The sequence below is a fragment of the Hyla sarda genome, chromosome 10 (genome assembly GCF_029499605.1).
Source record: "Hyla sarda isolate aHylSar1 chromosome 10, aHylSar1.hap1, whole genome shotgun sequence".
NCBI lineage: Eukaryota > Metazoa > Chordata > Amphibia > Anura > Hylidae > Hyla > Hyla sarda.
In genome coordinates this window covers 84,636,742-84,708,830 of record NC_079198.1, presented here as the reverse complement: position 1 = coordinate 84,708,830, position 72,089 = coordinate 84,636,742, and the positions used below count along the sequence as shown (strand labels likewise).

The 72,089-nt window shown below is 42.5% G+C and overlaps 2 protein-coding genes and 1 long non-coding RNA gene across 6 annotated transcripts; 2 read left to right on the top strand and 1 right to left on the bottom strand.

The window, feature by feature from the left end:
- Positions 1–6,567: 6,567 nt before the first annotated feature.
- Positions 6,568–14,230, top strand: LOC130293401 (indolethylamine N-methyltransferase-like). The gene is made up of 3 exons (XM_056542039.1): positions 6,568–6,821; positions 7,181–7,388; positions 11,824–14,230. Exons 1-3 carry the CDS (start codon positions 6,668–6,670, stop codon positions 12,260–12,262), a joined length of 801 nt encoding a protein of 266 aa, XP_056398014.1. The 5' UTR covers positions 6,568–6,667; the 3' UTR covers positions 12,263–14,230.
- A 5,899-nt stretch (positions 14,231–20,129) lies between these two features.
- LOC130294177 (indolethylamine N-methyltransferase-like) lies at positions 20,130–62,326 on the top strand. 3 transcript variants are annotated; one of them, XM_056543677.1, is made up of 5 exons: positions 20,130–20,196; positions 25,154–25,225; positions 35,665–35,864; positions 44,308–44,515; positions 61,553–62,326. In XM_056543677.1, the coding sequence occupies exons 3-5, from the start codon at positions 35,714–35,716 to the stop codon at positions 61,980–61,982; spliced, it is 789 nt and encodes a 262-aa protein (XP_056399652.1). In that variant the 5' UTR covers positions 20,130–20,196; positions 25,154–25,225; positions 35,665–35,713; the 3' UTR covers positions 61,983–62,326. The 3 variants fall into 3 exon arrangements, with proteins under 3 accessions (XP_056399652.1, XP_056399653.1, XP_056399654.1); XM_056543678.1 differs by lacking the exons at positions 20,130–20,196; positions 25,154–25,225 and adding an exon at positions 29,792–29,858; XM_056543679.1 differs by lacking the exons at positions 20,130–20,196; positions 25,154–25,225 and adding an exon at positions 35,458–35,544.
- LOC130294178 (uncharacterized) lies at positions 24,812–35,856 on the bottom strand. 2 transcript variants are annotated; one of them, XR_008848420.1, is made up of 5 exons: positions 35,747–35,856; positions 28,291–28,375; positions 26,335–26,514; positions 26,097–26,168; positions 24,812–25,295 (listed from the first exon to the last, which is right to left on the bottom strand). It is a non-coding gene; the product is annotated as an uncharacterized LOC130294178 (long non-coding RNA). The 2 variants fall into 2 exon arrangements; XR_008848419.1 differs by having other exon boundaries at positions 24,812–25,290.
- Positions 62,327–72,089: the final 9,763 nt, after the last annotated feature.

Below are 72,089 nucleotides of genomic sequence, written 5' to 3'. Positions count from 1 at the left end.
GGCTCCGGCTTCATTCCCCCACCATTGATTGGACCACCGGGGAGATCAGGAACTGGGACTCTGCCTGCCACAGGAAGTGCCTCTCCCCCCCTCCCAGTCCCGTCAGGCAAGCCTCTGTGCCACCCCATGGCCCCCGTCCTGGTGTCACACTGCCCCGTGCCAGGCCTCGCCCTCTGCCCTCCCTCCCCATTCCCACTCCTGCTGTACTGCCTGCCGTTGAGGAAACCCTCCATTCTTTCCCGGTGTCCTCATCCCAGGGGAGGCAGTTACTGGACAAAGAGAAGGGGAGACCTAAGGGGGGGGCACTGTTACGCCTAGCGCTCCGGGTCCCCGCTTTGCGGCGGGCTCTGGTGAAAACCAGTAGTGACTTAGAACCGATCCACTAGCACGGTCCACGCCAATCCCTCTCTGGCACAGAGGATCCACTACCTGCCAGCCGGCATCGTGACAGTTGCCTTATTCATTTCTAAATTTTAGAGGTGGGTTTTTATTTCTAAAAAGGATTTTCACCTTCTTAATACATGAACAATACTGAGCTTTACAATATATGGACTGTCTAGATCCTGTTATATGCAGGAAGCCCTTATCAAAGGAACCACATTGTATTAAGAAGTCTTATCATAAGGAAATCCGGAATATAACAAATAAGGAATTACTTACTGACATGAGAACTTAAACAGGAAATTCACAGATTCAGAGACCAGTAAATCCTAGTCAACATATTAACCCATTGTTAGAAATTATTTTGTTACAACGTAATTCTGGAAAAAATGGTTTTCTCACATTTAAAAAAAACACATATAAGAGGGCCATTTTGGTCAGGTTTGTAAGCCTAGAACACAACTGATTTTCATTGGAAAAGGGCCCTATTGAGTGCTCGATTACCTTTTGATATCTGTTACTGATTTAACACTATAGACAAGCTACCTTTCAAGATAATGGCAGAATTTTGAATAACTATTTCAGTAACAGAAATCTATTAACAGTAGAGATGGGAAAATTTCCTAAATTTATTTGGGTCCTCATCAGATTCAATTCTGTCTGAATCAAAAGTGCTCCAATTGCCCTGAAACTTAATGTCACTCTTGGATCTGAGTTGTTTTTCATATATATGTGTATATATATTGTAAATAGTACGGTTCTCAGCACCAGATTTTGGGAAAAATTTTGGTTTATGATGAATTTACTTATTTTTAATGAGCAGCCATAAATATCAATATAGCCTCTATTGGAGACATCAGTGGTTCGTAGAATTAACCAATGGGATGCTCTTGATTGTATCTATTACATATCAGTAAATAATTTTGTTCAGATTATATTAATACAACTTTTGACAATGAAAAGTTTACTACCTTGTCTAAAGTCAGGGATATAAATTATTCATGCAATCGAATTGTACTCCACTGCTCAACATTTGGAACAAACTGTTCCGAACGCTGGAGCTGGCACTGGCAGCTCTTGACATCAATGTCCCGCCCCTCATGATGTCATTCCCCACCACCTCAATGCAAGTCTATGGGAGGGGGTGTGACAGCTGTCATGTCCCCTCCCATAGACTTGCATTGAGGGGGCGGGGCAGGACATCATGCGGGAGGGGGGCTATGATGTCACAAGCTCCCGGCTCCAGCATTCGGAATAGTTTGTTCCAAACACTGAGCAGCGGAGTACCCTTTTAATAGTCTACTCTGTAGCCCCCGGCCAGAAGGAATTTAGCCACTGCCATATGACACATCTGGCATCTTATCTCTCTTGGAAACATAAAAAAAAGGATTGTTATGTTTGTTTTTCTACTTAAAACAGCTTCTGTAGTCACACTTTAAGGAGCCCATACAATGTCAATAGCTGTCAGCTAACCTACAGTTATCTGACAGTTATCTCTCCTAATCTCCACCACACATGAATAGTTAGCATAGATTATGTGTATAGTGTAATAAAAAATATATTATATATTAATATATTTTTCTTTAACTCCTTAAAGACTTAGGACGTATGAGTACGTCCTAAGTCCTGTCCCTGTCTATAACGCGGGGTCCCGTGGCTAATAGCGCGCGGCCGTGATCGTTCGGCCACGCGCTATTAACCCTTCCAATGCGGCGCTCAAAGCTGAGCGCTGCATCGAAAGTGAAAGTAAATGCTTCCCGGCTGCTCAGTCGGGCTGATAAAATCGCGATGCCCCGATCAGCTACCCGGAAAAAAGAAGGTCCTTACCTTCTTCCGTCGGTGTCCCGGCTCTGATTGATTGCTCCATGCCTGAGTTACAGGCTGGAGCAATCAACCGCCGATTGCATAGCTTGTTGCCATGCAACGGCAAGGCAACAATCTGTGTATGCAATCAGTCATTGCAAGCTCATAGGTCCCTATAGGAGTTTTGAGCTTGCAAAAAAAAAGTGTAAAAAAAAAGTTAACCCTTTCAGGTATTTCCTTCTGAATTAAAAGTTTTAAATCACCCGGCATTTCCTAGTAACAAAATAAAACAGTGTAAATAAAAATAAACATATGTGGTATCACCGCTTGCGGAAATGTCCAAATTATAAAAACATACCGCTTTTAACACCGCACGTTCAATGGCGTACGCGCAAAAAAATTCCAAAGTCCAAAATAGCGCATTTTTTTATCACTTTTTATACGACAAAAAAGTGAATAAAAAGTGATCAAAAAGTCTGATCAGAACAAAAATGGTACCGCTAAAAACTTCAGATCACGGCGCAAAAAATGAGCCCTCATAGCTTCCTAAACACAGAAGAAAAAAAAAGTTATAGAAAATGACAATTTTAAATGTATCAATTTTCCTGCATGTAGTTATGATTTTTTTCAGAAGTACGACAAAATCAAACCTATATAAGTAGGGTATCATTTTAACTGTATGGACCTACAGAATAAAGATAAGGTGTCATTTTTACCGAAAAGTGTACTGCGTAGAAACGGAAGCCCCCAAAACTTACAAAATGGCATTTTTTCTTCAAGTTTGTCGCACAATGAATTTTTTTTTCCGTTTCACCGTGGATTTTTCGGAAAATGACTAATGTCACTGTAAAGTAGAATTGGTGGCGCAAAAAATAAGCCATAATACAGATTTTTAGGTGCAAAATTGAAAGGGTTATGATTTTTTAAAGGCAAGGAGGAAAAAACGAAAATGCAAAAAAGTGAAATCGCTCAGTTCTTAACCCCTTAAGGACGCAGGACGTAAATGTACGTCCTGGTGAGGTGGTACTTAACGCACCAGGACGTACATTTACGTCCTAAGCATAACCGCGGGCATCGGAGCGATGCCCGTGTCATGCGCGGCTGATCCCGGCTGCTAATCGCAGCCAGGGACCCGCCGGCAATGGCCGACGCCCGCGATCTCGCGGGCGTCCGCCATTAACCCCTCAGGTGCCGGGATCAATACAGATCCCGGCATCTGCGGCAGTTCGCGATTAAAATGAACGATCGGATCGCCCGCAGCGCTGCTGCGGGGATCCGATCATTCATAACGCCGCACGGAGGTCCCCTCACCTTCCTCCGTGCGGCTCCCGGCGTCTCCTGCTCTGGTCTGTGATCGAGCAGACCAGAGCAGGAGATGACCGAAAATACTGATCTGTTCTATGTCCTATACATAGAACAGATCAGTATTAGCAATCATGGTATTGCTATGAATAGTCCCCTATGGGGACTATTCAAGTGTAAAAAAAAATGTAAAAAAATGTAAAAGTAAAAGTAAAAAAAAAGTGAAAAATCCCCTCCCCCAATAAAAAAGTAAAACGTCCGTTTTTTCCTATTTTACCCCCAAAAAGCGTAAAAAACATTTTTTATAGACATATCTGGTATCGCCGCATGCGTAAATGTCCGAACTATTAAAATAAAATGTTAATGATCCCGTACGGTGAACGGCGTGAACGAAAAAAAATTTAAAAAGTCCCAAATTCCTACTTTTTTAATACATTTTATTAAAAAAAAAATTATAAAAAATGTATTAAAAGTTTTTTTTATGCAAATGTGGTATCAAAAAAAAGTACAGATCATGGCGCAAAAAATGAGCCCCCATACCGCCGCTTATACGGAAAAATAAAAAAGTTAGAGGTCATCAAAATAAAGGGATTATAAACGTACTAATTTGGTTAAAAAGTTTGTGATTTTTTTTAAGCGCAACAATAATATAAAAGTATATAATAATGGGTATCATTTTAATCGTATTGACCCTCAGAATAAAGAACACATGTCATTTTTACCATAAATTGTACGGCGTGAAAACAAAACCTTCCAAAATTAGCAAAATTGCGTTTTTCGTTTTAATTTCCCCACAAAAATAGTGTTTTTTGGTTGCGCCATACATTTTATGATATAATGAGTGATGTCATTACAAAGGACAACTGGTCGCGCAAAAAACAAGCCCTCATACTAGTCTGTGGATGAAAATATAAAAGAGTTATGATTTTTAGAAGGCGAGGAGGAAAAAATGAAAACGTAAAAATTAAATTGTCTGAGTCCTTAAGGCCAAAATGGGCTGAGTCCTTAAGGGGTTAAGGGGTTAAATACATTTTTGTTACTGTTCTATGTATGTACATTGATGCGTTACTGTGCCTTTAAACTTGTGAGCAGCTAGCCAATGAGACCTCAAAAGCTCCCTCTGTATAGTGAGGTACAGGGGAGAAGTTAGTTCATTCTAGAGATGGCTGGTCTAGCCAAAGGTTTGGCAGACTATGACTAAAGTGTATGGAATCCTTTACATTGGCTACTATGGCTAAACTAGACTTGCCATTGGCCACTAAAGTAAACTTATAACTGACATGTGTGCCTGAGAGATTTAAATAAAACTTCAGCTCCCTGATTGGTCAGAAGGTAAGAGCCCCTAATTGCCTGACCTACAGAGCAGTTAAAGTGATCAGCTGAATACACAGATGGACTGGGTGACCATGCCACAATGCACAGTATCTCCACCAGCCCCATCATTAACTTTATTAATATGTTGTGCAGTGATAACATAAGAGTACAGTGAGGTAGTACCTAGCAGGTATGCATAAATTCAGCAAGCCTTATCTGCAGATGTGTGGGCTAGGACAATTTGGTTGTAAAGATTATGGAAACTTCAAGTGTTGCAAAGAAAACGTAAATGCAAAAAGGGACATTACAAGCTCTGTTGGTACCCAAGGCAGTGGTCTCAGAAAGCATCCAAAACACTTTGTTTAGCAGTTTAGGCCTTGTGCTTTAGTAAAGGGACCTCCATTGCGCAGTTCGTAAGAATGAAAGTGTCACAGCCAGCGCTCCGGTCCCCGCCTCCGGATCGGAGCGCCCGCTTCCCCGCTCCCCCTTCCCGGGATCCCGGTGCCTCCCGCACAGTCACACTGACCGGGAGCACGGGATCCCTTGTGTCGGGGACGCGGCTGCCGTGGCGGCTGGTCCCCGCTCACGCGCCGCGTCCCTGTCTGATTTAGCTCCTCGTTCCCGCCGCAGACTGGCTCTGCCTTCCGGCATGCGCGGCCACGCTCTCTAGGGTGCGCGCGCCACCTTCTGTTAATTTAAAGGGCCAGCGCACCATTGATTGGTGTGCTGGCTAATTATCCCTGCCTCCTTCCCTAAAAAAAAGTATCCTGCCCCTTCCTGCCCTTGCCGGATCTTTGTGCCCCAGTGCCTTTGAGAAAGCGTTCCATATTGTGTATACTGCTCTGCCTGTTGCCGTACCCTTGCTACTGTCTACTCGCCTTTAAACCCTTGCCGCCTACCCTGACCTCTGCTACGTCCGACTACGCTCCTGCCTGCTCCCTGTGTACCACGCCATATCAGCTACCAGTGAGGTTGAATTGCTACTGGAGGATACGACCTGGTGGTTACCGCCGCAGCAAGTCCATCCCGCTTTGCGGCGGGCTCTGGTGAAAACCCGTAACCACTTAGAACCGGTCCTCTAGTACAACCCGCGTCATCGCCTCTCTGGTCCAGAGGATCCACTACCAGTCCTGCCGGTACGTTACAGTAACTTGAACAGAGAAAAAAAAATGCTGCATGTCTGGTCTTTTTTTTCACTCAACTTCCCTAAAATACTGAACACCCGCTGGACCCCATTCAAGTCATTGGGCTCCGTCGGGACAAGCGGTGTTAGTTGTGCTCCGAACCATTAAGGGTCTGTTTGGTAATTATTATTATTATTTTTTTTACATCTAAAAGACCCTAAAGGGGTCAGAATACAACTATTGTGTGAACTTAGCCTTAGATTGATTGTTGGATAGGCAATCTTCATTTCATTGGAGGTTCATTTAACTGTCACCTGTTGCCTTTTCTCCCACTAATCCAAAAACTTTTAGCCCACTTGCACGTCCATTAAGTCTAGCCTGTACAGTAGCACTTAGCAAGTCCAGTTCCATATGACCCTTTGGTTTTTCCACAAATACCATTTGTTTTAATCTGTGGAAGCTTATATGTAATCCGGCAACAGAACATAGTTGATCATCTTATCCCTCCATTTTACACTGTAGATTTATTTATTTTTTTTACTAAGAGAGAGTTAAAAAAAAAACCTGGCTTTAGTCCAATAAGAAATCTGACTACGCAGCAAATCATGTGTGTTTAAGGCTTGTTTGCTTTAAGATATTTGATCAGATGCCAGTACTTTGCGGACCGTTTAGTCTGTAAGTTCCTGTACAGAAGTATTGCTTAGTTTGAGATTTAACTCACTATCATCATATTTGCTGCAAAAATGGAGACAGCCTTCACTGATAAAGATACATATCAAGATATCTTTGATCCAGAAGGATACTTAAATACATATTATAACCCCATAAAAGGAATTCTGGTGCTTGATGGATTTCTAGATTTTGCGCTGAGGAAGCTTCATGAGGCTTTCAGTACAAGTAAGTATAGCAAATGTTATTATATCAGTGTAAACGTATTTTTTAATGCCTTTCTAACTTCACAGGGCTTAGAAACTGTAGTAAGCCCTTAGTCTAGAGATGAATCAGTTTTGTACAATATTACAGCAGAGAAGATTTAGGGGTGGGGGATGAGTACATTATTGAGAGCTGCTATGGATGGCTGACATACCATCAGGATTCTCTTAGTATATTGCTTAGTCATGCAAGTAGAATCCAAAAGTAGCACTGTATATATGAGAAAATAAATTCAAAAATTTTATTTCAACCTCACCAAACAATACAAGTTGTAACTGCAAACAACAATAAAGCCATATGCATATAATTTTTTTTGTCTCTAGGAGGTGTAAAGGGTAAAACATTGATTGATATTGGACATGGACCTACCATTTATCAGGACCTTTCAGCTTGCGAATCTTTTGATGAGATCATTGGCGCGGACTACACTGATCGCAATCGAGAGTACTATGAAAGAAGCCTGAGAAATGAGCCTGGAACATTTGACTGGACCAATGTGATTCAAAAAGTCTGTGACATGGAAAAGAAAGGGTAAATTCCATTATTCTATAATGTTAGTCTTTAGTTATGTTGAGAGTGAGCAGTAAATAACTGCAGCCACCCTTATGTTTTAGAATCATGTGTTTTCTAATATGCTATATCTGATATAATTTAGGCTATAAGAAGCCCAGAGGGACATAAATAATTCTTCTGGTGTCCTTGTAATTTAACAAAACTTTTGACATCAAAGAAACATTTTAAAAGTCAGGATTTAATGGGGAGAATTTATATAAATGTAATTTATAAGTGTACAAATGGAGATCACAGCAAGCGGAAGCACTTAAGCGCTCTCTTCTTCCTGCTCGTTCTAATGACCAGTGGGTGTCTGAACACATAGGGGGTATTTCTCATTCCCTGCACCATTGCAGAGTAACATAAGTACATCATTTTTCTTGTGTAAGCCTTGGCTTTGTGTGCAAAAATGTTGTGCAATTTTGCTTTTCTACTCTGCACTGGCGCAGGGAAGGATTAAAGGGGTATTCCGTCTTTATACATCTTATCCCCTATCCAAAGCATAGGGGGATAAGATGTATGATAGCAGGGGTCCTGCCGCTGGGGACGTGGGGGCGTGGCAGACCCCCGCAGTGTGAAAACAGCATTTGGAACATTTAGTTCCCCGCTGGCCAGTGGAGTACCCCTTTAAACCATTCTTTTCAAGGAGCTTCTTTATCTCACCTGATCCACCCAGCGCACGGCAGGTGCAGAACAATAAACACAATTAACAGGAACAAAGTCTAACCAACGCTCAGGTAAAACTTTTATAGTATAACACAGTGATAGCAGAGGTGACAAACTTTGCATACCACATGCATTCTTAGGGTGCACCTTAAACGCAGAGTTTTACCAACCATGTGCCTCCAGCTGTTGCAAGATTACAGATCCAAGCATGACTGCACAGCCAAAGTATGTCTTGGCATGCTGGGAGTTGTAGTTTTGCAAAAGCTGTAGGACCACAGCTGAAGGCAACACTGCTGCAAAAAGAGTTTATTGATGAGTGGCATAGACCATATTCAATTTGCGATATTTCATGAATATATGGTTGAATATTCATCCTATGTTTGCGAATTTCGCACATTCATTCACTTATTTTTCCATAGGAAATTCTTAATGAAATTCGCAAAGTGCACATATGCAATTATATCTTTCAACTAACTACTCCTATTGGTTGCTAGGGATGTTGCTAACCTCTGACAACTGTATTTTCATTCTTCTTATTGGCTCACAAGCTAAAAGAAGGGAGGGATCAGTGTCCTCTGGAAGTGCCAATATTCGCAAATTTTTTCATACTCGCATAGATACAAAATATTCGCTCTCCACACCGACTCACACAGTAAATAATATTGGAGCCTTTTTTGGACCCCAAGGTGGAAGCGGGGAGGGACGATCACTTTTTATTTACATAGTGCACATCATTGTGATGTTTACTGTGAAAAAAAATATTTGTCATAACGAATATATATCACTATATTCTAAATATTCGCGAAATGCCGATATTCGCGGAAAAAATTCACAATTCAAATATTCTCACTAACAGAGTTATCCAAACACTGTACCTCCAAGCATTACAGGACTGCCTAAGGATGACACACATGAATGACATAGGAAGATCTAAGTTATACACTCACCATGTTGTCTTTGGTGGTAGAGTACAGGCAATCTCCAATAATCATTCCACCTCTCCGTGTAACATGTACAGCATAAAAGCAGAGAGGAAAGGGTTACAGAGTAGAGTACAGTGATTTGCTGACTCCCAGACCAGTGAGCCAGAGCACCATGAGGGAGAAAGTCACAAACCTTGGCCCTGATTTACTAAGAGTGGAGTGGAGGTTTCTTTGTGGGTTTTAATTCCCTACAATTTTTTCCACAGTATTCACTAAGGTTTCCCTACATTTTACTTCTTTTACACATGCTCAGATCTGTGTAGTTTTCCTCAGCTCAAATCCACTACATTTTCTGTATAAACCTTAATAAATATGTCGTTTTTTTGTGAAAATGTCGGGGACACACCTATTTTTGGTGACCACGCCACTTTTTAGGGTTGGTCATGTTTTTTTCAATTCTGGTGCAAATTCTAGAGCAGACAGAGCACAGTGCAGGCAAGAGAGGGACCCACCTCCTTCACAAGAGAGGATTGAAAAGACAGTAAGCAGCTTTTATATGCTATTTGTTAGAGACATAAAAATTACATGTACATGATCAGGATTAGATACTGATTAACATATAACAGTATATTTTTTTTGTGGGATCTGACAGGTACGCTTTAAAGAGGCCACTGTCATTATGAAAAACTTTTTATATTTTGTAGTACTACTGATAAGATAACTTTTTTAAATATACATTTATTTAAAAAAATCAATGTTACTAAAAAATCAAAAATGAAAATAGCCGCCACTAGGGGTCATCTGTCTTTATGCAGACTACACTGTATTTTGCAGCATACTGGATACCGGCTGTAAAGTGTGTTGGTATCCAGTATAGGAGATCACCATTGCACAACTACAGCCTTCAGCTGTTCCTAAACTACAATTCCCATGATGGGAGTAGAGGTTTTGCAACAGCTGGGGTTACAATCTTTGTAAAATTCTCTTTTAGAGCTGTGTATTCACTAGCTGTGTGCCCCCAGCTCTTGCAAAACTACAGACAAAAAAATGTGTGGACATGCTGGGAGCTGTAGTTTTGCAACAGCTAAAGGCAACACTGCTCTATCACAATGCTTTACAAATATTGCAGCTCCAGCTGTTACAAAACAACAGCTCCCAGCATGCTTGAACAGCCAAAGCTTTCTCTTACTCCTGAATGACAAGCTGATCAGACATTCAGGAGTCTGTAAAAGCTGGATGACAGACATAGTGACAGCTATGTTGCTTAGCATCCAGCTTTACTAGGAACTCATAGAAAATGTATACATAAAAACTACTGTGCAGTGATTTGCAGACTGCCAGGCTGCTCCCAGACTAAGAGAAGATGAGTCATCCACAGTGAGGAAGAGAGATGGACACGCCTCCTTAACAAGGAAAGAACACAAAGCAAGTGAGCAACATATAAATGCTATTTGTTAGGGATATATAGGTCATAGACACATAAAAATTATATGTACATGATCAGGATTAGGTACTGAGTAACATATCAATTTTTTTTATACACAATGACAAGTATGCTTTAAGGGTGCAAGTGGTACTCAAAATGCATCACCTCTGCTTTCATTGTGTTATATTCTGTTTTTGTACTTGCGGTAAAAAATAGATTGTTGTAGTTTTTACCTGAAGGTTGGTTGCACTGGACTCCTTCTTGTTCCTATTTATTTCAGCTGCAGTATTTATTTTTTGTTTTTTATTTATTATTTTATGTATTTTTACACTTTTTCTTCTACTTTTCTTCCACTAGATCTATGCATTTTGCCACCTATAGCAGGGGTCATGTACCTTATCTGCTAGTCTGCCTATACTGACAGTACTATCAGCTCTGGCAGCTCATACCCCCAGTGGTTAGTAAAAACTTTTCTGTTAAGCCACTAAAATACATGATTTATCCCTGTATTCTACCCCTACATGTTCCAGCTACACCTACGTGTTGTGAATTTGCCAGCCACCTGTGTCAAAGAGATGATTTTATTAATTTGGAGAAGACTATACCAAAAAAATTCATAGCAATGCTAAATATGTCATCTTGTTGGTGCGGTGGCAAGGTGCTGCGCCACTCAGGTTCACCCTAAAGGTTAGAAGGGCTTTCATCAATAATGACCACTAGGTACACAGATGTCTTATTGCCCATCAGTGCCCTGTGCAAACATAAAGTCCTCTATTGTACTTTATAATACTTGAAGATGCCCCAATATACTGTCTCACTTCACTTTGAGTCCATAGTGCCCAACAGTGCAATACATGAAGGTGCAGATATGCCATAGAAAAGCTTTTTGAGAATGTCCCACCTTTCTTGCCAAGCTTTTCATAGTGTAAAGCTGACTACACCTCTATCACTTTATAACTTGGCAGTAGGCACCTTTCAAGAAACTGTGACAGAATGTTTGCAGGGGAAGGCGGGATTGGGGACACCTTGAGGGACACACATGTTGCGGGAGTGGACCTGATTGGACACACACTTTGCAGGCGAAAATGGTCAGAAAATTATTGAGAGTGGGCAGCAGCGGGATTAAGGAAACAGTCCTGCACATGGCTCTACAGTGAACAGTAAATTTGGTAGAAGGGAGTCCCCTAGTGGCTGAAATGTAAGACTTTTAAAGTTTAAAAAAAAACTGCTTTATTTTTAAAGGGCCATCAATCGCTGATCAGCAAGGTGCCACACAGCTGATCAGCACAACTTCCATCCTATTCATTGTGTAGTATGGGGTGCCGAACAGCTGCTCCGCAGTGGTGCTGGTTGGCAGCACTAGGACATCTTAAATAATAATATATGTTTTCTATTTTAGGACATCAGTAGAAGAGAAAAAGAAGAAGCTTAGAAATACAGTGACGAAAACTCTGAAATGTGATGTCCTAAAGAGCAATCCATTAGACCCACTGGTTTTACCCCAGGTTGACTGTGTGATGACTCTTGGTTGTCTGGAGTGCGCTTGCAGCGATCTGGACACCTATCGAAATGTTCTGAAAAATGTCTCTTCTTTGCTAAAAGTAGGAGGTCATTTAATCATAACTGAGGTTCTGAACTGTACCTCCTACCTATCAGGGGGCAAAAGGTTCTCCTGTCTGAAGCTAACAGAAGAGTTTATGAGAAGTGCCATAGTTGAGACAGGTTTTGAAATTGTAGATCTGGAAGTCATCTACAGAAAGTATGATAAAGACCAGTTTGAGCTTTGCAACCATGACTCAAGTTTGTTTGTTCTGGCTCGCAAGGTGAAAGTTGTTTAGTCAAAGCCTTACAATGCTAGAAGCCCTACAAAGCCCTACAAGGGATATTCTGGGGCAAAAAAATGTTCATGTTGCTGGGGCTATTGTATAAATGAATAAATGCCTTTATTCCCCGCAGTTTCCTTTGCAGCTCTTTCCAGATCCCTGCTGCTTACCTTTTCTTCATACTTCCAGGGCCTACCTGCTTAACTAATCACTAGTCAAGATGGGACACCTCTGCGGTTTGTGATTGGTTGAGCAGGTAGGTTTTGAATCTTGTCTTGGAAGGAGGCAGAAGAGGCAAGCAGGGGGGACTGGAAGGAGCTGCAATAGGAGCTGCCAGGAACAAATCCCCTTTTTTTTTTTTCTTAATTTTTACAGTAGCCCTAGCTACATATACAATTTTTTTGTACCAGAGTACCATTTTTTTTATTACCTTAATCATTAGAATAGGTGCTTATGCTAAGTAAGTAGTCAAGAGCAAAACTTGCCTTTGTGGGCCATATAGTAGATAGTAATTCTTATCTTATCGCTGCTTATTGTAAAGGAATCAGGATTCTTGTACAATAACAGAAGTCCCTGATCTCTAGGTAGTGTAGTATAGGGTGCCATGCAAATGATCTACTGTTAAACTGGGTGAAAATAAATGCATTTAGTATTAAATGGGCACACTAATTTTTACTATTGCATGTCCCAGGCAACGATTTTCTCCTCAGGAGCACAGCAGGGGCCCGCATCTTCCTTCCTCCACAGTGCAGGTGCCATCATCGGCGCTTGCACTGCGTGTTGCGTGGGGGCGGAGGTCACGTCTCCTCTCTGTGTAGGCCACAGTTTCGGCTTACACAGAGGAGACACCTTCTGCTGTATATGTGTGTACCGCTGTCTGCCTGGGGATCCGGGAGAGGTGCCCTGGATACCCAATAGCAGCGGCAGGCCCTTTACCAGGCCGGGTCCTCGGACCACACTCGATCGGACCGACTGGTCAGTCCACGCCTGGGTTTGGCTGACTTTTACCTAACATGTACGGGGTCCACAAGGAAAACATCATATATACCGTATTTATCGGGGTATACCACGCACCAGCCTATAACACGCACCCTTATTTTACCAAGGATATTTGGGTAAAAAAAGTTTTTTACCCAAATATCCTTGATAAAATGAGGGTGCGTGTGTGTGCATGCGTATACCCCGATACAACCCCAGGAAAGGCAGGGGAGAGAGGCCGTCACTGCCCTCTTCTCTCCCCCTGCCTTTTCTGATGTCTAGAGCCCTGCTGCCGCCGCTTCTCTCCCGCTGGCTATCTGCGCCGCTGCCCATTCTCTCCCCCTGGCTATCGGTGCCGGCGCCCCATTGCCGGTGCCGATAGCCAGGGGGAGAGAAGCGGCGCCGGCAATGGGGCAGCGGCGCCGACAGCCAGGGGGAGAGAAGGGGCAGCGGCACCCATTGCCGGCACCGCTGCCCCGTTGCCTCCCCCATCCCTGGTTGTATAATTACCTGTTGCCAGGGTCGGGTCCGCGCTGCATCAGGCCTCTGGTGTGCGTCCCCTGCGTCCTGCACTGCACGGCGCGGCGCAATGATGACTAAAGTTATTTTTCTTTGGGATCGGGCTAAGTGGGCTAGCTAGCCCTTGCTCTTTGGGCCCATAACCTTGTCACTAGTTATCTTTCCCTGGACCACTTTTGGTAGGTAAATAACGACTGCATACAAGAAACACCCCACAAGACCTGCTGTTTTGAGATTCTCAGACTCCTTACACTTAACCATTTTTCCTGTTTCCAACATATCATCTTCAATAGCTGACTGTTCTCTTGCTGCAAAATGTATCCCACTCCATGACTAATGCAATTGTAATAAGATTATCAATGTTATTCACGTCCCCTGTCAGTGGTTATATTGATGTGACTGATTGGTGTATCAAACATTATATATCATGGCATTTAACACTGTGCGCTATGTATTACTATTTCTCAAATAAAGGATGCATTCTTATGACGATTGTGGACTTCGGTTTTACATTTTAAAAAGTTGAAAAAGTTTGAGAATTACACAACAGATTTTTTCTTCTTTTGGAATCAGAAAAATCTGCCAATAATAATGGACAATATAGAAGAGCATAAACAGGAAAAGGTTTAATTTAAAACTTTCTTCAGTCATTGCGACTAGAGATGAGCGAACATTTCAAAAATTTGATTCGACCGATTCGCCAAAGTTTTCGAAAAATGTATTTCGATCCAAGTTTATTCTCAATGAATCTATATTAAAAACGGCTATTTCTGGCCTACATACAGCCTTTATAGGGGTATAGAACACTTTGCTGTGTTCTAATGCGCATATGGAGTGTGTTGGGGTAGTGAAATAATACTGTTATTCAGAATAACATGCAGTTTACTGGCATCACTTTTAGAATCACTACCGCAGAGCAGCACAATGACAGAGTCTTGTGGTGGCATCAGTATGAGGAGACTATGTAGTGGTTGAATGACACAGCGTGGAGGTGTTGGCAGCATGAAGAGACCATATAGTGGCTGAATGGCACAGCGTGGAGGTGTTGGCAGCATGAGGAGACCATATAGTGGCTGAATGACACAGCGTGGAGGTGTTGGCTGAATGACACAGCATGGAGGTGTTGGCAGCATGAGGAGACCATATAGTGGCTGAATGACACAGCTTGGATGAGGCTGAAGCATGAGGACACCATATAGTGGCTGAATGACACAGCATGGAGGTGTTGGCAGCATGAGGAGACCATATAGTGGCTGAATGACACAGCGTGTAGGTGTAGGCAGCATGAGGACACCATATAGTGGCTGAATGACAAAGCTTGGATGAGGTTGAAGCATGAGGAGACCATATGGGGGCACAATGACAGAGCCTTGAGGTGGTAGCATTAGCATGAGGAGACCATGGAGCAGCACAATGACATAGCCTGGAGGTAGTAGCAATAGCATGAGGAGACCATAGAGCAGCACAATGGCAGAGCCTGGAGGTGGCAGCAGCAGCATGCCAACTGAGGGTTGAGTGTGAGGAACCCTCCGACTGTTGACTGGAGTGTCGAATGTCACTTGAGATGAAGCGGATGACCGAGTGTACCGATCAATACCCCAAAAAAAAAGCCACCACTGAAAAATAGGATGCACACCACTATGTTATCTCTTAAATGCAAAATCTTTATTGAGAATATACAAAACAACACACCAAGTTACAAATTGAAACCATTTAAAAAGGCTCCCTAAAGAGCCACAGTACAGCCTCAGGGCAAGGCCAAGACCCTCTGCTCCTGAGTGAACCGATCAATCACTGCTGCTGGGTTGCTGGTCGCGACACGACTGCTAGCTGACACCGAGAGCTCACGCCTCTCGCTGTGACTTCGACTGGCACACATCCCTACTCTGCTGCGACCTCGAGCTGCGCCTGATGAATTTAGGCCTCTGCCACTCCTCTGTGCATGTCCTGGCAATACTTTTCTTGACATACTTATTGCGTATTTGAGGGGAGTACAATACAATTCACTACACTCAAAACAGTATTTGTCTAGAACAGCAGCAGGTGTGTACTATTGGCTGTTCTTTCACAGTATCTAAGCCCCTGACAGATTAGCAAGTACAAAATAGTACATTACTTAGATGTAGGTATGCGGTATTCACTGATGAAGGCAAAAAAATGCGCTACAATACGCATTAAAAACTCTGTATTTTTTTAAAACATCAGCCGGTGAGTGCTATTGCTTGGACTTTCACAGTATGTAGGCCCTTGACAGATTAACAGGTACAAAATGGTACACTGCTTAGATGTACATATGCAGTATGCACTGATGAGGGCAGAAAAATGTGCTACAGTACGCATTTAAAACAGGAAAAGGTTTAGTTTAAAACTTTCTTCAGTCATTGTGACTAGAGATGAGCGAACATTTCAAAAATTCGATTTGACCGATTTGCCGAATTTTTCGAAAAATGCATTTCGATCCAAGTTTATTCTCGGTGAATCTATATTAAAAACGGCTATTTCTGGCCTACATACAGCCTCTATAGGGGTATAGAACACTTTGCTGTGTTCTAATACGCATATGGAGTGTGTTGGGGTAATGAAATAATACTGTTATTCAGAATAACATGCAGTTTACTGGCATCGCTTTTAGAATCACTACCGCAGAGCGGCACAATGACAGAGCCTTGTGGTGGTATTTTTGTAAAACACTAGTACTAGTGCTTGGACTTTCACAGTATGTAGGTCCTTGACAGATTAACAGGTACAAAATGGTACACTACTTAGATTTACATACGTGGTATGCACTGATGAGGGCAGAAAAATGTGCTACAGTAGTATTTTTGCAAAACACGAGCCAGTGAATACTAGTGTTTGGACTTTCACAGTATGTAGGTCCTTGACAGATTAACAGGTAAGATATGGTAGACTACTTAGTTGTAGGTATGTGGTATGCAAAAAATACGCTACAGTACACTTGGAAAACGTAATTTCATGATTAGTGATTAGTTTTTCCTGGCCTTTCACTGTATTTAGGCTTGTTACAGATTAACAGGTACAAAGAAGTGCACTACTTAGATGTAGGTATGGGGTTTGCACGTATGAGGGCAGAAAAAAGCGCTACATTACACTTGGAAAACGTACAAAACCAGCCGGTGATTACTTTTGCCTGAACTTTCCCAGTATCTAGACTTGTTATAGATTTACAGATACAAAATAGTAGACTGCTTTGATGCAGGTATGTGGTATGCACATATGAGGGCAGACAAATGCACTAGAGTCCGCTGAAAAATGTATTTTTGCAAAGCAGCAGGACACAGCAGTGCAGCACCACAAAAAAAGGGGGGATTAAACCCTAAATTGCACTCTGTCACAGAGTGTTAAGAATGGTGTAAACTGGTTTTTATACCGTCTACAGACGGTAGTATAAGCAGCAGATGATTTCTTGTGGAAAAAATACACAGAATTGCTCCAAAATATTATTCCTGCCTCCTGTGATAAGGTTCATGAAGTTCAGGCAGCTTCTTGATATATATGAGGCAACGAAAAGCTATCTGCCCCTCTCTGATAAAATGGTGAATGAAGTGACTGGGAGCTAAATGGCTGGTGTCAAAATCCTTCTCAGTGACAACAAGCAAAGCACTGCACTGCTCTCTGTCCACAACTCTGATCTAACTAGCAGTTGGCAGTGGAACGCTGCAGTATGATCAATTCAGCGTGTCATTGTAATACAGAGACACGCAGTCCGTACTATCTCTGCAGTGTATATAGCATGAAATGAGCAGCCGCAAGATGGCTGCCGATGATATAGGGCAGTGACATCACAGGGGTCAATGAATGCTGATAGGCTGCATCCGCATGTGATTCAGGGTCATCACGTCTACCTCGCTTCCCGCAAGGGGTGTAGCTTCCAAAATTGTAAGCCATGTCGTTTTTTTTCTCTTTTTTTGCTGTTTTGGCAGCATAGGGGCTTCCTAAATGCGACATGCCCTCCAAAAACTATTTCAGCAAAATTCACCTTTGAAAAGCCAAATTGACTCCTTCTCTTCTGAGCATTGTAGTGTGCCAGCAGAGCACTTGACATCCACACATGGGGTATTTCCATACTCAGAAGAGATGGGGTTACAAATTTTGGGGGGAATTTTGTCCTATTATCCCTTGCAAAAATTTAAAATTTGGGGTAAAACTAGCATTTTAGTAGGGAAAAACAAATGTACACATCGAACTTTAACAAAAAGTCGTGAAACACCTGTGGGGTGTTAAGGCTCACTGGACCCCTTGTTACGTGCCTTGTGGGGTGTAGTTTCCAAAATAGTATGCCATGTGTTTTTTTTTCTGTTCTGGCATCATAGGGGCTTCCTAAATGTGACATGCCCCAGAAAGACCATTTCAGAAAAACTCACTCTCCAAAATCCCACTGTCACTCCTTCCCTTCTGAGCCCTCTAGTGCACCCACAGAACACTTTACGTTCACATATGAGGCATTTCCTTACTCGAGAGAAATTGGGTTACACATTTTAGGAAGATTTCTCTCCTTTTACCCCTTGTAAAAAATTCGAAAACTGGGTCTACAAGAACATGCCAGTGTAAAAAATGAAGATTTTGAATTTTCTCCTCCAATTTGCTGCTATTCCTGTGAAACACCTAAAGGGTTAACAAACCTTTTGAATGTAATTTTGAATACTTTGAGGGGTGAAGTTTTTATAAAAGGGTCATTTGTGGGGTATTTATAATAAGAAGGCCCTTCAAATCCACTTCAACATTTTGAAAATTTTGTGAAAAATTGGAAAATTGCTGCTATATTTTGAAGCCCTCTGATGTCTTCCAAAAGTAAAAACATGTCAACTTTATGATGCAATCATAAAGTAGACATGTTGTATATGTGAATCAATATAATTTATTCGGAATATTCATTTTCCTTATAAGCAGAAAGCTTCAAAGCAAAAAAAAATGCAACATTTTAAATTTTTTCATAAAATCACCAAGAAACGATGCAAGTATCGACAACATTTTACCACTAACATAAAGAAGAATATGTCCCAAAAAACCTTTCTCGGAATCAGAATGAAAGGTAAAAGCATCCCAGAGTTATTAATGTTTAAATTGAAAGTGGTCAGATGTTCAAAAAATGGCCGGGTCCTACAGTGAAAATTGGCTGGGTCCTTAAGGGGTTAATGAAGAGAATCGCGACGATATTTGCATTTGTTGAGAATGAAATAAATGCTGAAATTCGTAACGAATTCGGGTTCGTCTGCTTCGATTCGCTCATCTCTAATTGCGACATCCCAGGTTTATTTCGGGATCTAGTAAATATAGATTCTAAAGGTACATCTGTACATGATGTAAAATGATTTCTCCTACATGCATATTATCTCACCTGATCTGACATTGGGAATACAGAGACACAACTGTACAGTACAGAGAGACACAGTAGGGCAGTACAACCTATGGTACTCAGCGAGTATCGGATATGAACAGTGCATGATATATTGTCTTAATAACAGAAAGTCTGGAAAAAAGTGTATAGAGGAGGGCTCAACCTATTCGTAAGAATACTATGGGTGCTGCTAATCAGTAATTGAAAACACAATCAAAACCAACAACAGTAACCACTGCAAAAAGCGCACACCAATTATGAAAAAATGTGTATACTTTATTGAATTATATCATAACATTAGAAAAAGAGCAAGGCTAAAATCACTTAAAAAACTCTATGAACTAGAGTACACAACATGGGAGAGGGGCCATGAAGCCCCCCCCACACACACACACACAATCCCGTCTACAAGGTACAGGTTATGTATAAACAATACTGACTGTGGAAGCAATAAGCATAAAACAATCACTAAGTAAAGGACCAGTGACCCTCCTTAATCACAATACACAATATGTATGAGAATTGACAATATTGGACAAGGCATGAGCCACAACAAACCACAGACAGAGAATTCCTATACTAGTACCAGTCGGGATGCCAGTGCCCCACGCGTTCCGTCACACTGTGACTTCCTCAGGGGTGTTGTGGATGACTGCCATATACCTCTTTTTATATACTTGTTGATAATTACATACCGTTCAGGTGTGCATCAGTCTCCCGTCTGCCGATCCGGATAGCTGGCGTAGACTTCCGTCCCCTATGTCAGCTTCCGGTATGACAAATAGCACCATAACCACTAACGTGACCACACGGGTCACATGACCGCAAGAAGTATTACATCACATCCGCCCATCCTTTACTTCAATACATAACATCACTGTGCTGCGCATTCAGCACAGCATGTGATGCGACAACTCACGTGTCTCCATTGGGACACGTGGGTAGTCATGTGATCACATATCCATAGCGACGGGCATAAATAAACACGGTACTCAATAACTCCAAGTGCGGGCGTCACACTACTGGACATCCCATCACGCCTCCCATACACAGGACCACACAAAAGGGACAAATCAAGTAGATATCAGCAGGAAATGTAAGAAAGATTATATAAAAGTTAAGGAAAATTGGAAATTCAAAAAGGGGACATTTATCAACATTCCAATGAAGCAAAGACAGATACCTATAAGACAACTCATAATTAAATAAATATAGTGACAAAAAAAAAATATATATATATATATATATATATATATATATATATAAATATATATATATATATATATATATATATATCTCACAGAAAAGAAAACGTCCGGCACTCGAGAAGATGCAGGTAAAACTTGTCAATGGCTTTATTCACACGCTTAGGCAGGACACAATCTGACGCGTTTCGCACCCTCAGGTGCTTAGTCGTAGATAGACATACATTCAATAATGCAGGTTAAAATACACATGAGTTTGGTCACATGACCACATGGATCTTAATTAAAAACAATTGGTTACAAAACATGGCATTGGGAATCATGATCACATTTGATCGTTCGGAGAGAGTTCACACAAGGATGCAATCAATGCGGCTTTAAATTTCACATTTTAAGTAACATTAAATTTCAAACTTGAATGGTCCAAAGGCTAATCTACCAATACTACCGATATTCATATTGATTTAGGGGTGCATATTTAACCGCAATAAGCAATTTAAATTATATCTACACATCAAAATCCGAGATATTTTTATATATAAATCGATAACCGCATGGTGTGTATCACACCATGTGAACAACCCCCTATAATTTGCGACAATTCAAAATTTATTATATGTACCGATATTCATATTGGTTTAGAGGTACATATTTACCGAAATAAGCACTTTAAACTATATCTAAACATCAAAATCTGAGATATTTTTATATATAAATCGATAACCGCATGATGTGCATCACGCCGTGTGAACATCCCCCTATAATTTACAACAATTCAAAATTCATTATATGTGCACAGGAAACGAAGAATGAATATTAAACCGGGGACTAAACTTACGTGATTAATGATAAATTGTATACATCCACCATATTTACTTATTCAATTTATGCACACGTTAACATTAAATCCAATCTTTTATTTAATCCTTGCGGGAATCTTGTTCCCAAGAGGAACATCCAATGTGCCTCTCTATTGTATAATTTCTTTCTGAGATCGCCTCCCCTAGGTCCTAAGGTGACTTTTTCTACTCCCAATACTCGTAAATGGGTAGTGTCCCCTGAATGGGACTCTCTAAAGTGACGTGACAGCATGGACATGTTTGTCAAACTACTTTTAGCATCCGTAATATGTTTCCTAAACCTCACTTTTAATGAATTCCCCGAACATCCTACATATTGCAAATTACACGCAATGCATGTGGCTACATATATGATGGATTTAGTATTACAATTGATATATTGATGTATATTGTATGTCCTATTTGTTGTGCAAGACGTTACAGTATTTGTATTCACCATATGTGTACATGTGATGCATCTGGTATGACCACATTTGCGATTACCTATATTCCTCAACCAGTCCCGGTCCTTTACACTTTCCTTTTGACTGATAAATAGACTGGGTGAGACTCTGGTTCCAATAGTGGGGCCTCTCCTGGACACAATAGAAATACCTTCTGATAATAAGTCTCTTAATATTGGGTCTGTTTCTAATACCGGAATATATCTATTTATTATTTTCTTAATCTGTCCAAATTGAGTACTGTATGAGGTCACGAAAAATGGTGGTCTATCTTTACTCGAATTTACATTTTCATTTTCGATTGTATTTTTGGCTGATTTGTTTCCAACCTTATGTGAGTCCCTTCTATTCTGATGCCTGCTGGAATAAGATACTAGCTCCTCGCGTCCCCGTCCTTCTATTCTTATTTCTGCTTTTTTAAATATTTTTTCACTATAACCCCTCTGTTCCAATCTAGTATGAAGTTCCTCTGCTGCAATTTTAAATTGTATCTCACTAGAGCAGTTACGTTTTATTCTACATAATTCGCCATAGGGAATATTATCCAGGACATGTCGTGGATGGCAGGAGGAGGCTAACAGAATGGAGTTAGAGGCTGTATCTTTTCTATAGGGGCGAATTTCTATGCCATCACTCCCACTAATCAACGAAATGTCCAAAAAATTAATTGTATTTTTATCGAAATGTGAGGTAAACCCCAAATTTAGGTTGTTATTCCCAATATACTTAACAAATTCCGAAAATAGTGTCTCTGTACCCCTCCAAATTATCAATAAATCGTCTATGTAGCGGCTGATCCAGTGTATGTTATCATAATATGGGTTTTTGTCACTGAAAATAAAAAGTTGCTCCCAGTGAAACATGTAGATATTTGCAAAAGACGGGGAATATTTGGCACCCATTGATGCTCCCCTGGTCTGCAGGTAGAAACCACCATCGAACACGAAGTAGTTGTGTTTGAGCAAAAACTCTGTGGCGATGGTGATAAATTCCCGCAGACCAGGGGAGTATGTGCTGAACTTTTCCATATGAATGGACAGGGCCTCGAGGCCTTTAGACCAGGGAATGCATGGATATAAGCCTATAACATCACACGTTGCCCATGACAACTGCTCATCCCACACGATTTTTTCTAAGATATTGATCACATGCTTAGTGTCTTGTGTGAATGTGGGGGTGATTTTAGTCAGGGGTTGAAGATGGTGATCACTAAGCACCTGAGGGTGCGAAACGCGTCATATTGTGTCCTGCCTAAGCGTGTGAATAAAGCCATTGACAAGTTTTACCTGCATCTTCTCGAGTGCCGGACGTTTTCTTTTCTGTGAGAGTTCTACTAAGCCGGGAGCGGTACCGGTGTCCGTAGCACGAGATAGTGCAGCAAACGCGAGAGTGGTGAGCAGCCTGACCTTATCTATATATATATATATATATATATATATATATATATATATATATATATATATATATATATATATATATATATCGTATATACTCGAGTATAAGCCGAGTTTTTCAGCACAATTTTTCGTGCTGAAAACACCCCCCTCGGCTTATACTCGAGTGAACTCTCCACCCGCAGTGGTCTTCAACCTGCGGACCTCAAGAGGTTTCAAAACTACAACTCCCAGCAAGCCCGGGCAGCCATCGGCTGAGGAGGTGGTCCGGTGGGATAGTGGTTCCGGGCTGCTATCTTCACCTTGGAGGCCTCTTCTAAGTGCTTCGGGCCCGTCCCCAGAATAGTCACGTTGCCTTGACAACAACGCAGAGGTACGTTCATTGCCAACGTACTTCTGCGTCATTGTCAAGGCAACGCCTCTATTCCGGGCCCGCAGCGCGGAGAGGAGGCGCCCCCAGTGAAGATAGCAGCCCGGAACCACTATCCCACCGGACCACCTCCTCTCCGGACAGTCCTGCAGCACCGGACCAGCGCCGAGCGGAGGTGAGTACTGTACAGAACTAAAGGGGGGTGAGAGGGGGCTGGATGATGTCGAAGGCCGCAGTGGTCTTCAACCTGCGGACCTCCGGAGGTTTCAAAACTACAACTCCCAGCAAGCCCGGACAGCCGATGGCTGCCCGGGCTTGCTGGGAGTTGTAGTTTTGAAACCTCTGGAGGTCCGCAGGTTGAAGACCACTGAGGGCGGAGGATGACAAGAGGATGATGAAGGGGGGGTGTGGGATGATGACAAGAGGATGATGAAGGGGGGGTGTGGGATGATGAAGGGGGGTGTGTGTGGGATGATTACAAGGGGATGATGAAGGGGGGTGGGGATGATGAAGGGGGTGGGGATGATGACAAGGGGATGATGAAGGGGGGATGTGTGGGATGATGACAAGGGGATGATGACAGGTGATGATGATGAGGGTCTGGATAATGACAGGCGGTGATGATGATGAGGATGTTAATGACGGGTCTGGATGATGACAGGGGGGGGATGATGTATTTCCCACCCTAGGCTTATACTCGAGTCAATAACTTTTCCTGGGATTTTGGGTTGAAATTAGGGGTCTCGGCTTATACTCGGGTCGGCTTATACTCGAGTATATACGGTAAAAAATATATAATAAAAAAAGATAATAATAGTAATAATAATAGTAAAAAATAAAATAAAAAATAAAATAAAAATACACGTGTATATAGAAGGAAATTAATGCCGCCCTAAATAATAGTGTAATCTAATGCATACCCCTACATTTATATATAAATAAATAAATAATTTCATAGATATTAATAAAATTGTATAAATTCATTCTACATATATATTTTTATTTTGTGATATCAAATCCATAAGGGATAAATAGAATAATATAAAGTGAATAACCGCAATTTATAATAATAATATCTATAAATATTTATATAGTAGTTTCAAAGGTGATCCCAATACCAACCACAAATAATGAATAATAAATATAACCATATATCCATATGCATACATATATGCAAAATGGCCCCATCCAGATATCCCTTAATAAAAAAGAATGTGAAATATAAAAATAATGATATTAATAAAAATAAATATAAATGTAAATTTAAAGAAGATATTAAAAAAAGAAAGAAATTCATTTTTAGATGAGAAAATAGTATATATATATATATATATATATATATATATATATATATATAAAAACAAGATATCCCCACTTTTAACTTATTCTCCATGTATGATCAAGTGCATGGGAGGAAATTACCATACAACAGTTCACTGTCAATAGTATTATTTATATCATTTGTAGTACACGGTTTAGGGAGAACTGATGCACCACCTATCTAATATCAAAATCAGTATATACATTTATAATCATTTATAATCAGAGGTCGTCCATACTTGGTGTGTTGATCCATAATGTCGCTCATTAGTATGTAATGTCACTCATTAATCCCTAATCATAAACATTAAACCAGACTCTATCTCAGAGTCTTTTTTTTTTGTCAGAGAACCCGCCCAAAGCGGTTTGTCAAGTGTCCAGTGTCCAGATTAAAGACCCAATTGTCATAATCTTGAATCACGCTTGTGTTGCAACTTCCCTCTTTCTTCTTTCTCTTTCAGGGGAACCTCTTGCCCACATCATAACCAGAGGTAGTACCAGTCCTCCGCTCCCACAAGCACCCGTCTTCTCTGGTGAGTATATGAAGTACGATTCCTCATAAATGCTTGTACATGAATAATCGCTATCCACCCCATATCTAAACTAAAGAAAATGTTTAATAAAAAATCTATATAAAAATGTATAAATATTGCCAGATGAATATAGAGATAAAGATACTGATATGGGACCATACATATATGATATAGGATATATAATACTGATATAGGACCATACCGGTTTTAATGTAGGAATTATTATTGGAAAAAATCTTAAGGTGATATTATTCCCCACACCTACACCTACCAGTATCCCTTATAAAGACAAAGGATACTGATATGGGACTATACATATATGATGTAGGATATAGGTTACTTATATAGGACCATACAGATTTTGGTATAACAGTTATTAGGAAAAAAACATGGGGTGATATTACTCCCCACACCTACCAAACAGTGCAAAATATGAATGAATGTGTGAACTATGTGACAAATACATAGTGTGAATGATGTGCTACCATGTGAATATATATGTGTGAATATAAGTGTGAGTAACGTGTGACTATGACTATGTGTATGTGACTGTGAATGCCCATATGCGTGCTATGTATCAACTGTCCTGTGTAAAAAAGTGTGTATGACCTAACAATTATGTGTGACCAATATGTATACATGATGGATATATGTGAAATATCAGATAAGTGTAAGCTACTAAAGTGAGTGACTCAAAATTGTGTATTGTGTATATGGTTGTGCACTCCACCACGTGACACCCCCCACCCCCCCCCACCACACCCCCACACACACATACACACACTCACACACACATGTGCCCTTACATCCAAATACCCCTGTACCTCACTCACTTCCCACACCTCCCCAACCACACATAGTGTAATCTCACCTACATGGGGTCCTGAGAATTTCATTCCAAATTATTACAGTGATAACTAAAGTAATTCAACCGTCCATAGTCCTATATGTCAAAAGAAGAATTTTATAGTAACAGAAAAATAATAACAGAAAGAAAGGGAACCATAACACCAAATCAAATTAATGAGTATAAACCACTGCAAGAACACCATAGAAATGATAACTAAGATAATAATTAAAGTAAAATTTAAAGAATATATATTACTCACCTAAGAAGCCAGTGAAGAGGAGCTCTTCATTCATACCCAAAGGTGCCACTGTCCTCAATTCAAAGATCCACTTGGATTCAATCTGTAAGAGCCTCTTAGAAATGGGTCCCCCTCTTATATTATTGGTCTCTCTCTCCAAGCCTACCACCTGTAGGCCACTGGTACGACCTTGATGGCATTCTAGAAAGTGATTGACAACTGATGTGAGCGTCTTGTATCTGTCTCTGTCTCTACTAGCCAGTGCAATGGTGGAAATGTGTTAATAACAGAAAGGGCTATAATATTACCTTTGAAATCAATATAGGAAACATACTACAACACCATTAAAGAAAGGGGTCATCAGGTGGGAATACATTTTTCCCTATGGGCAGAGGCTTGCTATAAAAATAAATACAGTTTATACGTACCTTCCTGTCTTCCTGCAGGTGTCAGGGCGTCCTATCATTAGGCTGGTGTCTGCCGTATCTCAGCAGACACTCTTCTTTTTAACACGTTAGAGTCTGACAATCACTGGCCGCAGTGGTATCCCACCTCAGTCAATGAATGAGGGGAGTGGCACTGTGAACTACGTCACTGCTGATGCTATTCTCTGAAGCTCCAGGAGAAGAAGAGACAACGGGGCATCCTAACACCAGAGACCTGTGGGGAGCCAGGAAAGTTTGTATAAACTGCTTTAATATTAATAGCAAGTTTCTGCCCATTGGTAAAAGTTGATCCCCAATGGAGAACCCTTTAAAGGGGTATTCTGGGATTATATATATATATATATATATATATATATGTGTGTGTTTGTGGTAATGGGGACTGGTAGCTATAAAAATAAAATGATACTTACCAACCCCAGTCCCCCTACATCTTCTATTTAGGTGACTTGTTGTTTCACGGACACACTGCTCCCCTGCCCCCTTAAAGGGGTACTCCGCCCCTGGCATCTTATCCCCTATCCAAAGGATAGGGGATAAGATGTTAGATCGCTGAGGTCCCGCTGCTGGGGACCCCGGGGATCGTTGCTGCAGCACTGCGCTATCATTACTGCGCAGAGCGAGTTTGCTCTGTGCGTAATGACGGGCGATACAGGGGCCGGAGCAGCGTGACATCATGGCTCCGCCCCTCATGACATCACGGCCTGTCCCCTTAATGCAAGTCTATGGCAGGGGGCGTGATGACCGCCACGCCCCCTCCCATAGACTTGTATTGCCCGTCATTACGTGCAGAGCGATCTCGCTCTGCCCAGTAATGCCGCAGTGGGGTGCTGCAGCAGCCACAGTGACCACAGTGCTCTCTGCTGACACCTCTGTCCATGTCAAGAACTGTCTAGAGCAGGGTAGGTTTGCTATGGATATTTGCTCTAGACAGTCCCTGACATGGACAGAGGTTACAGCAGAGAGCACTGTGGTCAGACAGAAAATAAATTAAAAAAGAAAAGAACTTCCTCCGGAGCATACAGCAGCTGTACTGGAAGGATTAAGATTTTTAAATAGAAGTAATTTACAAATTTGTTAATTTTCTGTCACCAATTGATTAAAAAACATTTTTTTCCCCACTGGAGTACCCCTTTAACTAAGTGTAACAACTGATAGATCAGTGAGAACTAACTTCAGTCTCCGAATTCACAATTCAGAGTTTCAGTGTATTCCTACCTAATGCAGCTTTAGTCTGTCTCCGTGTGATAAGGTTTCCCTGTCAGTTCTTTTAACCAGAAGGCAGGGAGAGCTGTGTGAAGCTGCAGATAGCAGAGGCAGGCAGTGTGAGTCAGGGGAACTTTATAACTCTGCAACTATTCATAGTATGGATACTCCGTTTTTTGAAGATAGAAGCCACTTGATACTAAAATTCTGTATCGATCCTTGGGGTTTGACTTGAAACCTTACCTCCTACTTTACTTATATATCTTTATTCATATATATGTTTTTCAGATCAAAGTTGATTATGACATCTAAAATGGGTAAAACTCACCTCAACTAACTCGGTACCCGATCAGCTGAGAGGATGGCAGAAGATCCCTTACCCGCTTCCTTGCCATCTGATCTGCATTCCCTTTCTGCAAAAAGCCATGACAGTTTGTAGTAAAAGAGTGCTGATAACATTGATCAATGCTGCTCTATGGCACAGCATTGTTTAGTGTATGCAATCTGAAGGCTGCTAGCAAAAAGTAATGAAAAAAATGTTTAAAAAGTTAATAAATGTGAATAAGCCTCTTCCTTAATAAAAGTTTAAATCACCACCTTTTTCTATTTAAAAAAAAATGTAAACAAAAATAAACAAACATATGTGGCGTTACTATGTGTGTAAATGTCCAAGCAATAAAATTCAATAGTGTGATTGTAAAAAAATACCAAAGTTCAGAATTACGTATTTTGGTCACTTCCTATACAGAAAAATGTATAAAAAGTGATCCAAAAGTCCCATCAAAACAAAAATTGGACCAATGAAAACTACAGCTCATGATGAGCTCTCATACAGCCCTGTATATGAAAAATAGTTATAGGTGCCAGGACAATTTTAAGCATACTCATTTTTATACAAAAAGTTATACATTTTTTTTAAGTAGAAAATAGTATAAAACCTATATACATTGGGTATCATTATCACATGGACCTACAGAATAAAGATGATGTGTCATTTTTATCGAAAAGTGCACTGCGAAGAAACGGAAGACAACAAAATTAGCAAAATGGTGTTGTTTTTTTCAACTTCACAAATATATATTTTTTTGTTTAACAGTAGATTTGGTGGTAAAATGAGTGATGTTATTACAAAGTGCAATTGTTTGTTCAAAAACAAGCCCTTATATGAGTCTGTAGATGGAAAATTGAAAGCGTTATGACTATTAGAAGGCAAAAAAGGCAAAAATCCTGTGTCCTTATGGGTTTAACAGATACAAGTTTTTTAATAGCTTTCATGGCAACATTCAAAAATGTTATCATAATAATAGAAACAAGGAAGGGATACAGGAAAGGGGGAAAAAAAGGGGAGGAGGGAATACCAGGTAAGTGAAGGCGAATCACTGTAGTGCAAAAAAATAAGTGCAATAAATAAAACACATGCAGTATCCACAAATGGTGCATAAATAATATCAATTAAATAGATAAAAAGCAATAATAAACATAAAACAAGGTATAATAAGGGGAAAAGAAAAAAGGGTAAAGCAAATCAATAGGAAACGAGGCAGCAACATGCCATTCAAACGGATCATGTTGAACTTTATATAGTTAACAGATTAACCAGCTTCATTTGAATGATCCGCTAAAAAAAACTTTGTTATTTGTCATATCTAGGATTTGTACATTTGTAAAAGATGGGTGAACATGAATTCATAAATTTGGCTTAGGACTGTAGGTAACTTTAGAAGGAACAGGATTAAACAATAAATACTAGTAGCATCTGCCAAAAAAAATTACTCCGCTTGCATAACAGCCAATATAAAAAAGCAAATGAGAACTTTCAGGACAACACAGCCAAATCACAAGCTATAGTAATTTGTGACTAGATCTACACAGAGCAGAGAAAGCAGAGGAGCAGAGGTAAGAGACATTGGAGGGTATGTATGAAGGATTTTACCCTGTTTTTTGGACTGTGATTTGTCTCAAATTTCCTTTTATGTCACTTTTTGCGACAAACAATTACGCCAAATGGTTTAGAACAAAATCACTGATTTCACTTTGTTAGACGTGATTTCAGTTACAATCATTCTTTGGTCTGGAATTCATTATTTGCGACTTTTCAATTTGGCGCAAGTTTAGGCGCAAATACCTTCATTTAGGCGCAAATCTACACCATAAATAAAGTGACAGAGAAAATAGCTACAACAATATAACGTCCCAAAGTCAGATTTACTGCCTGGAATTCTGGGGTCTGCGCCTTTTGTAGGGCTACATTTGTGCCAAAATTACAAACTTGCGTACGACAATTGATAATTGCAAATATGCTCCATTTGACGCAAAAAAACATACATAAAATCACATATTGCTACGCCATTATTGATACATACCCCCCATTACTTCTAATATTATGTACTGTATGTATCTGTCAGTATGTGTAACCTGTGACCAGTGGAGGCATAATGCTGCATGCTAGACAATAGTGAAGCATAGAAATGGACAACTAATGTTTATTGAGCTCTATTGAACTTACAAATACAGGACAATACATTCAGAAAGTCTTCAAACCCTTTAACTTATAAATACAGGACAATGCATTCAGAAAGTCTTCAGACCCTTTAACTTACAAATACAGGACAATGCATTCAGAAAGTCTTCAGACCCTTTAACTTACAAATACAGGACAATGCATTCAGAAAGTCTTCAGACCCTTTAACTTACAAATACAGGACAATGCATTCAGAAAGTCTTCAGACCCTTTAACTTATAAATACAGGACAAAGCATTCAGAAAGTCTTCAGACCCTTTAACTTATAAATACAGGACAAAGCATTCAGAAAGTCTTCAGACCCTTTAACTTACAAATACAGGACAATGCATTCAGAAAGTCTTCAGACCCTTTAACTTATAAATACAGGACAAAGCATTCAGAAAGTCCTCAGACCCTTTAACTTTTTTAGTTTCCCCCATCCATCTGTACTCAATACCCCATAATGAGAACGTAAAAACAGAATTTTATAAATGTTTAGAAATGTATTAAACCCTTAAGAACCAAGCCCATTTTCACCTTAAAGGGGTACTCCGGTTGAAAACTTTATTTTTTTTTTAAATCAACTGGTGCCAGGATGTCCCAGCCAGCGGCTGTCCGGAAATGCTGGGAGTTGTTGTTTTGCAACTGCTGGAGGCTCCGTTTTGGAAACACTACCGTACGATACATTTTTATTGGGGCAAGGGGGGGGGGGGGCAATGTAAGGGTGTATATGTAGTGTTTTTCCCTTTATTATGTGTTAGCGTAGTGTAGTATTTTTTAGGGTACATTCACACTGGCCGGGGGTTACGTGAGTTTCCCGCTAGGAGTTTGCGCTGCGGCGGAAAATTTACCGCAGCTCAAACTTGAAGCAGGACACTCACTCTAAAGCCGCCCTTGTGAATGTACCCTGTACATTCACATGGGGGGGGGGTAAACCTCCAGCTGTTTCAAAACTACAACTCCCAGCATGTACTGACAGGCGGTGCATGCTGGGAGTTGTACTTTTGCAACAGCTGGAGACACACTGGTTAGAAAACCTTCAATTAGGTTCTGTAACCTAACTCAGTATTTTCCAACCAGTGTGCCTCAGAAAGTCTTCAGACCCTTTAACTTATAAATACAGGACAAAGCATTCAGAAAGTCTTCAGACCCTTTAACTTACAAATACAGGACAAAGCATTCAGAAAGTCCTCAGACCCTTTAACTTTTTTAGTTTCCCCCATCCATCTGTACTCAATACCCCATAATGAGAACGTAAAAACAGAATTTTATAAATGTTTAGAAATGTATTAAACCCTTAAGAACCAAGCCCATTTTCACCTTAAAGGGGTACTCCGGTTGAAAACTTTATTTTTTTTTTAAATCAACTGGTGCCAGGATGTCCCAGCCAGCGGCTGTCCGGAAATGCTGGGAGTTGTTGTTTTGCAACTGCTGGAGGCTCCGTTTTGGAAACACTACCGTACGATACATTTTTATTGGGGCAAGGGGGGGGGGGGCAATGTAAGGGTGTATATGTAGTGTTTTTCCCTTTATTATGTGTTAGCGTAGTGTAGTGTTTTTAGGGTACATTCACACTGGCCGGGGGTTACGTGAGTTTCCCGCTAGGAGTTTGCGCTGCGGCGGAAAATTTACCGCAGCTCAAACTTGAAGCAGGACATTCACTGTAAAGCCGCCCTTGTGAATGTACCCTGTACATTCACATGGGGGGGTAAACCTCCAGCTGTTTCAAAACTACAACTCCCAGCATGTACTGACAGGCGGTGCATGCTGGGAGTTGTACTTTTGCAACAGCTGGAGACACACTGGTTAGAAAACCTTCAATTAGGTTCTGTAACCTAACTCAGTATTTTCCAACCAGTGTGCCTCCAGCTGTTGCAAAACTACAACTCCCAGCATGTACTGATCACCGAAGGGCATGCTTGGAGATGTAGTTATGCAACAGCTGGAGGTATGCAACTACAACTCCCAGCATGCTAAACTGTGGCCCTCTAAAGGCTGCAAAACTACAATTCCAAGCATGCCCACACAGCAGTTTGCTGTTTGGGCATGCTGGAATTTGCAGTTTTGCAACATCTGGAGGGTTACAGTTTAGAGACCACTGCACAGTGATCTCCAAACTGTGGCCCTCCAGATGTTGCAAAACTACAAATCCCAGCATGCCCAGACAGCAAACTGCTGTGTGGGCATGCTAAGAGTTGTAGTTTTGCAACATTTAGAGGGCCACAGTTTGGAGACCACTACACAGTGATCTCCAAACTGTAGCCCTCCAGCTGTTGCAAAACTGTAAATCCCAGCATGCCCAAACAGCAAACAGTGGTCTGGGCATGCTGGGAGGTGTAGTTTTGCAACATTTGGAGGGCTACAGTTTAGAAACCACTGTATAGTGGTCTCCAAACTGTAGCCCTCCAGATGTTACTAGGCGACTCTCCGGCTCCCATAGGTTCCAGGGAGCCGCATCGCTGTCCTCTGCTGCCACCGATCGCCGTCCGCTGCCGCCGCCGATGGTAAGTTGACATTCAGCGCCGGTCCCTGTCGGTTCCCCCGTTCTGCCCGGACAACAGTGGGTGGGCAGAGCGGGGAAACTGAACATTTACTCCCCCGCTCCTGATCTGCTATTGGTCATCACTTCTAAATGACCAATAGCAGGGATAGGAGGGGTGGCACCCCTGCCACCTCACTCCTATCCCTTAAGGGGATTGTGGGTGTCTTGGACAACCCTGATCCCCCTTATTTTCTAGGTCACCGGGTCATTGCAGATCCGTGTGACCCGGAATCGCCGCAAATCGCTGGTGTGAATTCATCACCGACATGGGGGGGGGGGGGGTCTGGGCTAAGGTAAGTACCGTTGTCATCAGTGTCACCTGCACTACGTGTTGGTACTGACCGGTTAGTGCAGGTGACACCGGTGACAGATTTCCTTTAAGTCTCTCCAGAGATTTTAGAGTGGGTTTAAAGGGGTACTTTTTACAATTTTTTTTAATCAACATCAGGAATCCTATCAGGAACTGTCCAGAGCAGGATAGGTTTGCTATAGGGATTTGCTTGTACTCCATACAGTTCCTAACATAGACAAAGGTGTCAGCAGAGAGCACTGTGCTCAGAAAAGAAATTCAAAAAGAAATGGTCATCTCATCTTGCGGCATTAAGGGTAAGCAGTATGCCACCTGTGTACAGTACAGGAGCAGATATTCCCTTTCCCTGCTCCTGTACAGTGCTGAGTAGCATTACATTGGTGGGGGGAGGGGGCACTTTAGCTGCCTTATGGCAGCACCGGCCCTGACGTGGGAGCCAGCTTGCCGAGCTTCCCAGCCTCCATACTGTATGCGGCCTATTTTATGCATATTCATAATTTTTTGCTCTCAGGTCGTAATGATTAGGTTGTGACAGTGAAGAATAATGACATAGCGCAGCATACAGGACAAAGGAAAAACAGTTTTCCAAACAACTTCAGGAAAAGAAAACTGTGTGGAAACCTAGCCTTATACTACTGCTGCATAGTTGAAAAAAAATCAAACATGCTACAGTTCACTTGGAAGTATCTATTGCCTATTGTTTTACGCTATTTTTGTCATCACTCTCCCATTGAACTTGTTTGTATATTGTGTGCATATTGGGGGGTATTTATCAAAGGATTTATGTGTCTTTTTTAATGTAACTTTGGCGCAATACTTTGGGGCAGTGTCTTTTTGCGCCAAAGTTTGGCGCATCTTCTCCACTGTCATTTTTACAACTTTCTCTAAATCACACGTTCCTGTGTGTGATTTCAACTTTAGTCAGTAATTCATCATTTGCGCCAATCGATCTTTGGCGCAATTTTGGAGCAAATCCCGTGTTTTTGGCGCAAATCACCGCCAAGAAATTTTGCACTTGGAAAACACACTTAGCAATGTAAGGAAATGTAAAGGCGTCAAAATACATTAAAAAGGGCTGTTCAATACTATCCTGAGGAACCTTCACCCTCCGTTGAGCCCGCATTGGACATGGCCACACAGGTTCTGGAAAGGTAAGCACTAAAGCAGTGGTCTCCAACCTGTAGACCTCCAGATGTTGCAAAACTACAACTCCCAGCATCCCCGGACAGCCAACGGCTGTCCGGGCATGCTGGGAATTGTAGTTTTGCAACATCTGGAGGTCCGCAGGTTGAAGACCACTGCACTAGAGTAACAAAAAAAAACAAAAAAAAACTACCCAAGTTGAAAATAAAATCCATTTCACATGGTGGCTATAAACCCCACAAAAGCAAATAACTCATGTCGCTTGCTGATACAGTGACCCCCCGACCTACGATGGCCCCGACATATGATGAAATCGACATACGATGGCCTCTCAGAGGCCATCGCATGTCGATGTCAGCATCGACATATGATGCTTTTTTATGTCGGGGCCATCGCATTAAGTGCTATCCGGCAGCGCCAAATGCTTAAGCTGCTGCCGGATAGCAGCTTAATGTTCCCCGTGTGGTGCGGTGAGTATTACTTACCCCTCCACGATGCTCCGGGGTGCCCTCCGGGTCCATCGCTGGTCTTCCGGTGTCTTCTCGGCCCTCTCCTATGACGTCAATATGCTGCTGCGCACGCCATCCAATAGGAATGGCGTAGGCAGCGGCGTAATCACGTCGCTACGCAGGCCCAGTAAGGCCTTGCGGAAGACAGAAGAGGACCGGAGAAGACAGAAGAGGACCGGAGAAGACAGCGGAGGACCGGAGAAGACCAGGAGAGCCCAGCGGAGGCCCGGGGACACCATCTCGAGCGGCGGGGACAGGTGAGTACAGCTTCCTATACTTTACATTGCACGAATCCCTCAACATACGATGGATTCGACAAACGATGGCTCGTTTGGAACGAATTACCATCGTATGTTGAGGGACCACTGTATACTGCAGGAGGGACTCCGAAATGGCCGCTGTACAGGGTAAAATACGAGTCCTCTGTGGCGGTAAGTCCTGTGTAAAAGGCGCTGTGAACAGCTGATTTCAACATTTGAGCCAAAATTACTAACAACTTGCACCAAATGATAAATTTGGTGCATGTCCACGAAAACCAAAGTGAAAAAAGAAGGGTAAAAAGAAACTGTCAACAGGTAAAATTGATAAATATATATTTTTTAAACGGGTCTTTGTTATAACATTCTAACCAAATCTTTTATGATTTTACAGTTAGTTACTATTACTAACAATATAATGTATTATTTTAAATGCAGGATTATATTCGGAAGCATCTATGAGACAATCATCCAGAGAATAGAACAAATGGAGACCCCTTTTACTACTCAGCAAACCTACATAGATGAGTTCAGTCCCTTAGATTACTTCCAGACATACTATGTAGCAGAGGGCGGAGCTCTTCATGGAGAATGGACAGAATTTGTCTTGAAGAACCTTCATGAAACATTCACTGCAGGTGAGTAGTACAAATGATGGATCCATTTATAATGTAAGTCGTATTATTACAATTAAAACCAAACATATATTACGGTTTTATTACGCAATGAGAGATTCTTGCTTAAAAAGACTAAGGGGGAGATTCATCAAAACCTGTGCAGAGAAAAGTTGCCCCGTTGCCCATAGCAACCAATCAGATAGCTTCTATCATTTTTGAAAAGGTCTCTAAAAAATGAAAGAAGCGATCCGATTGGTTGCTATGGGCAACAGGGCAATTTTTCCTCTACACACGTTTTGATAAATCTCCCGCTATATGCTGTGATCAAATTCCCTGACAGAAGCGAAACGCTATATGTAAGTGAGGAGGCAAAAACGTTAAGCATCCCCATATTGCCAATTATACCGCCTCCATAACAAAGAAAGTCAAGTTTTACTGACTCTAAGCAAGCAAGGTTAGCTGTGCTGACAGATTCCTTTTAACTTGCACTAGTGACGAGCGGCAGGGGACATATTCGAATTCCCAATATGGACGAATATTTGTCCTATGTTCGCTAAATTCGCATATTCGCTATGTTCATTCACTTTTTTTCCATGTGAAAGTCGTAATGAAATTCATATAGGGGGAGATTTATCAAAACCCGTGCATAGGAAAATTTGCCCAGTTGCCCATAGCAACCAATCAGATGGCTTCTTTCATTTTGCAGAGGACTTGTTAAAAATGAAAGAAGGAAGCTGATTGGTTGCTATGGGCAACTGGGCAACTTTTCCTCTGGACAGGTTTTGATAAATCTCCCCCATAGTGTGCATGCGCAATTACATCTTTCAATTAACACTATATCCTACACTACTAAAAGAAGAGAGGGATCAGTGTCCTCTGGAAGTGCCGATAATCGCGAATATTTGCATATTCACGTGTGGTGCCTTGGTGGGGTATGTAGGGTAGTTGGAGTGTTGCTGTTCGGGATAATAAAGGGCGCTGTTAACCCTTGTCACTCGTGACGCCAGGGTGAGGGTTAAATACTGTAATGGTGCTGGGCCTAACGCCACCCTTCCCAAGAGCGATAGGTGAATGCGTAATAAATGGATTGTCTACAACCGTTGTTTAACTGAAAACTTGCAGGAACTTTTACTGAAGATTTTCTGTAGCAGGCAATAGCAACAACAGTCCAGTTAACAGAGTCTATTTCTAGTTGATCAGCGATTGACAGTTGGTTGAGATCAGATAAACTCAATGTAGCTTTAGGAAGATTCTGTTGCATAGATCCGCTGGATTTAGGGGTGAGTTTAGGTCCAGTGATCTTGCGGAGAGTAGCGGGGAATTATAGATATATAACCGCTGTGGTGTAGGCCGAGGCCGAGACTTGAAAGTTGCAGAGGTCCTACCTCATTCAGAGTCAGCAACCCAAGAGAGCGATCAATGGCCGCAGCTCCCTTATATGGGCAGGGGCGGGACATTTTTGGATTGGTCCAAAACAACTGTCCCTGACCATTACACGGCATTATGGGTGAACACGTGACTCAAGAACCACCTAAGGTCCTTCAACATACCATAGAGTTCTGAACTGTGTCAAATGACCCGCAGGTCCTGCAACGCTAACCAAGTAAGTAACACAATATGCATATTTACAATGATAATATTTATAAATATTAACTTACTAAGGGGTGACTAGGGGCTAACTAGGGAAGCAGACCCCGACAGTCCTAGGGACTCTGACTTTGGGGACTCCCCCTACCAAGGGACAGTATGAAATACGGTGCCGGGATACCACACACATATGCAAAACATTCACGCGCCACACCGACTCACACAGTAAATAATATTTGAGCCTTCTTTGGACCAAAACCTGGAAGCAGGGAGGGATGATTACTTTCTTTTTAACACAGTACACATAATTGATCATTGTTGTGATGTGTACTGTGAAAAAAAAAAAATATTTTTCATTATGAATATATAGTGCTATATTCTAAATATTCGAGAAATCGCGAAGTGACGATATTTACGGTAGCAGTTTGCTGTCTGGGCATGCTGGGATTTGTAGTTTTGCAACATCTGGAGGGCCACAGTTTGGAGATCACTGTGCAGTGGTCTCTAAACTGTTGCCCTCCAGATGTTGCAAGACTGCTAATCCCAACATGCCCAAACAGCTGTCTCGGCATGCTGGGAGTTGTAGTTGCGTACCTCCAGCTGTTGCATAACTACATCTCCCAGCATGCCCTTCAGCGATCAGTACATGCACACTGGTTGGAAAATACTGAGTTAGGTAACAGAACCTAACTGAAGGTTTTCTAACCAGTGTGCCTCCAGCTGTTGCAAAATTACAACTCCCAGCATGCACGGTCTGTCAGTACATGCTGGGAGTTGTAGTTTTGAAACAGCTAGAGGTTTGCCCCCCCCCCCCTCTCCCCATGTGAATGTACAGGGTACATTCACGCGGGCGAATTAACAGTAAGTTTCCTGCTTGAAGTTTGAGCTGCGGCAAATTTTTCGCCGCAGCGCAAACTCCTAGCGGGAAATTCACTATAAACCTCACTATAAACTTCACTATGAACCTATGAAAAACATATTGTATGGCAGTGTTTCCAAAATTGAGCCTCCAGCTGTTGCAAAACAACAACTCCCAGCATTTCCGGACAGCCACTGACTGTCCAGGAATGCTGGGAGTTTAGCAACAGCTGGAGGCACCCTGTTTGGGAATCATTGGTGTAGAATACCCCTATGTCCACCCCTATGCAATCCCTAATGTAGTCCTCAAATGTGCATGGCGCTCTCTCACTTCAGAGCCCTGTCGTATTTCAAGGAAACAGTTTTGGGCCACATATGGTGTATTTCCGTATTCGGGAGAAATTGCACTACAAATTTTGGGGGGCTTTTTCTCCTTTTACCCCTTATTAAAAGGAAAAGTTGGGGGCTACACCAGCCTGTTAGTGTAAAAAAAATTAAAAAATGTACACTAACATGCTGGTGTTGCCCCTACTTTTTATTTTCACAAGCCGTAAAATGAATAAAAGACCCCCAAAATTTGTAACGCAGTACGGGGGCGTAAAATGCTCTGCGGGTGCACAACAAGGCTCAGGAGTGAGAGTGCACTATGTACATTTGAGGCCTAAATTGGTGATTTGCACAGGGGTGGCTGATTTTACAGCGGTTCTGACATAAACGCCAAAAAATAAATACCCACATGTGATTCCATTTTGAAAACTATACACCTCACGGAACGTAACAAGGTGTATAGTGAGCCTTAACACCCCACAGGTGTTTAATTAAAATTCTTCAAAGTTGGATTGAAAAATGAAAAAAAAATTTTTTTTTACTAAAATGCTGGTGTTACCCTAAATTTTTCATTTTCACAAGGGAAAATAGGAAAAAAGCCCCCCAAAATGTGTAACCCAATTTCTTCTGAGTGCACTACATTGCTCAGAAGAGAAGAAGCGCCATTGGGAATTTAAGGAGAAAATTTGTCCAGAATTGAAGGCCGCGTGTGTTTACAAAGCCCCCATAGTGCCAGAACAATGGAACCCCCCCCACATGTGACCCCATTTTGGAAACTACACCCCTCACGTAATGTAATAAGGGGTACAGTGAGCATTTATGCCCTACAGGTGTCTGACAGATTTTTGGAACAGTGATCCCTGAAAATGAAAAATGTAATTTTTCATTTGCACAGCCCACTGTTCCAAAGATCTGTCAAACGCCAGTGGGGTGTAAATGCTCACTGTACCCTGTTAAATTCTGTGAGGGGTGTAGTTTCCAAAATGGGATCACATGTGTGTGGGGGGGGGGTTCCACTGTTCTGGCACCACGGGGGCTTTGTAAACGCACATGGCCCCTGGCTTCCATTCCAAAAAATGTTCTTTCCAAAAGCTCAATGGCGCTCCTTATCTTCTGAGTATTGTAGTGCGCCAGCAGAGCACTTGACATCCACACATGGGGTATTTTCATACTCACAGAAATGGGGTTACAAATTTTGGGGCTCATTTTCTCCTATTACCCCTTGTAAAAATATAAAATTTGGGGGGGAAAAAATGCATTTTAGTGAAACCTTTTTTTTTTCATTTACACATCCAAATTTAACAAAAAGTCGTCAAACACCTGTGAGGTGTTAAGGCTCATTGTACCCCTTGTTACGTTCCTTGAGCGGTGTAGTTTCCAAAATAGTATGCCATGTGGTTTTTTTTTTTGCTGTTCTGGCACCATAGGGGCTTTGTAAATGCGACATGCCCCCCAAAAACCATTTCAGCAAAATTTGCTTTCCAAAAGCCAAATGTGACTCATTCTCTTCTGAGCATTGTAGTTCGCCAGCAGAGGAGTTGATGTCCACACATGGGGTATTTCCATACTCAGAAGAGATGGGGTTACACATTTTGGGTGGCATTTTCTCCTATTACCCCTTGTAAAAATGTAAATTTTGTGGGAAAAATAGCATTTTAGTGAAAAAAATTATAATTTACACATCCAACTTTAACGAAAAATTGTCAAACACCTGTGGGGTGTTAAGGCTTACTGGACCCCTTGTTACATTCCTTGAGGGGTTTAGTTTCTAAAATAGTATGCCATGTGTTTTTTTTTTTTTTTTTTTGCTGTTCTGGCACCATAGGGGCTTCTTACATGTGAGATGCCCCCCAAAAACCATTTCAGAAAAACTCACTCTCCAAAATCCCACTGTCGCTCCTTCCCTTCTGAGCCCTCTAGTGCACCCGCCGAACACTTGACATACACATATGAGGTATTTCCTTACTCGAGAGAAATTGGGTTTCACATTTTAGGAAGATTTCTCTCCATTTACCCCTTTTAGGCTAAGTTTCCACTTTTTTGTTTTCTGGCAGTTTTTGGAATACTGCCACTGCAGTTTTTGAGCCAAAGCCAGAAATGAATTCAAAAGGAATAGGACATATAAAGGAAGGACTTATACTTCTCCTCCCTTCTGGATCCACTTCTGACTTTGGCTCAAAAACTGCAGTGGCTGTATTCCAAAAACTGCAAGAAAAAAACCCAAGTGGAAACTTAGCCTTAAAATGCAAAAACTGGGTCTACAAGAACATGCCAGTGTAAAAAATGAAAACTAAAAAGAGAAGGAAGAGCGCTCCATAGCGTAATACTGCCGTTCACAGATACAAACAGCCAATATAGGTTTGACCCTTACCGATGGCGGTTGTGTGGACTCACACACAACAATGGTCAGCGTGATGTGAGCAATATGCCCGGTCTGAAGCCAAGGGTGAACAATACCAAGGGACGATCTTCCAGGGTTGATAGGAATCAGCGGCGCTGACCAGGAGTAGACACGACACAGTAGGTAGGTAAAAGAAGAATTTATTTTCCAATAATTCAACGCATTTCACCACTACCCCATTTAATGGATGACTCCAAGGATGAAGGACATGTTGGGAATTGTAGTTGTGCGGCACGGGGGAGGGGGGTGTTTGAGATGGGCGGCCGGATGACAAGCTTGTCACCCGTGCCGCATGACTACAACTCTCAGCATGTCCTTACTGTCATGCAGTGGGGGCAGGTGACAAGCTTGACACTCGCTTGCACATCTCCCCCAAGCCCTGCTGCATGACTACAACTCCCATTATGTCCTTACTGTAAGGGCAGGCTGGGAGTTGTAGTCATGTGGTGCGGGCGGGAAATGAGCAGGTGGGTTACAATAAAAGTACTAACTTTTTTTCCTTGTTTTTTTCTTATTTCAGATCTGGGTATCCTGATGACCAGTGTTTTTTTTTTTTTTTTTTTAGTTTGTTTAGTAATGTTAATAAACGAGGGCTTTGAAGGAGTGTTTTTTGGAATAAATTTTTTTTAAACATGTTGTTTTTTATTTTTATTTATTTACTTTAAAGGCTTGGTAGAGGAAGCTGTCTTATAGACAGAATCCATTACTAAGCCAGGGCTTAGCGTTAGCACCAAAAACAGCTAGCGCTACCCCCGATTATTACCCCGGTACCCAGTGCCACAGGGGTTCCGGGAAGAGCCGGTACCAACAGGCCCGGAGCATCAAATATTGCGCTCCTGGGCCCAGGATGGCATTATGTAGGCTGGGGAGGGCCAGTAACAATGGTCTTCCCCCACCCTGGTAACATCAGTCTGTTGCTGCTTGGTTGGTATCTGGCTGAGCATAAAAATATGGGAAACCCTATGTGTTTTTTTTTCATAAATAATGAAATAATAAAATAAAAACATATAGGATTCCCCCTATTTTCATTCTAAGCCAGATACCAACCAAACAGCAACAGCCTGACGTTACCAGGGCTGGCGAGAACCATTGTAACTGGCCCTCCCCAGCCTAAAGAGCGCCATTTTTGATGTTCCTGGCCCTGTTGGTATCGGCTCTTTCCGACACCCCTGTGGCGGTGAGTTCCGGGGTAATAATCAGGGTTAGTGCTAGCTGTTTTTGGGGCTAACGCTAAGCCCAGCATAGTAATGGACTCCGTCTATAAGACGACTTCCACTACTAAGCCTGTAAAGTAAATAAAAAAAAACACATTTAAAAACTTTTATTTAAAAAAAACACTCCTTCACAAGCCTTCTTTACAATATGTTATTAATATTAACCCCTTAAGGACCAAGAGCGTACAGGTACGTCCTTGGTCCTGCTCTCCTGATATAACTCGGGGTTACACAGTAACCCCGCGTCATATCACGGCGGGCCCGGCGTCATAGTGAAGCCGGAACCCGCCTCTAATAGCGCACAGCGCCGATCGCGGCGCCGTGCGCTATTAACCCTTTAGCCGCGCGCTCAGAGCTGAGCCGCGCGGCTAAAAGCGAAACCGAAAGTGGCCGGCTAGCTCAGTCGGGCTGTTCGGGATAGCCGCGGCTAATCGCGGCATCCTGAACAGCTGACAGGACAGCGGGAGGGCCCCTACCTGCTTCCTCGCTGTCTGATCGCCAAATGACTGCTCAGTGTGCGTGCGCGCAAAAAAATTCCAAAGTCCAAAATAGTGCATTTTTGGTCACTTTTTATATAATTTCAAAATGAATAAAAAGTCCTATCAATGCAAAAATGGTACCGTTAAAAACTTCAGATCACGGCGCAAAAAATTAGCCCTCATACCGCCCCATACACGGAAAAATAAAAAAGTTATAGGGGTCAGAAGATGACAATTTTAAACATATTAATTTTCCTGCATGTAGTTATGATTTTTTCCAGAAGTCCGACAAAATCAAACCTATATAAGTAGGGTATCATTTTAATTGTATGGACCTACAGAATAAAGATAAGGTGTCATTTTTACCGAAAAATGTACTACGTAGAAACGGAAGCCCCCAAAAGTTACAAAACTGCGTTTTTTTTTTCAATTTTGTCGCACAATGATTTTTTTTTCCATTTCACTGTAGATTTTTGGGCAAAATGACTGATGTCATTACAAATTAGAATTGGTGGCGCAAAAAATAAGCCATCATATGGATTTTTAGGTGCAAAATTGAAAGAGTTATGATTTTTTAATGGCAAGGAGCAAAAAATGAAAGTGCAAAAACGGAAAAAACCCCGGTCCTTAAGGGGTTAAACAAAAAACTGCTGGTCATCGTAGTCCACCAAATATGAAGTAGCCCACAGGATAGACAGATCTGAAATTAAAAGAAAAAAACAAACAAACAAAAAATGGGTTAGTACATTTAGGGGGCAAAAGTGGTAAAAACAAATGTATTAAACACACATACATTTTTTTTTCTTATGTGTACTGAGAAAATGGTATTCCAAAGTGATTTTATTGTTTTTTGCTTATGTGAGCCAAATTGATCAACCCCTTGTGATAGTATGATAAATGTGCCACAAATAAGCAAACCCAAAGCAAAAAAAGCCTACAGGACTCACTTGCCAAAGCAAACAATGATAAATGTCCCCCTTTATTTTTACTCTTACAAAGTATGATAAATCTCGGCCAATATTGTGAATAAATTCAAGACACACAGTCTGACAGCAAAGAGACCCATACTGTACTCTCATTTTTCTATACTTGATCATAGACTGAAGATCCCTGTTTGAAGCAACCTTGTATAGCTTCCTGAACCTGGAACAGGAAAATATAAAGAATATAAATATTTAAAAAAAAATGTAAAATTAAATAACAAATGGAATTGGAGGTATAAATGGATATAAACAGATCTTAAGAGTCTATTATTGTCATCCGTTGACATCCGCTGAAAATCCATTAAGAATTAGGTCCATTATATGACAAAAGCGGATCTAACAGAACGGTTTTTCCCAACGCTAATGTGATCACAGCCTTAGCAATATTGGCTTTTCAAAATGTGTGAGGAAAAACTGGAGAGGTTTTGCCACTAGCAACCAATCACAGCTCAGCTTTCACTTTACCACAGCCCCCACAGCTGTGATTGGTTGCTGTGGGCAAAACCTTTCCAGTTTTTCTCTCACAACCTGTGATAAATCAAGGCCATAGGGTGTTCATATATTTAATGCCCATTTACTTTTACATCAACTTTGCAAATATGTTGTTATTTTTAGGTGGAGTAAAAGGAAATACTCTGATTGATTTTGGTGCCGGACCGACCATTTATCACCTTCTCTCTGCTTGTGAAGTATTTGATAAAATATTCACTTCAGATTTCCTGGAGCAAAACCGTGCTGAACTGAAAAAATGGTTGAAGAAGGATCCCAATGCTTTTGACTGGACCCCAGTTATAAAATTTGTATGTGAGCTGGAAGGAAACAGGTATTAAAATGGTTCCTTTACATGTTGGTAACAACTTGATAGCTTGCAACAAATACCAATAAGTTAATGATCCTTTACAGGGGATGACGAATAGCCAAACATTGAATTCATTAAATTTAATAGGAAAAATGTCTTCTAATTTTAAGGTGGTACCCCGGAGGAAAATAAAAATATTTTAAATCAACTGGTGGCAAAAAAATATACAGATTTGTAAAGGATGTCCTGTGGCCGGGTATCTTTGGCGCTCACATAGAAATTATTGAACTGCGTGCCGTTTACAGCTCCGGAGGATCGCGGGGGATCCCAGCGGTCAGACCCCCTGAGATCAGCTACTTATCCCCTATCCTGTGGATAGGGTATAAGTTAGTTTTGACTAGGATAAGCCCTTCAAGCTTTCCAGTACTTATCACCTGCTGTATGCTCCAGAGGAAGATGTTTTGTTTTTTCCAGTCTGACCACAGTGCTCTCTGCTGACACTCTTTTTTATTAGACAAATAGAAAACATATCCAATGCAAAACACAAAACAAAACAAGGTTAACCAGCTATAACATAAATACAAAATACTCTTGAACAAAAACAGAACCCTGCCTAACCGGCCAGCCCAGCTTTACTAAAATATGCCCAAACTATCTAACACACTTACACATATACCAAAAATGAACATAAAAGTAGCACAACTTGGCTTAAAATAAAAACATAAAATTTTGCATTACCCGGCTATAACTCAAAAGCATCCATACTTGGGAAAACACAACAAGAAAACAAAACAGAAACATAAAAAAAAAAAAAAAAAAAAATTATAATTATTTTTGTATAATTAGAGATGAGCAAATTCAAGCAAATAGCGTACCATATACCACCTTTTTTTCTGTCTCTGTGCTAAATTAAGTGTTATACCACACGTTATACACCTGCCGGTGTATTAAAGAAAAAAAAAGTTTTTCCTGCGTACAAATATACTTAACAGTGCGCTCATCATTGCAAAGGGCCTACATACAACCAAGTAGTGTACTATTTAGTACCTGTATTTCTGTCTCTGTGCTAAATTCAGTGCTATTCCACACATTAGTATACACTGGCTGGTGTATACAACAAAAAAAGAGTTTTTTTCAGCGTATAAATACGCTTAACAGTGCGCTCATCATTGCAAAGGGCATACATACAACAAAGGAGTGTACTGTTTAGTAACTGTTATTCTGTCTAGGGCCTATATACTTTGAAAGGACAGCCGTAAGTAATCGCCTGCTGCTGTTCTAAACCCTCATAAATGCACTAAGTATGTCAGGCAGGGAAGTGCCAGGACGTGCACAGAGAAAGGGCAGACACCTACATACGTCAGGCAGAGTTGGAAGCAGACTTGGGGCGAGTGGCAGCAGGAGTCGCAGCAATAGGCCTGAGCTCCCGTTAACACCCAGTGGTCATTTCATCGACCCATCTCTCCTTGTCAATTGGTTTGCACACTCATCCCCATCATCACAAGCGACATCTCATAACCCCAGTCAATAGTCGGTGGGTTCCTCAGACACAACACTCAGTTGGCATGGCCCGGGAGCAGTCCCAGTAATCCCATTGCCTTTGTCCTATGCTGTTCCCTCTCCCAAAGAAGTATCTCATGCTTTGGGTTTAGCTTCACTATTTAGCGAGGACGATGTAAGAGAGGACAGTCAGCATCTAATGGGCAGCCAAGACTGTGAGGAGACATGCGTCCCTTGCTCCGCAAGGCAGGCAAGTAGTGATGCGGAGAGTGACGTGGAAGGCGGTGTTTCAATTGTTCAGGGTCCTGAGGCAGACACTGTTGTGGAACACGAGGAGGACATCAGTGACATGCACACATCTTTTGGTGATGATGAAGCCGATCGCAATTGGGAGCCGGATGCAGAAGCTGGGGCTTCATCATCATCAGGAGAAGAGATTTGCTCTTTGTCTATGAGGCAGCAAGGCAGTAGCACGGTTGGCAATCAGCGTGGTGGTGGCAGTAGTGGAAATTCAGGAGCCAAACGTGCCAGGGTGAGGCCACCTGCTTCACGGCAAGCTACCATTCAGGGAGTTAGTGGAACAGGGGTTCCTGGAGACGGCGCCAATAGCAGTGAAATAGTGGGAACTGCGGGTGGGAAAATCAGCTACTCTGCGGTGTGGTTGTTCTTCATAAAGAATCCGGAGGACCTCAGCGTAGTCACATGCAAAATCTGTGGGCAGAAAGTGAAGCGTGGCCAGGGTCCCAATCTCGGCACCACGGCCCTGCGTCATGATTTGCCACGATAAAGCGGACTGGGATAACCGTGGCTCCGAGGTAGTGGTCCAGCCTGCTGCATCACCCAGTGGCCATCCGCTCCCTCCGTCATCCAGCCAAGACTCCACTACCTCAGCCGAAGGGAGCATTGTGTCGAACCCTCCTTCTTGCGCTCCTGCTTCCTCCGCTCGTAGTCAGCCATTCCACCAACAATCGATCGGCGAAGCCATGTCCAAGAGACAACAGTATGCGCCCACTCATCCAACGGTGCAGAAGTTGAATGTGCTCCTGTCCAAGTTGCTGGTGTTGCAGTCCCTCCCTTTCCAACTGGTGGACTCTGCAGCTTTCGGGGAATTGATGGGTTGTGCCGAGCCGAGGTGCAGAGTCCCAAGCCTTCATTTCTTTGCGAAGAAGGCAGTACCAGCCCTGCATAAGTTTGTACAAGAGAAGGTGGGCCAGTCCTTGAGCCTGTCGGTGTGTTCAAAAGTGCACGGCAGCGCCGACGTGTAGAGCTGTAACTACGGGCAGGGACAGTACATGTCTTTTATGGCCCACTGGGTAAATGTTGTTCCTGCACAGCCACAACAGCAACTTGGACAGGTCACACCGCTTCCTCCTCCACGCTCTCGCTCCCAGGCAGTTGGTCCTTTTACTGTGTGCGCCTCCTCCTCCCCTGTGTCCTCATCCTCCACTGCACATCCAAATCTCGGTGGCCATTCATCGTACCATGTGTGTAGGGCACAGCGGTGTCAAGCCGTCCTTCACATGGTTTGCCTTGGCGAACGGAGTCACACAAGGGAGGAACTGCTGAAGTTCATTAGGGAAGAAATCCGAGTATGGCTTACTCCACGAAATCTGGAAATGGGAACCATGGTGACCGACAATGGGAAGAACATTGTGGCCGCGCTTCGACAAGGAAGTGTGAACCATTCGCCCTGCATGGTACACGTGTTGAATCTGGTTGTCAAGAAGTTCATCAAGTCTTCACCCCATTTGCAAGACGTCCTGACAATGGTAAGGAAACTGTACTGCACTGTACTGCACTTCAGCCACTCGTACACCGCCAAGCACACTTTGCTTGAGCTGCAGCGTCAGAACAGTATCCCACAACATAGTCTCATTTGTGACGTTGCCACACGTTGGAATTCCACCCTCCATATGTTGGACAGACTATACGAACAAAGAAAAGCCATCACAGATTTTTTGATGATACAAGCAGATAGGAGTGCTCCCCTGTGTAACTTCAATGTGAACGAGAGGCAGCTCATACGTTACACCTGCCATTTGCTGAGGCCCTTTGAGGAACCCACATTTTTTGTTAGTTGCTCGAATTACGCCATGAACGACTTAATTCCACTCCTACATTTACTCCAAAAAATGATTGAAAACATGGCTGGTCACAGCAATGGAGACGTTGCGCCTACTTTAGAAGGCTAAATGAGTCCTGTGGGGGATTAACTCGAGGAGAATGATGAGGGGCAGAGCGGAGCACAGTTTACGGTGGATGAGATGGCCGGTGTTTCTGGTCATTGGACAGGAGAGGTGGAGCAGGAGCAGCCAGAGGAGCTGGAGGGTTATTACGAGGGAGGAGAGACAGAGGACCCAGACACACCGTGGCAGTATGCAGTGGAGATGGAGGCAGGTAGTCCCAGCGAGTCACTGTCACAAATGGCACGATGCATGCTGAGTTGCTTGCGTAGTGACCCCCGAATTGTCAAAATTTGTCAGCACGATGACTTCTGGATCTCCACCTTATTAGACCCTCGCTACCGGCCCAGAATGGGGGCCTTTTTTACACCCACTGAGAGGAAGGACAAAATGACCTACTTCAGGGAGCTTCTACGTAGTTGGTTGGCCGATCGGCCACATTGTCCATCCACTCGCAGGTCTCACTCGGGGGGCCCTCTGCGCTCACCTTCCACTGCCACGGCTGCTGGGGAGGGGTGGCAGGAGCAATACCGGCTCAATCAGTAGCAGCCTGAGTCTACAATCGCTGATGAGTAGCTTCCTTCAGCCGCATAGTGAAGCTACTCATCAGCAGCAGGTGGACATGGAGCAGGACCTGAACCAGCAGGTGGTGGCTTACTTCGACATGACCCTGCCAACAACCGTTGAAGATCCGCTGGACTTCTGGGCAGCCAAACTCGATTTATTGTCCCAACTAGCGGAGTTTGCCCTGGAAAAGCTGTCCTGCCGGCCAGTAGTGTGCCATCAGAACAGGTGTTTAGTGCGGCCGGGGCCATAGTCACCCCAAGGCGAACTCGTCTGTCCAATAAAAATGTGGAGAGACTGACGTTTGTCAAGATGAATCAGGGAAGGATAAGCCAGGGTTTCCAGCCACCAATGACAGATGGGTCTGAGTAGATTGACCATGCTCCTACAACAAAATTTTCTCTATTGTGGTTGGTTATGAAACCCTCTGGGGCAGACCTGGGGATTGTACAGCCCGCTTGACACATACGGCCCTTTGATTGGCTCTGACTGGCCCGCGCTGATTGGGGTACAACTATGCTGCCTAATCTGGGGGACATTTTTGCTGCCTAATCTGGGGGACAACTATGCTCCTAATCTCGGGGACATCTATGCTGCCTAATCTGGGTGACATCTATGCTGCCAACTCTGGGAGACAAGTATGCTCCTAATCTGGGGGACATCTATGCTGCCTAATCTGGGTGACATCTATGCTGCCTAATCTGAGGGACAACTATGCTCCTAATCTGGGGGACATCTATGCTGCCTAATCTGGGTGACATCAATGCTGCCTACTCTGGGGGACAAGTATGCTCCTAATCTGGGGGACATCTATGCTGCCTAATCTGGGTGACATCTATGCTGCCTACTCTGAGGGACAAGTATGCTCCTAATCTGGGGGACATCTATGCTGCCTAATCTGGGCGACATCTATGCTGCCTAATCTGGGGGACAACTATGCTCCTAATCTGGGGGGCATCTATGCTGCGTAATCTGGGTGACATCTATGCTGCCTACTCTGGGGAACAAGTATGCTCCTAATCTGGGGGACATCTATGCTGCCTAATCTGGGTGACATCTATGCTGCCTAATCTGGGGGACAACTATGCTCCTAATCTGGGGGACAACTAAACTCCTAATCTGGGGGACATCTATGCTGCCTAATCTGGGTGACATCTATGCTGCCTAATCTGGGTGACATCTATGCTGCCTAATGTGGGGGACATCTATGCTCCTAATCTGGGGGACATCTATGCTGCCTAATCTGGGGGACAAGTATGCTCCTAATCTGGGTGATATCTATGCTGCCTAATCTGGGGGACAACTATGCTCCTAATCTGGGGGACATCTATGCTGCCTAATCTTGGTGACATCTATGCTGCCTAATCTGGGTGACATCTATGCTGCCTACTCTGGGGGACAAGTATGCTCCTAATCTGGGGGGCATCTATGCTGCCTAATCTGAGGGACATCTATGCTCCTAATCTGGGTGACATCTATGCTGCCTAATCTGGGGGACAACTATGCTCCTAATCTGGGGGACATCTATGCTGCCTAATCTGGGGGACAACTATGCTCCTAATATGGGGAAAACTGATGCTTCTGGCCTTAAGCCTATGATTTTATGAAGTTTAGCAGTAGCTAAATACATGCTTAACGCAAATGTCAACATTGATCTTTAAATGTAAGGGGTTATGAAACCCTCTTGGGTACTGTGAATCACTGCTCCAGACTCATTCTGTGTCTTTCACAAACTACTTGCCTCCCTGGTCCCTCAGGCCTTGGGCCTATACTTTTTTGAAGTTTAGCAGTAGCTAAATACATGCTTAATGCAAATGTAAAAATTGATCTTTAAATGTAAGGGGTTATGAAAACCTATTTGGTACTGCAAATGCATGCTCCAGACTCATTCTGTGTCTTTCAGGAACTACTTGCCTCCCTGGTGCCTCTGGCCTTACATTTTTGGATGTTTAGCAGTAGCTAAATACATGCTTAATGCAAATTTCAGCAATGATCGTTAAATTCTCGGCGCTCTGCCAGGGCCTTTCTTCTACCCCACCTGGGCCGATCCGAGGACCTCACTAACCAACTCACTAACTAATCCAATCGCTTATAGCGACGGGCGGTGTGTACAAAGGGCAGGGACTTAATAAACGCCAGCTTATGACCCTCACTTACTGGTAATTCCTCGTTTTAAGATTAAATAATTGCAATCACAGATCCCTATCACGAACTGGTTTCAGCGTGCAACACGCACCTGTCCTTGAAAGAGAGAGACACGCTAATCCATTCAGTGGAGCGCTAGTGCGGCCCAGGACATCTGAGGCCATAACACACCTGTTATTGCTCGATCTCGCAATTGATCGGGCAAGGTAAGGGGTTATTAAAGCCTCTTGGGTACTGCTGAGGCCTACTCCTGACTGCTCCTGGTGCAATGTATGGGGTAATTAAACTCTTGGGTAGTGTTATTGTTAAATTTACTGGTAATTTTATCAGTAATAAAATTGAATTTTGCAGAATGCTAACCAATACACAACGGAACGCTTGTTGCGTGTGATTTTTTAATGAAAAAAAAAATAGATGGAGATGGATTAACTCTGCTTAATCATTTTTGGCGATTAGAATCCTTTTGCCATCTGATTTTTTGGAGACAGATGCAATTACACACATGTAATAATTTTTTTAACCAAATTTGAAACATTGTGTGTTTTATTATATTATAGAAGAATGTCTTTGGGTGGTCCACCATCCTGCATTATAGAGTCTTCTGAACTGCGGTATATGCGCTTGTTTTAACAAAAAGGTATTTTGTCAGACAATTTCAAAAAATGTTTGCGTTTTTTTGGGGTGGATTGTGAAGCCCGGGTGACGGGTGTGTAGTGTGTACTCGTGCATCAGTCAACTCCAGTCTGTGTCCGTTAGGCAATGTTTGGGTTACTGATGCAGCAGAGGTGGGGCCTTGGTCTTGTAATTTCAATTATTTAAAAAAATTGAACATATTGTGTGGTTTATTATATTAGAGAAGAATGTCTTTGGGTGGTCCACCGTCCTGCATTATAGAGTCTTCTGAACTGCTGTATATGCGCTTGTTTTAACAAAAAAGGTATTTTGTCAGACAATTAAAAAAAAAAATTTGCAGTTTTTTGGGGTGGATTGTGAAGCCCGGGTGATGGGTGTGTAGTGTGTATTCGTGCATCAGTCAACTCCAGTCTGTGTCCGTTAGGCAATATATGGGTTACTGATGCAGCAGAGGTGGGGCCTTGGTCTTGGAATTTTAATTATTTAAAAAAATTGAACATATTGTGTGGTTTATTATATTATAGAAGAATGTCTTTGGGTGGTCCACCGTCCTGCATTATAGTCTTCTGAACTGCTGTATATGTGCTTGTTTTAAAAAAAAAAGGTATTTTGTCAGACAATTAAAAAAAATATATATTTTTTTGGGGGTGGATTGTGAAGCACGGGTGTGTACTCGTGCATCAGCCAACTCCAGGCTGTGTCTTTCAGGCAATCTATGGGTTACTGATGCAGCTTAGGTGGGGCCTGGGTCTAGGAATGTAATTTTTTTTTTTTAATTCAACAATTGTGTAGTTCATTATTTTTGAGAAGAAAGTCTTTGGGTGGTCCACCGTCCTGCCTTATAGTCTTCTGAAATGTTGGATATGCGCTTGTGCTTACACAAAGTTGTAAATTTAAAAAAAAAATGTATACAATTTTGTTGATTTTGGGGCTGATTGTGAAGCCCTGTGTGTACTGGTGCATCAGCCAACTCCAGGCTGTGTCCTTCAGGCAATAAATGGGTTCCTGATGCCGCAGAGGTGGGGCCTGGTCTGGGAATTAAACATTTTTGGATTGCGGGTGCTACAAAAAAAGATGGACACACCCTAATCCATTCAGTGGAGCGCACCTGCGGCCCCGGACAGGGCATAACACACCTGTTATTGCTCGATCTCAGGAGAAGGGGGGTTCATCATCGGGAGAAGGGAGTTGCAGGTTGCCCTTGAGTCAGCAAGGCGGTAGCACGGTTGGCAGTCAGCGTGGTGTGGCAGTAGTGGAAATTCTGGAGCCAAAGGTGCCCGGGGGAGACCACCTGCTTCGCGGCAGCTTACCTTTCCGGGTGTTAGCGGGTTACCAGCACCGGTCGAAGAAAGATAGAGACACGCTAATCCGTTCAGTGGAGCGCGCCTGCGGCCCTGGAAATCAGAGGGCATAACACACCTGGTATTGCTCGATCTCGCAATTGATCATGCAAAGGTAGGGGGTTATTAAAGCCTCTTGGGTACTGCTGAGGCCTACTCTTGACTGCTCCTGGTGCAATGTATGGGGTAATTAAACACTCTTGGGTAGTGTTTTTTTTTTTTTATTTACTGATAATTTTATCAGTAATAAAATTGAATTTTCCAGAATGCTAATTGTTACACAATGGAACGCTTGTTGCGTGTGATTTTTTAATTAAAATTTTATAGAAAATACGGACAGGGATTAACTCTGCTTCATCATTTTGGGCGAAAAAAGTCCTTTGGTGATCTGATCTTTTGGAGACAGATGCGCTTACACACATATTGAATTAGTTTTTGTAAAAAAAATTTCAAACATTGTGTGGTTTATTATTTTTGAGAAGAACGTCTTTGGGTGGTCCACAGTCCTGCATTTTAGTGTCTTGTGAACTGTTGGATATGCGCTTGTTCTTACACAAAGGTATTTCTTTAAAAAATTTCTAAAATGTTGTTGTTTTTTGGAGGGGATTGTGAAGCCCAGGTGTGTACTCTTGCATCAGCCAACTCCAGGCTGTGTCCTTCAGGCAATATATGGGTTCCTGATGCTGCAGAGGTGGGGCCTGGGACTGTAAATTTCAAATTTTTGGATAGCGGGTGCTACCTATGAGAAATCTTTGTCAAAAATTTCCTATATTGTGTTGTTTTTTTGGGGGGGGGATTGTGAAGCCCTGGTGTGTACTCTTGCATCAGCCAACTCTAGGCTGTGTCATGCAGGCAATATATGGGTTACTGATGCCACAGGGGTGGGGCCTGGTTCTGGAAATTTCAAATTTTTGGATAGTGGGTGCTACCAATGAGAAATCTTTGTCAAAAATGTCATATATTGTGTTGTTTTTTTGGGGGGGATTGTGAAGCCCTTGTGTGTAGTGTACTAGTGCATCAGCCAACTCCACGCTGTGCCATTCAGCCACTAAATGGTCTCCTCTTGCTGCCAACATGTCCACGCTATGTCATTCTGTCACTATATGGTCTCCTGACACTGATGCCACCACCAGGCTCTGTCATTTTGCTGCTGTGCGGCAGTGATTCTAAGAGCGATGCCGGTAATCTGCATGCTATTCTGAATAACAGTATTATTTCACTACCCCAGCACACTCCATATGCGTTTTAGGACACAGCAAAGTGTTCTATACCCCTATAAAGGCTGTATGTATGCTAGAAATAGCCTTTTTTAATATCGATTCGCTGCCAATAAATTCGGATCGAAACAAACTTTTCGGGAAAATTTGGTGAAACGGCCGAATCGAATTTTTGAAAAGTTCGCTCATCTCTAGTAGCGCAGCCTTATTAAAGAGCATTAAAAAAAGAAAGCAAAAAAAGAGAGGAGCATTGCAGTCTGGCTGGGCCCCGCTAATCTTAGTTTTTTGTCCTGGCCCCTGATGGCAGGCCCTCCAGCCCTACCCTGATGGCGGCCCTGCACTGCACTTCCAGGATATAATTGTTCCACACACTGTGCGGTCAGGATATAGTAGTGCCACACACTATGCCCTCAGTATATAAGTGCCATACAAGAGCCCCTAAAATCATAACAGTGGCCACTAGAAAGGACAGTGTCAACCAGTGTCCCTGGTACCTAACCTGCACTGGTGACCAGTAATAACTCCATATAGAGACACTGCTCCACACATGGTAAATGGCAGCTACCAATAGGGCTTTTTATCAATTGTTACCCCTCTTTCCAAGACTCCTGACAAATTCAGCTAAATGCACTAGTAAACATCTGTGTGCAGGAGTCTGGGAAAACTGGGTGATGGCTGAAAGGGGCCATATTTGTGGTCACCCAGCTTCCCAAGTAGAGATCAGGGTCCAGGGGATTTGTTATTTTTTTTTTCATTTATTAAAGGATGACTGACAGGTCCAGGGAGAAAAGCCTCTAAGCGAAGTGGAAGCAGATCATGACACATAGGAAACCTCCAGTAATGAGTTAGGAGCTGTGAAGTGAGGACTGACCCAGCACCCCTAAGTGGATCCTGTGTCCTGTTGCACTGTTGCAGCTATGAAGCACATGTAGGAGCTGTGCTCACATCGTAGACCGTGGTTCTCGGATTCTATCAGCAGCCAGGGACCCACTGGTAATGTGGGGAATCAGCAATCACGCTGATGTCTGCCATTAACCCCTCAGAAGCCATGATCAATATTGATCACGCCATCTATGACAATGCGATGGTTCCAGTGGCTGATCTGATGTCTCGCGGCATGGCCGTCTGGATCAGATCAGCCAAGATGGCTGACGGAGGTCTCCTTATTTGCCTTCGAGGGGACCAGAGAAGAAGATCACAGATAACACTGATTAGTGTTCTATCTATGCATGGTACCGATCAGTATTCACATTCTAATGATTGCAATATATAGTCACCTTTGGGTATTTAAAAAGTTTTAATAAAAGCGAATAAGCCCCTCCCCCAATAAGAAAATTCCTCTCTTTTCCCTCTTAAAAAAAACAAACAAAAAGTGGTACTGATGAACGTACAGATCACGGTGCAAAAAAAATGAGCTGTCATACTCCCCATATGAGTTTTTTAAAAGCAGTACAGTAATAGTAAAGCATGTAAAGATAGGTATACCGTAATTTTTTGCGTATTGACCTACAGAATAAAAAGAACATGTCAGTGTTTCAGTGTTACTATTAAGTTCACTGTGTAAAAATAGAAATAAAACAAAAGTTGTAAAATTGCGGGTTTCTTATCAATTTCACACTATAAATAATAATTTTTCAATAGCGAGGTAGATTTTATGGTAAAATAAAAGGTGTCATTACAAAGTACAATTGGTTGTGCAAAAAACAAGCCCTCATATGGGCTGTAGAGGGAATAATAAAAGTTATGGCTCTTAGGCTAGGTTTCCACTTGTTTTTTTTTTTTTTTTACAAAATACCAATAAAAACGCCCATTCTTCCGCATGGCGTTTTTTTTGTGTGAAAAAAACGCTGTGGCCAGATTTTAGCTGCAAGTCAATAGGGAACCGCAAAAATGCCAAGTCCAAGTCTCCTTGGCAGTTTTTAAAAAAGTCCTCTTGTCGGGACTTTGGCGTTTTTTCGGGAAAATCTTTTTCCTCCCATTGAAGTCTATGGGAGTGAAAAAAACGAGAAGAAAAACACCATGTGGGTTTTAACTTTGGCAATTTTTCAGGCAGTTTTTATTCTCTTTTGGACTTTAGCGATCCAAAAAAGTGATGGAAATACCTTTTTTATTAAAATTTCGTAGGGTACCGTTAAAAAATAATAAAAAAGATACAGTAGTGATGGAAAAAATTGTATTTAAGGAAATTTATCTTTTTTATAACAAAATTTTAATTAATTTTTAAACATTTATGTGGGCGGCTAGGGCACAAAAAATGTAGCCGACAATAATAAAAATATAGTGTGTGTGTGTTTTTGATTTTTTTTTTTTACATTTTTTAGGTAGTACTACTACTCCCAGCATGGAACACACTGTTCCATGATGAGGGTAGTAGCTACCTGTACTAATTGAAAGATCGCCGGGGTCCCTTGCGATCCTCCTGTATAATGTTTAGATGCGGCCGCTCTTCTATGGTCCCCTGCACTGCAGTATATATACACCTATTCATATTTCCCGCAGAGAGCTGATTGGCCAGATGGTTCCAGCCAATCACAACTCTGTGGGAAATATGAATATGTATATATACGTCAGTGCAGGGGACCATAGAAGAGCGTCCGGCCACATCTATACATTATACAGGAGGATCACAGTGGGTTTCAGGAGTTACACGCTGTGATCTGTCTATTAATGCAGGTACTACAACTCCCAGCATGGAGCAAAGTGTGCTCCATGTTGGGAGCAGTAGCACCTGCAGTAAAGGACAGATCACAGCGGATGTCACTCCTCCTGACACCAGCTGTGTCCTCCTGAAGTGAATGTCGGGATCAGCTGTACCCACAGCTACAGAGCCGGGAGAACAGCTGATGCTGAGCAGTAGATATACATCGTATATCTACTGCCCAGCAAGAACTTGCAGTGAGCCTGCAATGTGTATACAGTATACACATTGCTGGCTCACTTAACCCCTTGATGAGCTGTGCGCTAAGCCAGCTTGGCAAGAAAATAGGGTTCCCCCTATTTTCAGTATCAGCCAGATACCAACAAAGCAGCAACAGCCTGACATTACCAGGGTGGGCGAGGACCATTGTTACTGGCCCTCCCCAGCCTAAATAACGCCAGCCTGTTACCACCTAGGCCCAGGAGTGCCATTTTTGACGCTCCGGGCCTGTTGGTATCGGCTCTTCCCGACACCCCTGTGGCGGTGGGTACCGGGGTAATAATTGGGGGTTAGCACTAGCTGTTTTTGGGGCTAACGCTAAGCCCCAGCTTAGTAATGGATTCCGTCTATTAGACAGCCTCCATTACTAAGCCTGACTATTCAATAAAAAAAAACACAACACATTGAAAAAATTATTTTATTTTAAAAAACACTCCCCCAACAGCCCTCGTTAACCATTTTATTAAAATAAAAAAAAATCAAGGTCATCCGTCGTAATCCATCGAATCCGCCGTAATCCTCTGCATACACAGGTCTGAAACAAGAAGAAAAAAACATAAAAAAATGGGTTAGGACATTTTTTGCGCTCTCTGCAGGGGAGAGCGCCCATAATGCAATGTCTACCTAAACAGGGAGCCTCCAATTGGTGCAAAAATACAACTCCCAGCATAGATAGAACAAATGATGAGCAAATGATAAGAAAAAAAAATCTGGCAACTGTAGATTATAATACCACATACCATAATCCTTGGAGTACCTTTGTAAATTATTATTTTTTTTTTTGTGAAGGCCTACTCTTGGCATTGCCCAATCTCCGGTTGGTTCACCATGCACCAACTTATACAGAAGTTCTCGTTTCGCTGACATTCTAGTTTGTCGTTGGTCTTTGAACCATTGGGACATGTAATAAGAAACAGTGCTAACATCTCAGCCAATACATGTAGCAATCTGCCTTAATGATAATGTGGTAGCCCTTGGGGGGTGTATGGTAGGGATGATATGATGTTGGTATATGAGGGGTTAATATTAACCCAGTCACTCATGACGCCAGGGTGAGGGCTGGTATGCTGAATCTATGTTCCGGCCTATCGCCGTCCTTCCCAGAAGCGATAGGTGCAATGAAATGACTGAAGGTCCACAAGTAGATTTAACTTGAAGTTGAAGTACTCACAGCGTGTGACTGCCTAGGTTAGTGAATGGTGGAGCCGAAGCTTACAGCTTCGGCTCCACCATTCTAGGGGGCGGGGGACAGCAATCTCGGGGGGGGGGGGGGGGCAATTGCCCCGTTGCCCCCCCCCCTGGATCCGCCACTGCCCCCATGCCACAAATTGGGGCTAGCTGCTTGAAAATGTATTCATTTGCAGATAATTTTGGTACCTGCTACTATATCGAGTTGCACAACTTTATGGTTTGTTTCTCTTGGCGTTGCAATTTCAATGTTAAACAGTGTATTTTGTAGTGGCTTTGCCTGGTATTTCCATCCACTCCCACTCATTTTACTAGCACTGACCTGTTTAGCCCATCAATATCACAGTCTCAGAAAACACATTTAAAGGGGTACTTTTTTTTTTTTTTTTTAAATCAACTGGTGAAGAAAGTTAAACAGATTTGTAAATTACCATATGACTTGATAAAACCAATATGTGGATATGGTCACTATTCACACCAGGAATAGAAAAACGCACAATAGCTCAAATAAAGTCTAGAAAAAATTGTGTCCCCTATAACGGGGTAAATTGTCCTACAATACAAGGAACAACCTGTAAATGAAAATACAGCCTACAAATAAGATATAGTGTAACAACCTGTAAATAAAATACAAATAAATACAATGTGAATCCTGCAATGAATCCAAGATAAAACGCTGATGATATCAAATGGTTGTGGTTTTTCCAGTAATAACCTGTAGATGAATATATCGCAGTCCTGATATAATCTTGTGTGAATAGTGGCCACTTTCAAATATCCCGCATGTGATGATGCAGTCTTTCTTTGCCAATTGTATCCACTTAAGTGTATCAATATTTCCGTATGCTGTACTCTCTAGGATTGCTGTATTATAGCTATGTTGGTATAAAGCGTAATAGCTATAAATGAATTGTCGCCACTTTCGTGCCACTCACCGCTCCTACGATCTGGTTGACTGTGTAACGCTCAAGCTGGGGTGGCGATGTGCGGCCACATCTTCCTCAGCGAGCTGTTCGGTCAGTCAGCGTGTGTCTCGGCGGCGTCTGACGTCAGCAGTCAGCTGATTGCAGGTCAGCTGACTGTTTTGTGATGGACGTTTAGTTTGAGCAGATGTTAAAGTCTCTTAACTTTTCCAATAGTGTTATTCAGCAAACGATCAGCATGTGGTCAGCAATCCCAGGTGGACACAAGGCAATTCTTTCATTTCTGAGGTATCAATAGCAATAAGTCCTCATAGATATTAGCGGGTAAAAAACGCACCAAAATGGGTGCTAACTGTGAATATGGTTCAGTGGGATCCGGCTTCCAAATGCAGCACCACCACTGAACCATATTCACATTTAGCACCCATTTTGGTGCGTTTTTTACCCGCTAATATCTATGAGGACTTATTGCTATTGATACCTCAGAAATGAAAGAATTGCCTTATATCCACCTGGGATTGCTGACCACATGCTGATCGTTTGCTGAATAACACTATTGGAAAAGTTAAGAGACTTTAACATCTGCTCAAACTAAACGTCCATCACAAAACAGTCAGCTGACCTGCAATCAGCTGACTGCTGACGTCAGACGCCGCCGAGACACACGCTGACTGGCCGAACACCGCTATCCTCGCAGCTCGCTGAGGAAGACGTGGCCGCACATCGCCACCCCAGCTTGAGCGTTACACAGTCAACCAGATCGTAGGAGCGGTGAGTGGCACGAAAGTGCCGACAATTCATTTATAGCTATTACGCTTTATACCAACATAGCTATAATGCAGCAATCCTAGAGAGTACAGCATACGGAAATATTGATACACTTAAGTGGATACAATTGGCAAAGAAAGACTGCATCATCACTAGTGTTGAGCAGCATAGGCCATATTCGAATTCGCGAATATTCGCGAATATATGGGCGAATATTCGTCATATATTCGCATATTCGTAATATTCTCGTTTTATTTTCGCATATGCGGATTTTCGTCCGGCAGTCTCACACAGTAGTATTAGAGCCTTCTTTACACCACACGAGCTGGAAGCAGAGAGGGGTGATCACTGTGATGTGTACTGTGAAGAAAAAAAAATAATAAATGAATATTCGTAATTACGAATATATAGCGCTATATTCGCGAAATTCGCGAATACGCGAATATGCGTTATTCGCGAATAATATTCGAATTGCGAATATTCGCGAGCAACACTAATCATCACATGCGGGACATTTGAAAGTGGCCACTATTCACACAAGATTATATCAGGACTGCGATATATTCATTTACAGGTTATTACTGGAAAAACCACAACCATTTGATATCATCAGCGTTTTATCTTGGATTCATTGCAGGATTCACATTGTATTTTTTTGTATTTTATTTACAGGTTGTTACACTATATCTTATTTGTAGGCTGTATTTTCATTTACAGGTTGTTCCTTGTATTGTAGGACAATTTACCCCGTTATAGGGGACACAATTTTTTCTAGGCTTTATTTGAGCTATTGTGCGTTTTTCTATTCCTGGTGTGAATAGTGACCATATCCACATATTGGTTTTATCAAGTCATATGGTGGTATCCGTTTAGCATATTCAGGTGCCAACGTGGGGCCCCACGTTTGGCACATTATTAACATTAATATTTTAAAATTATATTTTATTGTCCTTTGACATTCATATCTTATAATATCTTATAATTTTTGGTATATCGTACTGAATTCTTTTCTTTTCTTGGCATTTCCCAGACTGACACCATATAACGCTATGGTGAGTTAGTGCACTGAGGACTGGTATATTTTATTTTCCTTGATTCAATTCCTTTTTTCCTCTTTTAGGTGAGAGGTATCCAGTTAACCTCATACATTTTATGTTGTAGAGCTACGCATCCATATTCCTATTTTTAGATTTGTAAATTACTTCTATTAAAAAATCTTAATCCTTCCTGTACTTATTAGCTGCTGAATACTACAGCGGAAATTCTTCTCTTTTTGAAACACAGAGCTGTCTGCTGACATCATGAGCACAGTGCTCTCTGCTGACATCTCTGTCCATTTCAGGAACTGTCCAGAAGAGCATATGTTTGCTATGGGGATTTCCTTTTACTCTGGACAGTTCCTAAAATGGACAGAGATGTCAGCAGAGAGCACTGTGCTCATGATGTCAGCAGACAACTCTGTGTTTCAAACAGAAAATAATTTCCACCGTAGTATTTAGCAGCTACTAAGTACAAGAAGGATTAAGATTTTTTAATAGAAGTAATTTACAAATCTGTTGCACTTTCTGGCACCAGTTGATTAAAAAAATATAATAATCAAATTTTCACCGGAGTACCCCTTTAAAGCAGCTATATGTTCAATTATATTGGTTCTAACATCATTCATTTTTTGCATACTTTTAGGGAGAATTATGAGAAAAAGGCTGAGAAACTCCGCAGTAAAGTACAAGACGTCCTGAAATGTGATGCATTGAAAAGAAACCCTTATGATCCCATTGTTCTACAACCGGCTGACTGCCTTCTTACATGTCTCTGCCTTGAAGCCCCTTGTGAAGACATAAAGTCATTCTGTAATGTTCTGAAAAATTTCAAGGATTTAATCAAACCCGGAGGTCACTTATTGATCTTGAGTGTACTAAACGCTACAATGTACTATGTTGGGAATAAGTATTTTGCAAGTATGTGTACAAAAAAGGAAGAACTAGAGGAAGCTTTTAAAGAGGCAGGCTATGAAATTATTAAAGCTGTTTATGCTCCACGTAATGATAAATCCAGGATGGATGTTTCTGACTATGATGGTTACTATTACATTCATGCCCGAAAACCAAAATAAGATGAACTCTCCTGTCATCATTACAAGTACGCAAGTTTCAATACCTACACCTACTTTTGGTGTATTCTATTTGTGCAATGTGTCACATTGGACGTGCAAAGTATACATACAAAACATAAGTACATTTAAACTCAATTGACACACAGCTGAAACTACATTTATGTTCATCTCTTGAGCACTAAAGAAATCCTTCAAATCAATTTCTTCTATTTTTTATTGGCCACTTTTCTTTTTTTTATATTACTTGCATGCTGAAGTTTAATTCCAAATAAACAAGTATAAATATTTTGTGTTGGGTTAGTTATTGAGGGGAATTATTTTGTGGGATTTAGCTGGATTTGTTAATAATGGGATAGTGGACACTTTTAACGTAATGCATGGAGGCTTTAATGTTTCTTAGCATGGAGTCATCCATGTGACCTGCCATACAGGCTCCACTAGACAACATAAAGTATATAAGGAGACCTAGAGGCCAATAGAGCTCGCTACGATTATTCTATTTATACAAATCATACAAAAAAAAATCTCCATATGAGAAAAATGAACCTCTAGGTACATTAGAGGGCTTATGTACTTCTATGGCACCCTTGGGATCTGTAGCAGATTTATCTGAACTACTCGAACATTCAGCTGACTTTGGCTTCATGAAAATGCTGGATGCTATATGTGTCAGCCACATGGAATTAGACAGACTGTGGTACATGATTCGGTGATTAGATGTATTACTATGTGACGCCAGGGCACCGTTAACCTACACGTTCCGAGGATCCAACACCTTCTCCTGGTTTAGGCGCGGGATACTGAATACACATCGATGCCAGGTTACGGATAACTGTCTTTACTGAGGCAGGAGTAGTTGTTACAATCCTGACAGCGCAGATTAGAGGAGATTCAGAGTAACCCTTGGGAGCCCAGTAGACTTGCTGTGACTTGTAGTATTTTACACCCACTTGGCTTTACTTGTTGCTGATTTGGGACTGTAGACTTAGTTTTGATGTCTCCCAAGCTGACAAGGGTTCTGATAGTGTTCAATTAATGCCACACCACCAGGGTATGACCTAGTCCTTGGGATCCAGCTGCCCGAGGCTTTCTACTGTATCTATCCTGGACTAGCACTGTGTGGCCCGTCGCCTCACTGGCTCCTATGCCCACAACTAGGAATTTCTGACTCTTCCTGGGCAGGAAACACTTGTAGAATGTCATGGTCGCCTGCTTGAAGATTTACTTTAGGCTTCCCTTGAATAACCTCACACTCCTGCTGACTCCTCTCCACACTGCAGCTCACACTGAGCTCTACACTAAGAACACTTTCCAAACTCCTAACACAACTTTCAACTGGTAGCTCCTCCTCACCTATACTATATAAGGCCAAGCTAGGGGGCCTCCCATTGGGCAATCAGAGTCACATGTGTACTCTGCATCTTGCTTCCTAAGAGATATCCTCTACATTTATTAAAGATACAGTGCAAAACATTATAAATCAATAGGCAAAGACTATAATGAACATTAAGGCATCACCTGAGCAGCAGGGCCCATCACAGGCACCTGAAGCAATGTTTACCTGACAGGACCCACTCCAGTACTGGGACACCATATATATACAGAAAGACATAGGCTTCCTGTGGCTACGTAGCATGCTGTAAAATAAGGCATCCATCCACAAGGCATGCCACATTTTCCTGTTGTTTTCATATGGAATCTTACCAAAATCCTCCTCATGCCTCCAATGTTATATAACAATTCAGTAGGGCCCAGTATAAATATATGGTCGTGTCCATACGACTAAATGTCTGGTCAGAATGCTGGCCAAGGATCCCTAGGGAGGTCAGTGCTCGAAAGAAGTCAGTGCTAGGACCGCATCCTCCTTCGCTAAAAGAATGCTTATAAATGCATTGCCATCTATGGGGACAGCAATGCAGTCCGTATGGTCGTAGCGCTGACTGCTTGTCGGCACTGGCCGCTCTGCAGGGGTGAGGGGGAAGCCCTGGAATCCCCTGAATGGCATCCTGGCTCTCTTCATGTCAACACACCCTTTCCATGCATCTTTTCGGGGGGGCAGGAGATACATAAACATTGTAGTCGTGTATCTCCTGCTCTCCGATAGAGATACATGGAGGGGGCATTGCGACCCTGCTTCGTGCACGAGGAGAGCGGCAGTGGAACCCCTGCATTTAAACATAATTGCAAATATTTGGCACCAAGTAAATTGAAGTCAGTAAATGACCCTGTCAAAACTATAAATGAACAGTCGGGAATTAACAAGTGCAATAAGCCTAGATGCCTGTTCTGTAATATTATACAGAATGGCCGCATTGGATTTACGTCCAATGCTACTAATGAAAAATTCCAGATCAAGGACTTCTATGACTGTGATTTGAGTGAAGCCAAATATTTACTCGAATGTTCGTGTCAGTTGCTGTATGTGGGCCGCACCGTTCAAACGGTGAATACGCATCGATTTAATATTCTGAAAGGTTTTTCACTTCATATTATATCGCGTCATTTTGCACAGGTAAATGATAAAAATCCTGATCTATTGAAATTGACCATCATAGATAAGATTCCCTCTGGTAAAAGAGATAGTTTCCGACAACTGATTAATAAAGAATTATACTGGATATTTAAACTAAAATCTTTATGTCCTGATGGTTTAAATGAAAACATACAGAATACTGTTTGATTTATGCAATGATTTTCCTTTCTATTGGTTGTTATTATTGTTGGTCCATGTTTCCTTTTTTTTTCGAATCACTGCATATTTTGCATATTGTGTGTTATACATATTGTTATCAAATAAGAATAACATATATATATATATATATATATATATATATTAGAATTTTTAAGTTTAATGACGTGGCTCTCCATTTCCTGCAGACCTCGTGACCTAGCTGTTTTCAGTTCCGGTCTGGTTTGGATGGGAGGAGTACCCTAGGGTATGTGAGTACCCTATATATTTGTCAATATTTGGTTTTTGGGTATGAACCTGTTGAAGATGCTATGTGAGTACCCTATATATTTGTCAATATTTGGTTTTTGGGTATGAACCTGATGAAGACGCTAGTCCTGGTATTGAAACACATTGTTCATATCAATAAATAATCTTAAGAATATCCTTATCTATCACTGGCATCCTGTTGCGCCTGAATACAATCCCTATGGAGAGTTGAAGTGGTTGAAGTCTTGTAATATGCCTTTATGGTGGAGGGATCAGCTGGACTTGGATATTTTCTATGCCTTCACCAGTGTGGTGCCTGATCCACAACCTAGTGCGTAAGCGCTTCCAGTATACCTGTAACACTTGAAAAACTAATAATTGCACTATGGAGCGCTCCCTCTTTTGTTTTTTCTAGAGATTCTTTACTGTAAGAGCATTGAGACTATGGAACTCTCTGCACATGATGTTGTGATGTCTGACTCAATAAACACATTCAAGGGGGGCCTGGATGTTCTTCCTGGAAAAATATAATATTAAAGGTTATGGATACTAGATTTACGTGGACAGAACATTAATCCAGGGATTTATCCTGATTGCCATAATGAAGTAAGGAAGAAAAATATCCTCGGTCATGGGGTGATTGGCTTTCTCCGGACCAACACTGTAGGGTTTTAGGTTGAAATCGATGGTCTTTTTTTAAACATACAAACTATGTTATGTTACCGTTAGTCTCCCCCCCCCCCCCATTTTGTTGTAAAATATAATCACACTCACACTCCTATCTTGGTCTGGGCTCCTATCTTGACTAGAGATGAGCGAACTTTTCAAAAATTTGATTCGGCCGATTCGCCGAATTTTTCCGAAAAGTTTGTTTCGATCCGAATTTATTTGCTGCGAATCGATATTAAAAAAGCTTTTTCTAGCCTACATACAGCCTCTATAGAGGTATATAATACTTTGCTGTGTCCTAAAATGCATATGGAGTGTGCTGGCTAGTGAAATAATACTGTTATTCAGAATAGCATGCAGATTACCGGCATCGCTCTTAGAATCACTGCCGCACAGCAGCACATTGACAGAGCCTGGTGATGGCATCAGTGTCAGGAGACCATATAGTGACTGAATGACATAGCGTGGACATGTTGGCAGCAAGAGGAGACCATTTAGTGGCTGAATGGCACAGCGTGGAGTTGGCTGATGCACTAGTACACTACACACCAGGGCTTCACAATCCCCCCCCAAAAAACAACACAATATATGACATTTTTGACAAAGATTTCTCATTGGTAGCACCCGCTATCCAAAAATTAGAAATTCCAAGACCCAGGCCCCACCTCTGTGGCATCAGTAACCCATATATTGCCTGAAGGACACAGCCTGGAGTTGGCTGATGCGCCGGTACACACCAGGGCTTCACAATCCCCCCTCCAAAATCAACACAATGAGAAATTTTTGTCAAAGATTTCTCTTTGGTAGCACCCGCTATCCAAAAATTTGAAATTTCCAGAACCAGGCCCCACCCCTGTGGCATCAGTAACCCATATGTTGCCTGCACGACACAGCCTGGAGTTGGCTGATGCAAGAGTACACACCAGGGCTTCACAATCCCCCCCCCCCTCAAAAAAAAACACAATATATGAAATTTTTGACAAAGATTTCTCATAGGTAGCACCCGCTATCCAAAAATTTGAAATTTCCAGACCCAGGCCCCACCTCTGCGGCATCAGGAACCCATATATTGCCTGAAGGACACAGCCTGGAGTTGGCTGATGCGCCAGTACACACCTGGGCTTTACAATCCCCTCCAAAAAACAACAACATTTTAGAAATGTTTTAAAGAAATACCTTTGTGTAAGAAAAAGCGCATATCCAACAGTTCACAAGACTCTATAATGCAGGACGGTGGACCACCCAAAGACATTCTTCTCAAAAATAATAAACCACACAATGATTGAAATTTTTTTACAAAAACGAATTCAATATGTGTGTAAGCGCATCTGTCTCCAAAAGATCAGATCACCAAAGGACTTTTTTCGCCCAAAATGATGAAGCAGAGTTAATGCCTGTCCGTATTTTTTATTTTTTTTTAATTTTCATTAAAAAATCACACGCAACAAGCGTTCCATTGTGCAACCATTAGCATTCTGGAAAATTCAATTTTATTTCTGATAAAATTATCAATAAATAAATAAAAAAACATTACCCAAGAGTGTTTAATTACCCCACACATTGCACCAGGAGCAGTCAAGAGTAGGCCTCAGCAGCACCCTAGAGGCTTTAATAATCCCCTACCTTTGCACGATCAATTGCGAGATTGAGCAAACCAGGTGTGCTATGCCCTCTGATTTCTGGGGCCGCAGGCGCGCTCCACTGAACGGATTAGCGTGTCTCTATCTTTCATCGACCGGTGCTGGTAACCCGCTAACTCCCGGAAAGGTAAGCTGCCACGAAGCAGGTGGTCTCCCCCGGGCACGTTTGGCTCCAGAATTTCCACTACTGCCACACCACGCTGACTGCCAACCGTGCTACCGCCTTGCTGACTCAAGGGCAACCTGCAACTCTCTTCTTCCGATGATGAACCCCCCTTCTCCTGAGATCGAGCAATAACAGGTGTGTTATGCCCTCAGATGTCTGGGGCCGCAGGCGCGCTCCACTGAACGGATTAGGGTGTGTCCATCTTTTTTTTTAGCACCCGCAATCCAAAAATGTTCAATTCCCAGACCCAGGCCCCACCTCTGCGGCATCAGGAACCCATTTATTGCCTGAAGGACACAGCCTGGAGTTGGCTGATGCACCAGTACACACAGGGCTTCACAATCCGCCCCAAAATCAACAAAATTGTATAAAGTTTTTTTTTTTAATTTACAACTTTGTGTAAGCACAAGCGCATATCCAACTTTTCATAAGACTCTATAAGGCAGAACGGTGGACCACCCAAAGACTTTCTTCTCAAAAATAATGAACCACACAATTGTTGAATTTTTTTTTTAAAATTGAAATTCCTAAACCCAGGCCCCACCTCAGCTGCATCAGTAACCCATACATTGCCTGAAAGACACAGCCTGGAGTTGGCTGATGTACGAGTACACACCTGGGCTTCCCAATCCACCCCAACAAAACGCACATTTTTTTGAAATTGTCTGACAAAATACATTTTTGTAAAAACAAGCGCGTATACAGCAGTTCAGAAGCCTCTATAATGCAGGACGGTGGACCACCCAAAGACATTCTTCTCTAATATAATAAACCACACAATATGTACAATTATTTTAAATAATTGAAATTCCAAGACCAAGGCCCCACCTCTGCTGCATCAGTAAGCCATATATTGCTTAACGGACACAGACTGGAGTTGACTGATGCACGAATACACACTACACACCCGTCACCCGGGCTTCACAATCCACCCCAAAAAAACGCAAAATTTTATTGAAATTGTCTGACAAAATACCTTTTTTTTTAAAAAAAACAAGCGCATATACATCAGTTCAGAAGACTCTATAATGCAGGATGGTGGACCACCCAAAGACATTCTTCTCAAAAATAATAAACCACACAATGTTTGAAATTTGGTTAAAAAAATTATTACATGTGTGTAAGCGCATCTGTCTCCAAAAAATCAGATGAAAAAAAGGATTCTAATCGCCAAAAATGATTACCGTATATACTCGAGTATAAGCCGAGTTTTTCAGCACGATTTGTCGTGCTGAAAACACCCCCCTCGGCTTATACTCGAGTGAACTCTCCACCCGCAGTGGTCTTCAACCTGCGGACCTCCAGAGGTTTCAAAACTGCAACTCCCAGCAAGCCCGGGCAGCCATTGGCTGTCCGGGCTTGCTGGGAGTTGTAGTTTTGAAACCTCTGGAGGTCCGCAAGTTGAAGACCACTGCGGCCTTCGACATCATCCAGCCCCCTCTCACCCCCTTTAGTTCTGTACAGTACTCGCCTCTGCTCGGTGCTGGTCCGGTGCTGCAGGACTGTCCGGTGAGGAGGTCGTCCGGTGGGATAGTGGTTCCGGGCTGCTATCTTCACCGGGGAGGCCTCTTCTAAGCGCTTCGGGCCCGGCCCCAGAATAGTCACGTTGCCTTGACGACGACGCAGAGGTACGTTCATTACCAACGTCCTGCTGTGTCATCGTCAAGGCAATGCCTCTATTCTGGGCCCGAAGCGCGGAGAAGAGGCGCCCCCGGTGAAGATAGCAGCCCGGAACCACTATCCCACCGGACGACCTCCTCACCGGACAGTCCTGCAGCACCGGACCAGCGCCGAGCGGAGGCGAGTACTGTACAGAACTAAAGGGGGTGAGAGGGGGCTGGATGATGTCGAAGGCCGCAGTGGTCTTCAACCTGCTTACCTCCAGAGGTTTCAAAACTACAACTCCCAGCAAGCCCGGACAGCCGATGGCTGCCCGGGCTTGCTGGGAGTTGTAGTTTTGAAACCTCTGGAGGTCCGCAGGTTGAAGACCACTGAGGGCGGATAGTTCACAAGAGGATGATGACAAGAGGATGATGAAGGGGGGGGGGTGGGGGATGATGAAGGGGGGTGGGGGATGATGACAAGGGGATGATGAAGGTGGGATGATGACAAGGGGATGATGAAGGGGGGTGGGGATGATGACAAGGGGATGATGAAGGGGGGGTGTGGGATGATGACAAGGGGATGATGACAAGGGGATGATGACAGGTGATGATGATGAGGGTCTGGATGATGACAGGGTGATAATGATGAGGATGTTAATGACGGGGGTCTGGATGATGACAGGGGGGATGATGTATTTCCCACCCTAGGCTTATACTCGAGTCAATAACTTTTCCTGGGATTTTGGGGTGAAATTAGGGGCCTCGGCTTATATTCGGGTCGGCTTATACTCGAGTATATACGGTAAGCAAAGTTAATTCCTCTCCGCCTATTTATTTATTTATTTATTTTTTCATTAAAAAATCACACGCAACAAGCGTTCCGTTGTGTAACGGTTTTATTACTGATATAATTACCAGTAAATTTAACAATAACACTACCCAACAGTGTTTAATTACCCCATACATTGCACCAGGAGCAGTCAGGAGTAGGCCTCAGCAGTACCCAAGAGGTTTTAATAAACCCCTACCTTGCCCGATCAATTGCGAGATCGAGCAATAACAGGTGTGTTATGGCCTCAGATGTCCTGGGCCACACTGGCGCTCCACTGAATGGATTAACGTATCTCTATCTTTCAAGGACAGGTGCGTGTTGCACGCTGAAACCAGTTCGTGATAGGGATCTGTGATTGCAATTATTTCACCTAAAACGAGGAATTACCAGTAAGTGAGGGTCATAAACTGGCATTGATTAAGTCCCTGCCCTTTGTACACACCGCCCGTCGCTATAAGCGATTGGAATAGTTAGTGAGTTGGTTAATGAGGTCCTCGGATCGGCCCAGGGGGTAGGAGAAGGCCCTGGCAGAGCGCCGAGAATTTAACAATCATTGCTGAAATTTGCATTAGGCATGTATTTAGCTACTGCTAAACATCCAAAAATTTAAGGCCCAAGGCCAGAGGCACCAGGGAGGCAAATAGATCCTAAAAGACACAGAATGAGTCTGGAGCATGCATTTGCAGTACCAAATAGGTTTTCATAACCCCTTACATTTAAAGATCAATGTTGACATTTGCATTAAGCATGTATTTAGCTGCTGCTTAACTTCAAAAATTATAGGCCCAAGGCCAGAAGCATCAGTTTTCCCCATATTAGGAGCACAGTTGTCCCCCAGAGTAGGCAGCATAGATGTCACCCAGATTAGGCAGCATAGATGTCCCCCAGATTAGGCAGCATAGATGTCCACCAGATTAGGATTTTAGTTGTCCCCCAGATTAGGAGCATAGTTGTCCCCCAGATTAGGCAGCATAGATGTCACCCAGATTAGGCAGCATAGATGTCCCCCAGATTAGGAGCATACTTGTCCCCCAGAGTAGGCAGCATAGATGTCCCCCAGACTAGGCAGCATAGATGTCACCCAGATTAGGCAGCACAGATGTCCCCCAGATTAGGCAGCATAGATGTCTACTAGATTAGGAGCATAGTTGTCCCCCAGATTAGGCAGCATAGATGTCCCCCAGATTAGGCAGCATAGATGTCCCCCAGATTAGAAGCATACTTGTCCCCCAGATGAGGCAGCATAGATGTCCCCCAGATTAGGAGCATACTTGTCCCCCAGATTAGGCAGCATAGATGTCACCCAGATTAGGCAGCATAGATGTCCCCCAGATTAGGCAACATAGATGTCCCCCAGATTAGGAGCATACTTGTCCCCCAGAGTAGGCAGCATAGATGTCACCCAGATTAGGCAGCATAGATGTCCACCAGATTAGGAGTTTAGTTGTCCCCCAGATTAGGAGCATAGTTGTCCCCCAGATTAGGCAGCATAGATGTCACCCAGGTTAGGCAGCATAGATGTCCCCCAGAGTAGGCAGCATAGATGTCCCCCAGACTAGGCAGCATAGATGTCACCCAGATTAGGCAGCACAGATGTCCCCCAGATTAGGCAGCATAGATGTCCCCCAGATTAGGCAACATAGATGTCCCCCAGATTAGGAGCATACTTGTCCCCCAGAGTAGGCAGCATAGATGTCACCCAGATTAGGCAGCATAGATGTCCACCAGATTAGGAGCATAGTTGTCGCCCAGATTAGGTAGCATAGATGTCCCCCAGATTAGGCAGCATAGATGTCCACCAGATTAGGAGCATAGTTGTCCCCCATATTAGGCAGCATAGATGTAACCCAGATTAGGCAGCATAGATTACCCCCAGATTAGGAGCATACTTGTCCCCCAGATTAGGCAGCATAGATGTCCCCCAGATTAGGAGCATACTTGTCCCCCAGAGTAGGCAGCATAGATGTCACCCAGATTAGGCAGCATAGATGTCCACCAGATTAGGAGCATAGTTGTCGCCCAGATTAGGTAGCATAGATGTCCCCCAGATTAGGCAGCATAGATGTCCACCAGATTAGGAGCATAGTTGTCCCCCATATTAGGCAGCATAGATGTAACCCAGATTAGGCAGCATAGATTACCCCCAGATTAGGAGCATACTTGTCCCCCAGATTAGGCAGCATAGATGTCCCCCAGATTAGGAGCATACTTGTCCCCCAGATTAGGCAGCATAGATGTCACCCAGATTAGGCAGCAAT

What these genes read in the sequence shown, in the direction of transcription:
- LOC130293401 (XM_056542039.1), top strand. Translation starts at nt 6,668, where the DNA reads ATGGAGACAGCCTTCACTGATAAAGATACATATCAAGATATCTTTGAT. An exon ending in TCATGAGGCTTTCAGTACAA is followed by an intron (nt 6,822 to 7,180) that starts GTAAGTATAGCA and finishes TTTTGTCTCTAG; the next exon opens with GAGGTGTAAAGGGTAAAACA. An exon ending in TGTGACATGGAAAAGAAAGG is followed by an intron (nt 7,389 to 11,823) that starts GTAAATTCCATT and finishes TTTCTATTTTAG; the next exon opens with GACATCAGTAGAAGAGAAAA.
- LOC130294177 (XM_056543677.1), top strand. Translation starts at nt 35,714, where the DNA reads ATGGAGACCCCTTTTACTACTCAGCAAACCTACATAGATGAGTTCAGT. An exon ending in TCATGAAACATTCACTGCAG is followed by an intron (nt 35,865 to 44,307) that starts GTGAGTAGTACA and finishes TGTTATTTTTAG; the next exon opens with GTGGAGTAAAAGGAAATACT. An exon ending in TGTGAGCTGGAAGGAAACAG is followed by an intron (nt 44,516 to 61,552) that starts GTATTAAAATGG and finishes GCATACTTTTAG; the next exon opens with GGAGAATTATGAGAAAAAGG.